The 72,089-nt window shown below is 37.2% G+C and overlaps 3 protein-coding genes and 1 long non-coding RNA gene across 7 annotated transcripts in view; 2 read left to right on the top strand and 2 right to left on the bottom strand.

Annotated features, from left to right (window-relative positions):
- Positions 1-3,564: 3,564 nt before the first annotated feature.
- On the top strand, positions 3,565-16,946 carry LOC100893947 (cytochrome P450 4V2). The gene is made up of 12 exons (XM_030979999.1): positions 3,565-3,615; positions 4,985-5,207; positions 5,614-5,732; positions 7,071-7,156; positions 8,266-8,459; positions 9,193-9,262; positions 9,631-9,757; positions 10,494-10,670; positions 11,466-11,568; positions 12,508-12,642; positions 15,540-15,719; positions 16,168-16,946. The coding sequence occupies exons 2-12, from the start codon at positions 5,042-5,044 to the stop codon at positions 16,329-16,331; spliced, it is 1,521 nt and encodes a 506-aa protein (XP_030835859.1). The 5' UTR covers positions 3,565-3,615; positions 4,985-5,041; the 3' UTR covers positions 16,332-16,946.
- A 4,472-nt stretch (positions 16,947-21,418) lies between these two features.
- Positions 21,419-59,940, bottom strand: LOC584807 (steroid 17-alpha-hydroxylase/17,20 lyase). Of its 2 annotated transcripts, none has more exons than XM_030979997.1 (10): positions 59,852-59,940; positions 45,237-45,422; positions 44,308-44,481; positions 43,311-43,404; positions 41,116-41,274; positions 37,150-37,358; positions 35,607-35,729; positions 29,429-29,668; positions 28,661-28,759; positions 21,419-22,220 (listed from the first exon to the last, which is right to left on the bottom strand). In XM_030979997.1, the coding sequence occupies exons 2-10, from the start codon at positions 45,403-45,405 to the stop codon at positions 21,964-21,966; spliced, it is 1,524 nt and encodes a 507-aa protein (XP_030835857.1). In that variant the 5' UTR covers positions 45,406-45,422; positions 59,852-59,940; the 3' UTR covers positions 21,419-21,963. The 2 variants fall into 2 exon arrangements, with proteins under 2 accessions (XP_030835857.1, XP_030835858.1); XM_030979998.1 differs by lacking the exon at positions 59,852-59,940 and adding an exon at positions 45,546-45,625.
- Positions 49,527-51,259, top strand: LOC115921791. Its single transcript, XR_004063116.1, has 3 exons — positions 49,527-49,650; positions 50,446-50,600; positions 51,098-51,259. It is a non-coding gene; the product is annotated as an uncharacterized LOC115921791 (long non-coding RNA).
- A 4,406-nt stretch (positions 59,941-64,346) lies between the features above and the next one.
- Positions 64,347-72,089, bottom strand: part of LOC589336 (steroid 17-alpha-hydroxylase/17,20 lyase) — an 18,542-nt gene continuing 10,799 nt past the window's right edge. For all 3 annotated transcript variants that reach the window (XM_030979995.1, XM_030979996.1, XM_030979994.1), the window contains exons 5-10: positions 71,817-71,975; positions 68,554-68,762; positions 68,306-68,428; positions 67,401-67,640; positions 66,579-66,677; positions 64,347-66,100 (exon numbers count right to left, since the gene is read on the bottom strand). In XM_030979995.1, the coding sequence (XP_030835855.1) occupies positions 65,844-66,100; positions 66,579-66,677; positions 67,401-67,640; positions 68,306-68,428; positions 68,554-68,762; positions 71,817-71,975 (1,087 nt within the window). In that variant the 3' untranslated portion in view covers positions 64,347-65,843. The remainder of the gene's footprint in view (positions 66,101-66,578; positions 66,678-67,400; positions 67,641-68,305; positions 68,429-68,553; positions 68,763-71,816; positions 71,976-72,089) is intronic.

Here is a 72,089-nt window from a genome sequence, read left to right as displayed (position 1 = left end):
CCTACCCTACATATGTCAAGAAAAAAATGGATATGAAAGAATTCATTTTTCATCAAATCGGTGAGAAGTGGTTTTACGGCACACATTGTTATTCAATTGATTTAGACCAGCATTGCTCCAACGTCAGTGAATGTGGATAAAGCAGTTGACATCTATACTAGACAGATGCATGATTTTCAAAAGAAATTACCTGGTGGATTCTATGACACAATTTCCAAGAAAGTTCAAACCATGGCAGCCATGAAGAAGTCAATGTTGGGGTACGAAAGTCTATGAAAAGTTGATCTACTCCAGAGTAATAGGACTGCAGACAAGTTCAAGAGAGGTCAATGTCAAGGACATTTTGTCATAAGAGCTTTCACCATTCCCAATAGCACTCTTTGATGATTCTGGAAACGAGCACTCCCATGTCAAAGGCGGACTTATAGAATTTGACAAAAGTTGAGATGTCAGCCAGGCATGAGACACTGGAACAACCTTGTACAGTCATTGTTAGTTGTGCTCTGCTGCGGATGAAAATCTGATGATGTTTGCTTGGTGTTTGACAGATCCGAGAGTATCTAGAGGTCATAACGGGTCGCGAGTCTTCCAACTGAGTCCTGCGTCACTGCTGCCCTCCAAGAAACTATCTCTTACTGTTCGTCGTCGTCGTCATATAGATCATGGCTCACCCTTGTGACCCGTTTGATGAGACTTTTTGATTGGCATCTGTCTCCTGCAATCCGGTAGAGTGTCTTTAGTATTTAGAGGGTGGCTAGTGATTTCCCTAAGGTCGTCAGTCCATCTGAGCTTGAGTCTTCCTTTGTAACGTGTTCCTTCAAAGGTACCTTGAATGATAATTTGTCAAGGTTGTCTCCTGATCTTCTGCTAACGTGACCAAACTATTGTAGCTTGTACTTGTCAATCCTGGTAGCAAGTGGCAGTTGATCTCCGATGATGGACATTAATTGTGTCCATTGGTGTTGTAATCTCTTCATGATATCCCAAGTAGCTTCCTCCAACACCACATTTCAAAGGCAGATATTGCCGAGCTTCCACCCTCCTTGACAATCATTGACCCAAGAACATTATATAAACTTGTCCACTTGATCAACTTCTTCTCCATCAACCACAATGCTCTGTTGCATGTAGTTAATTTCCACCAATCATGATCTTGGTCTTTTTCACATTGAAGTAGGGTCCAAATTATTCACTTGCATCCTTCACTCTTTTTTAAGGAGTTCTAGTAGTTCTTCTGAAGTTCTTGTTATAAGTGTTGTCAGTGGCATACTGAGCAAAAACACTTAAAGGGGCAGAAAAACAATCTGCATCACCACCACTCATACATGTTACATGCAGGCCCCGCGGAACTTTTTTAAAAGCGGGGGTTGGGGGGGGGGGGGGTGAAGTATTTACGATCAGGAAGAGAGGAGCGTAAATTGGCGTGGTGTTCAAGGGGCACAGCCCCCGGAAGCTCAAGGGTTTCAGGCATTTATTAACTGTAAGATGAACATATTTTGATACCTCATTTCACCTCAGGTCACTTTCTTTCTTTCTTTCTAGTTCTCTTTAACATACTTTATACAAAAAGTGAGGGGGGCTCGAGTCCCCTGACCCCCGCTGTTCTGCGGAACCTGACATGTAGGCTTTTAAATAAGCATATTATTTGCTTGACTGTGAATTTAGGATTTGTCATTTTCCAACATAGGCTTAACAAATAATAATTTACTAAAAATTGAGAAAAAACCCAGGAAAATTATTTAATTTAGCAACATTTGTAAATCACTGGTATCGAATATATAGAAAAAACAGTTTGAATTTTGTTTGGGGGTTCAACTGTCCCCCCCCCCCCAACCCTTCCCCATCAATACGCCAGAGAGTGTTGTATTGTCGGCGTATCTTAGGTTGGTGATCGTTCGTCCACCAACAGAAACTTGACCATAAAATGCCTTTCTCATGATGAATTCAGCATAGATGTTGACAAGTTATGGTGATAGGATGCAGCCTTGACGGACAACTTGACCAATAGTGAACCTTTCGGTGTAGCCATTCTCTGTTCTTACTGTTGCTTCTTGGTATCGAGCGACTGGATGAGTTGAATTATATGTGCTGGAAAGCCCATCTAGCTCATAATCTTCCATATGCGTTTATGTTGTACGTAGTCAAAAGCTTTGGAATGATCAATAAAGCTAGGGAGAGAGGTTGTTGAAACGTGTCTCTAGTGTTGCTAACTTCACTATCTTTTCATGACAACAAACTACAGTTGATCGACATCATAATTATATGCGCGAGTCTGCAGGATGATTGGGTGCTCAGAAATAGGCAAAAGCACAAGCAGGCCTTTACCGTCAAGATGAGGTTCCTGTTGAAGTGATTCCAGGCAGTGATGTCATGCCAAGGAAAGGTCTGTCCACAACATAGTTATGATGAAGCAGGCAACATCAAAGTGCAGCAAGCGATTTGAATTGATGCTAATGAGAAGATGTATATTAGGGTCCATAAGCTCTTATTTACCAAATACCCCCAAACCTTGCCTCACTACCTCAAACTACTGAAGCGTTTGTAGAAAATGTAAAGAGAGCTCATTTGCAAACATGCGTGTGAAAGCACGCATTACAGTCACGACCTCACTTTGCAGAATTAAGTGTTAAATGACACCCTCTTCCGCATAGAATATTTTAGGGTTCCCAACACTTTAGAGGGCTTTTAAACAAATTTCAAGATTTTAAGCAAACTTATAAACGGATATAGTCCTGTATCGTATTGCTAGTTCGTATTTTTTAGGTTAATTTAAAAGAATCTAGTACCTTAGAATACAACTCTAGTTTCTTAACGCTGTCACTGAAAATGGGCATTTATCACCATATGCCACCTCATATCTATGGGACAGAGAGCATAAAATTCAACCGAGTTTTCTTCGAGTATCAAATTATAAAATAAAATAAATGTGCAGCACAATTTTTACTCACTGTATCCAGTGCATCTGACTCATGACATATGATAATCTCATGTTAGACATGTTAGAAATTGGTATTTGGCCATCATTTTGAACTATGCAAGTTAATGTGTCTATAGAGGGCGCCATTCCGAATTATGCAAATTTGCATATTATTTGTGATCATACAGCATCGCAATTTTTATTTAGTGATGATTCTAGAAAAAAAATCAAGATATTTGACTGCCATTTAATGAAGTAAAATGCTGTTAAAACTTTTTATATCATTAATTTTGGTTAAAAAGGGGATTTTGGCGGCCATTTTGTATGACGTCACATATCTCAAATTGCTCAATGCTGACAGAGTGTCAGCAATCGAATTCTTCAAATTGATGGTCTAAGAAACTATAATCCGAAGAAAAAAAAACTATAGACCCTAAAACAAGGTATACCGAGATGGCTGCCGGACTATAAGTGTGTTAGCTTAAAATCAATATCCTCAACATTAAATTGTAAATATACATACTGGAGAATGACGTCACCCAAAGTGATATCAAAGTCTAACATACTCACGTGACTGCAGACTGTGTATAAACAATAATGCATAGAATGTAGACATGATACGGCATGAATGCAATATCATTTTGCGATAGAGGCTTTTAGAAATCGTACATATTAACTTCATGCAGCTCAGCATTAAGGTAGGAATATGCATGGGTTCAGGTTGAAATATTTTCAATTTAACGCGACAATGTTTCTGTTCTGCCGTAAAGAACACGATGACTTCCACCGTATGACTATACAGCTAGGAGTTGAAATCTTGAAACATCATAGAAATTGTGCGTGTATAATGATATATACTTTCTATTGTAACGCCATATTCTGTTAACTTGTTATATAGTGTGTTATGTGTGTTCTGAAAGAAAGATAAATAAAACTTGAACTTGAACTTGAAAGCGCCCTTCGGAAACCAGTGGCGGATCCAGGGGGGGGGGGGGCCGGGGGGCCCGGGGGGCCCGCCCCCCCCCCCCTGGCAAAAAAAAAGAAGGGAAAAAAAGGAAAAGAAAAAGGTGGAAAAAAGGGGAAAAAGTGGAAAGATTTTTTTTATTGTGTGTGTGTGTGTGTGTGTGTGTGTGTTCGCTCAAGAAAGCAACAACCAACAAAATTGTTCCCCCCCCCCTCCTAAGCCACTTAACGAAATATCTGATAATTTTCTAATTTCCGGGGTCCAATTTTTTTATTTTTTTAATCGCTCATCTGACGATGATTAAATGCCTTAAAACCCCTGAGCTTCTGGGGGCTCTGCCCCCTGGATTTCACCTAGGGCCCAAAGTCAGGCACCTGGATGCTCATCTGACGGTAAGTTAATGCCTAAAACCCCTGAGCTCCTGGGGGCTCCGCCCCCTGGACCCCACACCAATTAGTGATCTACCAGTGCCACAAATAAGGTATTGAAATATGCTCATCTGACAGTAATTGCCCAAAACCCCTGAGCTTCCGGGGGCTCCGTCCCCTGGACCCCGCCGAGAAACGTTCAGAGGGGCCTGTAAGAGTGGGGTGATGGGGATTTTTGTTGTTGTCAACCCCCCCCCCCCTCCCCCCCCCCAAAAAAAAAAAAAAAAACGTTTTTTGCCACTGCCGGTTTCACTATTACGTACCAATATTTGGCTCGCATAATTTCAAATTTGCCCCCCCCCCCTTAAGAAATCTTGGATCCGTGCCTGTAGGAAACCTTCATTCCTTATTTTCCTGACTTTCCAAATAAACCTATTGCATTGTTCAAAATGTCTCTTAAAACTGTTTCATGCAGGGTTTCATGCCGTCTCGATTCTTAATTAGTTAAATCGCAGATATTTTAACGAAATGCATGACTGGAGAAGAAAGGAATAGCTAAGGCAGAGCTAAAGATATGAAGAACATCTCGATCGTCATTGATATAGGTTAGATGCCAGATGCCATCTAGAGAGCCAGAGCAAAAGAAAGAGGCATAGGGTTTCGGGGATAAGGCGGCTAATGTTAAAACTTTTCTCTCCCTCTCTCTCTCTCTCTCTTTCATCTGAAACTGTTTAGCTGAGGATCTCGTAGTATATCAACCTCTCAGATGTTAGGATCTACCAATTGCTCACCATGGAATACGGTGTCGTCCTCCCGGTCATTCTCCTGGTCATCTCCTTCGTCGTGACCTTCCTCCTCGCAAAGGCCATCCGCATCATTGTCCTCATCAGTAGATTCCAGGGACCATTAGCATTACCCCTGGTCGGGAACGCCTATGCCTTCAAGAGCGACCAAAGAGGTAATGTGCACCATTTGGGATTATGATGGGTAAACGGTGGTCCTGGTGGTACTGGTGCTGCTTCTGGTAATGGGTGATGATGGTGGTGATGTGGTGTGGTGTGGTGTTGTGTCAGTGTGGTATGGTGTGGTGTGGCGTATAGAGGTGGTGGTGTCGGTGTGATATGGTGGTGGCGATGTTAAGTGGTGATGATGTTGATGTTGATACTGAGGTTGATAATGATGTTGGCGTGATGTGATAGTGGTGATAATGGTGATGATGGTGGTGGCGATAGATGAGGTTAGCTTTTATCCACAGTTCTGTGTATTTCAACATCATTAATTATACCCGCGTGCATATTTTCCACTTCTCTGTAAAATATTCTATTAACCTCTTCATTTCCATTGCTCCTTTTCTCCTTTGACAGAGTTCTTCGTGGATATTCAATCTATTTTTAACGAGTATCGCGCCAAGACAGGCGGGATCATTCGGATGTGGCTCGGTCCAGCTCCAGTGCTCGTTCTTTATGGCGCTAAGTATATGGAGGTAATGATAACGTTTTTGGGGGGCGGGAGGAGGAGGTAGCATGAGGTATATTTATGAAGGCTCTTGGCTCTCATACGACAGGTCCCGGGTTCGATTCTTGTTCGGTGCTAATACATCCTTGAACAATATGCTTTGTCCAACTGTTGTCCCTCTCATATCGATTGAGGTTACTAAATTTTATAACAACTAGTTTTCGTAAAGGCCAATTTGAAGGTCATCCAAGAGAGAGAGAGAGAGAGAGAGAGAGAGGGAGAGGGAGAGAGAGAGAGAGAGAGAGAGAGAGAGAGAGAGAGAGAGAGAGAGAGCGGGGGAGTAGAAATTGATGACAAGGCTCTAACATTCGACTTTGGTGACAAAACCACTTATACTGCATGGAGTGTGACATTTCCTTTCCTCTCTAGTAAAGCCCCTGTGCCTCTCTTTCATTGTAATACATAGATAACACGATCGAGAAGACTTTCAAGAAATCAACTCGAAAGTAAATTCAGCCGGCTAGTATATCAAATCACATTCGAATCGCATAGCTACTATAGTGCGTCAATGTAACGTTTGCACCGTCTACGGATTTGTCGGTTCATGATAATAATAATAATATCGAATATTTAGGAGCGCTAAAAACAATAAGTACCATAGCGCTTACAAAATAATACAAATATATGAAAAGAGGACAACAAATGTACAGTCTCACATAAAGTAGATCACATAGATCACTGGGGAGAAAGGTAAGTTTTGAGGGATCTTTTGAAGGTGGCAAGATTGGTAATTTCCCCTATGGAAAGAGGGATGCTGTCTTTAACGCAGCTACTGCAAAACGTTTTTGTAATATCGATGACGAATTTAAGAAGTGTTGAAATGGGCTACTAAAATTGTCCTACATTTATTTGTTTCTAAAGTCTTGGCGATCGTACGTGTTATATATAAAATCATTATTTCAGTCTCAAAGGCATCGTTTAACAATGTTAAATCTGAGATGCATGGCCCTACGTACGTGTTATAAGTGTCTGTGATATTAATACTGATACCCTAAACAAATATTGCGCTTCAAAATGATCATGAAGTGCCTCAAAAAATAAAAATCTTTGAGTGAACGGTGGTACCATACTCAATTGCCCCACTAGACCGTAGTGTTATAAAAACCGTTAGGAAAACGAAGAATGAAAATTCGATTTCCAATCATAAATATCTTGATAACCAGACAGGCAATGGCTTGTAAAAGTCATAGGATTCCTGACTGACCTATAGGTTTATAATTATGATTGCAGCAAGAGCTAAATCCAGGATTTTGTTTCAGAATCTGAGGCAATGTTACCAAGTCCCTTTCATGTAATCCACTTTCAGGTGATACTAAGCAGCAGCCAGCACGTCCGGAAAGGGTTCCTATATCGTCTCCTGGAACCCTGGCTTGGTCTAGGGTTATTGACTAGGTAAAGGCTTTTTGTTACCTTCAAATTCAAATTGAGCGTTATTTTCGTATTAGAAATTCAGGACCGTAATCTACTATATAGGCAGTTAAACCCGACGTGGTTTTTAAGATCATGTTTAAAGGTATTACAAAGTTTTGGTAAGGGGTCATGAATTTGGATCAAATGAACATATAAGAAGCCTTTGCGGTTTTACAATATTCAATGATCGTTGTCGCGGTTGAAATCGAGTCTAAAGTAAAGAAATTGTAAATAATAAACTCTTTATGTTGTATAGCGCCCTCTCAAGGCTGATATTACTTTTGACCTAAACAAATGTTTCTTGACTACAATTGACCGATTTGCTATTCCCTTTTGGAAATTATATATCAGAACTGCATATTCTAAGATTTTCATGATCGCAGCTACCATGGAGTGGCCTTAGGCGCTATTTGAAATATTTGAAATTTACCAGGAGCACCGGTAAATTTTTGATTATTCAATTTCTCGAAAGCAGAAGTGTTTTAAAGGCTAAATGTTCTATTTCTTATAATACATCCACAAGGGGCATCCAAATATATTAACATTTCAAAGAAATACTATCAATCCATTTTTCAAAATTTCCCGAAACTTTTCATTACCTTTAACAAAAGAAAAGTTAGACTTCGGACTGAAATGAGGGGTCGACGAACATTTCGATTTTATGTAATGATTTAAGCCAAATAATACGAGGCAACACGAATACCAGCTCAGTTGTTTTATATCATGCAGCCAGGAACCCCACACGTGTAGAACTTTTGAGATAAGAACTTGGTATATCAAATATCAATATGATATAATCACATGTATGTATGCGATAAGACAGATACTACTATAAAATACGGGCGAAAATTGAAACGACGAGACGCTTGAGCAAACAAACATAAGAAAATATGAACGTTAGACCTACTCATTTAATTATCGGCTGCAAAGTTAGAAGTTCATGAATAACAGACTGTCAAGTTCACATACAAAAGAAACTGCAAGTCGTCATTGATCATAATGGGAGAACATCTCCAGGAATAACAATAATGTTATCACCCCAAAACAAAATCTCAAGAAAATCTATATTTCTGAATGTGATTTCCTTGCAGTACTGGTCAGAAATGGTTTCATCGACGCAAGATGCTCACTCCGACCTTCCACTTCTCCATCCTTCAATGTTTCATGGATGTTTTCAACGAGCAGAGCACTATCTTGGTCAAGAAACTCGAAAAGTTTGCCGATAAGTCTGAGACTATCAATATCTTTCCTCTCGTCACCAACTGCGTGCTGGATATAATATGCGGTATATAAAAAATGGCGGCTGACCAAGCCGCCCTCCCCAACCCCACATCCAAACACATTTTGCCTACATACATACAAAAATCTATTCGGAAACAGAATACTGCCGATGTGACAGCAAACCGATTTTGAAAGAAATTTAAACATTATTAGACAAGTTACAAAGATATTTATAAAAACAAAAAATATATCAGTGAGGTGTCCATTATTTGTCATTTGGGCGTGGTAGGTGGATGTGTGTGGGGGGGGGGGGGGGGGGGGGGAGGAGGGGGTAGTACTGCCCACATTGATCGATGCCCTGGCTTTTCTCGCAAGTGATGCTCAATTGTTATTGTGATTGTTTTATAATTGATATTATAATTATTATCATTATCATAAATATTAATATTGTTATTAATATGATCATTATTATTATCATTATAATCATCATTATTATGATCATTATCATCAATATGATAATCTTTATATATTAGTATCATTATCGTTATCATCATTCATAATATTATTATTATCATCATTATCATTATCATTATTATTATTATTATTACTATTATCATTATCATCATTGGTATTATTAATATCATTATTATCATCAGTATTATTATTATCATTATCTTTATAATAATGATTTTTTATAATATCGTTTTTATCATTATTATTATTTTCCACTATTATAGTTGTTTTTTATTGTTGTTATTATCATGACATATATTTTTGTTCTCTTCCTGTACCTACAGATACTGCAATGGGCCGTTGTACTAACGCACAAGAGGACGGTGATAATGAATATGTGCAAGCAGTGGGAAGGTGAAAGATAGTTTGATTAAGTACTTCGAGTTATAAATGAATATAAGAGGCATGAACGTATCTTTGATAACGAATCATAAATATTTTAATTGCTATAAGAGCTAAATTTAGCACAATTTTAAAACAAAATAATTGAATGGTATTCTAGAATTTTTAAGGATAGACTGCCACTACAATGTAATAAAGGGTTTCGGTTAAAGAATCGGAAGTTTTATAATAATAGCATGTAACTAAAGAGAAGGCGTCACGTTAACAATTAAATACCAGATAACTACAAACCTTTCTCTGGGTCCGGCAAAAATCCAGTTTTTGTAGAATAATCACCTTTATGTTGACGACTTTGGACCTATTCTTTGCTCACGTTATAGAATGGGTGAGCTGGTGATTGCTCGAGCTAAGAATCCACTCACTTGGCCAGACTACCTGTTTGGCAAACTAAACGCCGGAAAAGAGCACGACAAAACGTTGAAGATCCTCCACGATGTTACAGACAATGTAAGTTTTTTTTTAAAATAAATAATTGTAATGAAATAAAGGTGAGGTCTATTCTGGAGAGGGAGAGTTGCCCTCCTTCCATTTATTATTGTATTAAGCGTGTAGGCTATCCAATGGACAATGGAGAGTGGGAGTTCGATTAATTCCCCATTCCGGAAATGATGCCTCTTCTTTTTATTCTTCTTCTTCTTTTCCTTTTTTTTCCCTTCTTCTTCTGTTTTTCTTTTCTTCTTTCTGTTCTTTTTCCTTTTCTGCTCCTTTTTCTTTTTGCCCTACTACATCTTTTTCTCTTTTTTCCTTCTTGTCCTTTTCCTTCTTCACCTCCTCCTCCTTCCTTTCCTTCTTCTTCTTCTTCTTCTTCTTCTTCTTCTTCTTCTTCTTCTTCTTCTTCTTCTTCTTACCTGACAATAGAACGGTGAATAAATAGACGTATTAGTAGATTAATAAAGGCTCGTTTAAATACATGGCGCGGTAAACCGCCGCAAAAAAAAAAAAAAAAAAAATATGCCGTCTCGTTTGCTTTTACACCATTATGAAAGATTAAAGTTCTGCGTGCAACAAAATATAACTTGCGTGTATTCACTGAGGTTTGTGATTAAGATACAGAAATGTGAGGCGTCTCACGCTTTACGTCATCATAACAAAATTAACAGTTTTGCCGCGACAAATCTGGCAGAGACTTGAACACTTTTACCTTCGATCAAAATGCAATCTGTTGCATTTTTTTATTACCTAGATGATACAGGAAAGACTAAAAGAGCCTCCGAGTGTCACTCATGAAGATGAGGATGAGACGGTTGCTAGGAGACGCAAAAGAATTGCATTCTTGGACCTTCTCCTGGCGATGCATCGAGAAGATGCGAGCTTTACTCTGAAAGACATCCGGGAAGAAGTAGACACTTTCATGTTTGAGGTATATCTAACAATGTACGTGTCTGCATTGGGGGGTGGGGGGGGGGGGGGGTGTCAGACCAAATCTATACCTAAAAAAGTTCGCCGATAATTTATCCAATGTGATGGTCTACTTTTTAATACCTTATTTAATATATTTTGATGAAAACAATTATATTTCCACTATAAGAGTGAAGAGTGTAAACTTTATCTCGCTTGCCAACAAATTTTAGAAACTGGAAAGTTGACGTTTTGTAGGTATAGGCGTATGCCTGAAAACTTCTCTTCCCTGGCAAATATAGCTTCCCGTATTAAAGTCTTATATGAATACTTCATAGACTGTAAGTAACCCAGTAGAATCAATTATGATAGTTCATTAAGAGATACCAGACACCAGGCCTGCCAGACACCCCAAATAGTAATTTGTTTACCATACCTTGGATATCATACCTTGTAAGTAGGCATAAAGTTATACAAAACTTATTTGCCCTTCGGTGTCCGCTAGTGGATTACTCTTGAATTTGGCGTTGTGCAGTTACGGATGAACATGGACAGTTAAATAGTTCATCGGGATTAAATTTATGGTTTGAGCAAGTGAAATTAACAACAACAATATCAACAACAACACCCTACACACGGCATTCTTCGGGTTACACGGTTAGAAATATGAAGGAAGTTGATAAACACAAAACGAAAACAAAACATCGCTTACGGAACAACTTCAGACTCGGTCCTCTTTATAATGAAAGTTCCCGCTATTCAATCTCGTTTTCACGAGTCCCCCCTTTTTTTTTTCTTTCTCTCTTTTTGTTTGCAGGGTCATGATACCACTGCTGCTGCGATAAGTTGGGCAATCCTGGAGATAGGACAGCATCCAGACATACAGGAAAGACTACACGCGGAACTAGATGAAGTTTTTGGTAGGTCTAGAACCCTACTGGTACCGGTTCTTGTTATGGTTGCATCTCTAGTCGAACAACAACCATTCAGGCTCGTTCAGATTTGACGCGGCAAAACCGCGGCGGTTTCTTTTCTTCTTCATGATGACGTTAAGTGTAATACGCTTCACATGTTGTATCCAAAGACGTTTAAATATAATTGTATCTAATTATCTCAGTGAATACGTGCATGTCGTTTGTTGCGCGCAGTTGCAATTCATTTACCAATCGCGGTAGCATTTTTTGCGGTGGTTTACCGCGATTTACCGCGCTGTATCTGAACAAGCCTTTAGGGCAAGGTCATTTGATCTTAAACCTATATCCAACGTGATTGATTCCTTAAAATAAAGAGACGCAAATCTACACGTGTGTCATCTATGTCTAGACTAAATAAGTTTAATAATGATTTAAATGAGTTTAATGAAGGTTGTCAAACGAGAACGCAGGTCCTCCTTGTATAGCGCATAATCAAATTATCGTGATTATAATATGTCTCTATGTGCTTCCAAAAGGCTTTGGATAATTATTACTACCCCGGTTTTAGCTGAAGCAACCGTAGTGCCCGGTGTATTAAAGGATTAAATCCTACCGGGTACACCCACTTTAAATACACCAGGGTCGAGTGTGTCAAATGTAGATTAAGGTCTTGTCAAAAGGCATTGTTGCTTCGTTGCAGGGATTCGAACCCCGAACCACGTGGTTCACAGTCCAGAGATTAAACAACTAGACCACAGAACCTCTACAGACCACTACAGTTGGTAGTCATAAGCAATTGCATTTTCCATTTGATGATGTTTTAAGAAGAAACGTCATCAAGGAAAAAAAAGCGTGTATCGTTGTTGCTGCATATAATTATAGACAGTCGTTATTAAAGGGAAGTTTGTAAAAATTAATAAAATATTCTTCTTGCCATGCAAACAGGTGATTCGATCCGTCCTGTGACGTCAGACGATCTGTCAAGACTCTCGTACCTTACTCGTATCGTCAAGGAGTCACTTCGTATCATCCCGGCCGTACCTATGGTAGCTAGATCTCTTGACGAAGACATTGTCCTAGGTAAGGTAAACCTTTCCTGGACGCCTCTGGTTAGCCCTAGCGGGCGCTTTGCACTTCGTACTATTATGATTAGCAGAATGCCTAGATAGAATACAAAGCTAGTGTCTGCTACTCTGCTATAGAGTTGAGAGGTTAGGTATAGGACACATTGGACAAATGGAATGACATTGCTCCGTCAGGGAGACACTCTGCCTCATCCACTTCCGTATAATATACCTATGCGTAGCTAGAGGTCTTGATGAATGCATTGTCCTCGATGAAGTAGCTCCTTTCAATGGCAATCCTATGACCCATTGAGGATAAGGATGAGTATAGGGCTACGTGGTCGTGTTCAATGGGATTGTGAAGTTAGCGTTTGGACCAAAAGAATGCCATAGCTCCAACAAGGAGACACTTCGCATTAAGTCTTCCGTCACTCTTATCCAAAAAAGTCTTGAGTCTTTGGTCATAAAGGTAGGGTAACATTTCCGAGGGCGTCTGTGAAGGCAAGTCCTATGTGCCTTTGCACTACATCGGCATGGGATAAGGAGAAACAGTACCTTGGATGCAGGGGCGGTCGAGCGACTTCCAAAGTGGGGGGGCACCAACAAAAAAGGGCACTTTCTGAAGAAAAAAGGGCACCTACAGTGGGAAATCTCAAAGCGAAAATATACAATTTTTTTGACATTGGTACATACCCCTGCATTGTGATTACATTATCAGGGATGATTTCAATATTTGTTTCTCTTCATACATCATACAAGATATCGCTTAAGCATCATACTTTACAGTTGGGTGGGATGTCTGAATATGCATTTACGAGCTAGCGAAGCGAGCGAGAAAATGTTTAAAGATCTGCGAGGTCGCAGTGCGAAAAATTACATCTTATAAAGAGGAAAAAAACCAATCGTGATGGGGTTATAAGCACATTCTCATAACGGAAGACTGAAAAGACCTTTGATAACTTACATAATTATATCATCTTTAAATGTGAGCCAGCGCAGCGAGCGAACTTTGGGGGAAATTGCTCTTAGTCGCTTTAAATAAGGGGCATGTTTAATGATTTCATGAAAAGGGGACAATTATCGAAAGGGATAAGACACTCATTAGAACAGAAAAGGAGCACGTGTCAAAGTACAAAGGATAATTATAAGAGGTGAACATGAGGCATTTTTTTCACCTGAAAAGAGGCACTCACCTGATGAAAAAGAGGCGTTTACGAAAATGGGAAATAGGCATTTGTTGACGGAAAAAGGGCACCCATCAGATTTTGATAGGGGCACTTATAAGAGGTGAAAAGAGGCACTGACCAGATATGAAAAGGGGCACTTATGAAAATGTAAAAGGGGCACTTATAATAAAGGAAAATGTGCATTTGTTGAATGAAAAGGGGGCACCGTTCAAATTTAAAAAAAGGGCCGTTATGAGAAGGGGAGGGAGCTTTTTCTTTTTAATGGGTGCACTTATCATAAGGAAAAGGGGCACTTATTAGAAAGGGAAAGCGGTAGTTATGAGAAGGGGAAGGAGCTCTCTCTTTTTAATGGGGGCACTTATCATAAGGAAAAGGGGCACTTATTAGAAAGGGAAAGCGGTAGTTATGAGAAGGGGAAGGAGCTCTCTCTTTTTAATGGTGGCACTTATCATAAGGAAAAGGGGCACTTATTAGAAAATAAAAGGGGCACATGTTAAAATTAAAGGTGTGCTCATCCGAGTTTAAAAAAGGGGTAGTTATTAAAAGGAGAAGGGGCACTTCTTACAAAGGAAAAAAGGGGCAGTTGTCAAAGTAAAGGAGCACCTCTCAGTTTTGAATAGGGCAATTATCAGAGGTGAAGGGGGCACTTATCAAAAGTGAAAAGGGGCACTTCTCGTACCTGAAAAGAGGCACTTACTAGAGATTAAAAAGGGCACTTATTAAAGATAATTTCAAGATTTATGAGAATGGAAAATGGACACTTATTGCAAAGGAAAATGGGAACGTGTCGAAGGAAAAGGGGCACGTGTCAAAAATAAAAGGGCACTCGTCAGAGGTGAAAAGGGGGGAAGGGGCACTTTTATTTAGTAATAGGGGCACTTGTCAAAGTAAAAGGGGCACTTTTCCTATGTAAAAAGGGGCACTTTTGGGGTATCTGAAAAAGTGGGGGGCACTGTGCCCCCCCTGCCCCCCCGGGAGAACCGCCTCTGCTTGGATGCAGGGGTTGAGAGGTAACATGGTTAGGTTAAGGGTAATTCAGTGGACCGATTGAACGCAATAGCTTCGTGAAGGAGACACTTCGCTTTGCGCCTTCGACCTATGATCGCCAGATACCTTTAGCAGACAATGTCCTAGCTAAAGTGGCCTTCCAAGATCTCTGTAATCATTGAACTTTTTATTAGAAGCATTAAGGCTGCAAGCTAGGAGTAAGATGAATTGGAGCTGATGGAATACCATACTTTCAAGAAGATATTCTGCAAGATCTCTTTTGTTCGTTGGATCAAAGACCTCCTCTTTTTAAAATCCCATACAAATTCGGGTTGAATATTATGCTAGCAATCAACGTCAAAGCAAAACTCTCTTTGCCGAGTTTCACCAGCACCCATAATACCTCACTATATAACCAAGGACAGTGTCTCCTTTAATAGAATTTAATGTCGAGTGCTCCACTTAATATAGCACTTGCCTTTAAAGTAACATTTTCAGAACTCTTATCCACAAGAAGATCTAGTAGGGCCAAAAGTGCATGCACTGCCCTTGAGACACAATAAATGCCGGGGATCCTTGTGCCTTCCTTCTTACAATCCTTGGTATGTCGTTTCTTGAAACCGTAATGTACGATGTGATACATCAACTTTTCTGATAGAATCGATCTGCATTCTTTTATTTTAACAAGCTAACTTGAAGAGTTTGTCCTTTCATGATTCATTCTTTCACAATTTTATAGATGGCAAGGTGGTCCCCAAAGAAGCAATGATCATGCTGCACATCTATGCTCTTCATCAAGACCCGCAACAGTTCCCTGACCCAGATCAGTTTGACCCTGATCGGTTTCTTCCAGAGAATGCTGAAAAGAGGCATCCGTATGCCTTCGTACCGTTTTCTGCAGGTCCAAGAAACTGCATCGGTAAGACCTATAAGAAGAGACTCAGATATACCTACTATCAAAAACGTAGGACAGTGTAAATAGACAAAGTAATATAAACCTACGAAACAACTTTCAAATAAAATGTATATAACAAAACATTGCACTTTGGAAATTCCTACATCACGGTTATAGAAATAATAATTAAAGCAGTTGAAATAAATATCCTTGTGACTTTCGATTTACTATTACCAATATTAGCATAGTAAACTCCACTCCGATATGTATTGGTTCATTAACTCATCTTAAAGTGAATGTTATAATATTAAACCGTGGACTTGTATTCTTTACGAATTGATCCATAAAATGACCCCCAAAATGGATTTATATTCCTGTATGTTTAGAATTTCAGAGGTCATAAATATAATGTAAGCCTTGTCTAACTGGAAACTGGTCTCTTGAAATGCTTCTCTATGATTTTTTGACGCAGGTCAGAAGTTCGCAATGATGGAAACCAAACTCACTCTGGCAAACATTTTCCGAAGATTCTCGATTGAGTCAGTCCAGACCATAGAGGGAGCCAAACCTGCGGGGCAGCTCATCTTGAGACCCGTCGAAGGCAACATACTCGTCAAACTAAGCTGGAGAAAATAGACATGCGAGTCGGACTAGGCCTGTGAATTCTTGTCATCCGCGAGAAAATTTAGATTTGTCATGTTGTATTTTACAGTTATGAATTTTGATGCACACATCTTTTGTCTCAATTTTTGTCGCTCAGGCAAATCAACAAACAATCAAGTAATTAATATTAGCTGATACTAAATTTAACACTGACCTTAAAACGTTCAATACACACTTTCACGGTTACAACAAAATGGCGCCCAATGTGAGCGCGCAGCAATACATGGGCATCTGAAAACATTAATGACGCAATGTTTACTTGCAAATTAAAATGACGGCCTTCACCGTGAAGGCGTGTATTCGTAAGACATTTTAGAGGGCGATATAAAAGTAAATTTGGCGGTATAAAATAATCCCACATCATCGTGTAGATAATGTTTGGATGACTCTTTTCTGAATTTCCCTACCTGCAACGGGAAGCATTTCCCAACAAAATTAGCACATAGAATAAGCAGGATGAGTGACACCTGGTAAACGTCAAATCATTTCGCCGTATAAAATGGAATAGTATACTACCACTAAAAGTACATTGTAGATATTAAACTAACTTTATTTTCATTATTGCAAAGTTGAAACTTTGATTCGGCATAGTTATCAAAATTCAATGTTTGGAAACTTTCAAAGTGATGATTATTATCAATTACAAAATGCTTAAATACTGCCCCGGCATAGCACCTGAAGAGCTCTCCGAACGCTGCAAAGATGTGTGAGATCACAGTATGGACACGATTTGCACAAGCAGACGATGTCCCATGACATCTCACACATTTTCAGTGCCTGTTTTTCATTTTCTCTTGAGTTCTTTCTCTTACTTCACTCCCGTCAGGCTAAATGTATAATCTATTGCCTCACTCTAAAAGCCGCGCATGGTTTTATTTTTATGACAAATGCAGCGATACAAAAATAAAGAAATCTGTCGCTTGTAAACAAAATAAGACACCATTGTACATTTCCAGCTGCATACACCGGGGTATGTTCGGCGTTTCAAGAGGAAACAAACGCCGGGTTTTTTCAATTTGAAAGTCTGGTTTCTTTGATTGTTAATTAACCTCTATCCTGTGTATTTACAAACAAAAGATTTTAGTTATCAGAATCGGTTTCATATCCCCTTATGCCATCACATTTATATACACTAAACTCATTATAATTTGAAAAAATAATAGCTATGCAATTATGTTCATTCTTTATGGGATGTCGTCTGCTTGGGCAATATTGGTCCATATAGTGACGTCATTAAAACGTCGTTATTTTTCCGGCGAATCTCTCGTATATCCCAGATGCTACGGAGGTGGTTTTATTTGTAATTTTATAAATCACCCGATATGTAGTTGACCTAAAACTTGTACGATGGCCATCTGTTAGCTTACCAGTTTCTAGTGATGCATTAGTTGACTTATTTGTGATTTTCTTTGAATGTCAACTTTAAAAAGAAAAAATATGATTAGTTTTACACTTCATCGTTATTATTGTTGACCTGATGAACTATTTATCATACTTCATTAACAGATGTGTCAAGCTATTGATTTATATTTAATTGTACATGCAGCAATTATGTAAAAGATTTATTGTATCCTTTCATGTAATATGTTTTGTAGACTGAAAAGTATCAATAAAACATCATCGAAATATATACAAAAATAATGATATTATTATTTTAAAAGAAGTAGTAGAAGTGGTAGTGGTAGTTGGTTAGTAGTATCATTATCATGGAGAAAAACAATTAAAGATCAATTAATTCAATTTTTGGTCAATATTTACATGTTTCTTTAAATTAATTCAGCCAACATTCCTGGAACATGAGTTGATGTAGCTCTCCTTTTTTGTATTAAGACTTCGATGAGTTGAGGCTTATGACGGTTTCGAGAAACTTTGTTAAACACCTGGGCCCGTTTCTCGAAACCGGCATACGTCTCACTTCATGAAGAAATCAGCGCTAGTAAGCTATTGGTCGGCTACGCGTTTGACGAAACCCTCTTTGCAAGGATCAAAGCCTGACTAAGGATTATCCCACTGATCTGTACGTAAAATACAGATCAGTAGGCAGTCAAACCGCAACGTGCGCGATATATTATGCCTTTTTTAAAGCAATGACGGTAAGGATTTAAGAAAGTTTCAAGCAAAGAGAGAATAAGACATACCAAGCTCCTCGGACAGACAGACATACAGACAGACAAATCTCCTTGGACAGACAGACATACAGAAGAAGGAAAAAGAGGTAAGGGTAATAGACTGAATCGTCAATGGAAGATTCCTTACTTTATTAATAGTGATCTTAGAGTTTTGATTCTTTAATAATTGTCCGATATTTCTGTAACTTCTCAAAAACAATTTTTTTTCTTCTGATTTGTATACATCTGGGGGACGTATTATGAAACAATTAGTCGGTGGTTTTCACCGACTAATATCATGTTCACCGACAATTCTTTTGTCACCGACTATATTCCAGGCCTGTGATTGGTCAAATTTAGTCAGCACTGACTAAATTGTTGGTGAACATGATATTAGTCGATGAAAACCACCGACTAATTGTTTTCATGAAACGCCCCCCCTGTTTTTTTTTAGATACCAACTGTCTGCGAGTGGCTAATTCTCCTGTTTTAATGACAATAGACAAAACATCACTTCTGGAATATGCAATGGGTTGCAATGAAATTTAATGTTTTATTTTTACTACATTTTTCTTTAGAAATTGATGTTACAAAATATATCACTGTTGTTTACTGTAAAATAGTTGTTGATCTTTACACAATACAAAACATGATTTAATATTGTACATTGCAGCAATTGCAAAGAATTATGCAAGTATATGTACATCATCCTGAATACTGTAGATAATAGAAAGACAATTTTGACGATCAATTAATTATAGCAGACAATCAATGAATTCTAAAAGGCATTCAAAGAATTCTAGAATGCATTCAATGAAGTCTAGAAGACATTCAATGATTTCTAGAAGACAATCAATGAATTCTAGAAGGCATTCAAAGAATTCTAGAATGCATTCAATGAATTCTAGAAGGCATTCAATGAATTCTAGAAGGCATTCAAAAAGTTCTAGAAGGCAATGAATGAATTCTAGAAGGCTATCAGTGAATTATAGAAGGCATTCAACGAATTGGAAGACATTCAATGAATTCTAGAAGACAATCAATGAATTCTAGAAGGCTATCACTGAATTATAGAAGGCATTCAATGAATTCTAGAAGGCAATCAATGAATTATAGAATGAAATCAATGAATTCTAGAAGGCAATCAATGAATTCTAGAAGGCAATCAATGAATTCTAGAAGGCTATCACTGAATTCTAGAAGGCATTCAATGAATTCTAGAAGGCATTCAATGAATTCTAGAAGGATATCGATGAACACGTAGGAGAATAATTACTGATAATTTTATATCAATATATACAACAACCAACCCATTCTAATCTGGTGACATATTTCTATTCCACAATTGCTGATTTTTAGCTTGGAATTGTAAGTAAGGTGAACACCTTTGAATTTTCGAGCAGTATCTTTCTATAGCAATAGAAAAAAACCCTAAAAGGGGGATATTAATGTGAATGAAGCAACGTCAGCCCAATCAGACCACAGTTCTAATTTAGTTTACAAGTCACAGACTCACAAATGCATATAATGTCAATATTGAAAATTAGTACTGTCATCATTGGCCTTCCCCATTTATGTGTACATGGTTCCACTTTAAATGACTTGAAGACAAGCAAAGGAGAATGCATCTCTTCCCTACCTTATCTGATAGGACTACACTTGTATAACATGCATAGGAAATCTACAATTATATTCATGTAAAAACACTAAACATTTAGATATACAGGTGAATCAGATTTAAGGGGTGAAAAGAAATAAACATTTATTTCTTAATAAATTTCAACACTTTAGACACACGTAGGAGGGAGGTACACAGCCTTGCCACAATCGACTTTACAATCCCTCCATTTTAGAAGAAATCACATGAGTGGCATTTCTTTTTATTATTTATTCATCATGTACACACTAAGAAAAAATGGTGCAAGTATGCACCTTTAGGGGTGCAAACCGATGCAACACTGGCAGCACCTTTAGGGGTTAAATCCTGCACCCTTTTCAAAGGTGCAATCCTGCACCTTTTAAATGGGTGCCAGATTGAACCTTTTAGGGGAAATGTTAGTACCCTTTATGCATGGTTCAATCCTGCTCCATTAGGGGTGCAAACCGATGCAACAATAGCAGCACCTTTATGGGTTCAATCCTGCACCCTTTAAGAGGGTGACAGATTGCACCTTTTAGGAGATATGTTAGTACCCTTAATGGTTCAATCCTGCTCGATTAGGGGTGCAAACTGATGCAATAGCAGTACCTTTAGGGGTTCAATCCTGCACCCTTTACAATGTGCAATCCTGCACCCATCATCGAAGAATACTCTTGAAAGTCGCTCGTACACAAATACATATTAAACATGCATGATGTTTCTTGGTTAGTAATCATATAATCAATTATTGGTTAATAATATATATCATATATCTATTGCTAAAACGTGAATGTAATTGTAACATGATCAGACAAAATAATCTATTATTTCGTCGCTGTTTTCACGAAGTGACGGTAGCGAAAAAAAATTGCATTCACTTTGCGTTACGATTTTCCTCGCTACCGTCACTTCGTGAAAACAAGGACGATTTAATGATTGCCGAAGGAAAATAGAAATCTTAAAATTAATGTGCAGTGTCATAATTTGCTTAAAAAATCATGATAAATGTATTTTTATGTAAACACGTGTAAACTATTCATGAATATGCATGCAATATGTAAACTCTTATTTTGCACCCTTTTTTCTTAGAGTGTACAGTCTTGTATCACTGCTTCTTTGCGTTCAATATTTACAAGTAAAATCATCCCAGAGCTACCAATACACTGAAAACTTGTTTCTGCTGATTACCAGTAATGTTAAAATAGAGACAGTTGGGATTTTTCAATCAAGGATTACTACATAAAGAAACATTGATAACTGTACTGGTCGTAAACGATCAATTTTGTCCTCCTACAAAAAGTAAGTCTATTTGCAAAATATAAGTCATTGATTTGGTGTCAAGACCATCTAAATGCAACGGACAAAAACTGCTTTTAACCACATCCATTATGTTGACCAATGATGTGTTTCAATTTTTTTTAATGATTAAGAAATCACTTTCCTGAATCAATCTAACTTAATATTTGATAGAAGAGGAATCACAAAACCATCTGAGGCACCTTAAACAGGCCATGTAGATAAAGGCCCAGACTGGTATATTAAATTAGGTAATCCAAAATACTTAAATGTATTGGTGACAAATGTGTCATCACGTAGACAATCCAAAATCATGTGCAACAAACGTGTTACAAATAAGTGTGTGCTCATATAATTTGCTCATCCATTATGGCTTGTCAATCAAAGCCTCCAAATAATTGGCTTTAGCCTGCGAGGGAGTTGTTTTAAACTTGGGGTAACATAATTAGCCCAAAGCTTCAACTGAATACCAAAGTTGACTAGTATTTTACCCAAGCCGATAGCTGAGTAAACATTAATCTTTCTGATGTAGTATTGAATTGAATACTGAACCAGGACCCTATTAGTCTCGTTTGTTGATCATGATCTCATAGGAGAGAAGGAGTCTACCAGATGCCGTCTGAGGAATCATCTTCAAGATGTCTTCAGACTCCTTTCCTTGGACCTTGCTGAAGGTGTAGTTCTGCAGGAACCAGGTAAATATAAGGAAGAGATCAGCCTTGGCCACGGCTTCACCTAGACAGCCACGACGACCCGCTCCAAAGGGCAGGAAGCTTGGAGGATGATCACGGATAGTGCCACTTCCATCCATGAAGTGCTCTGCGAGAAAAAAAATAATTTAGTTTAATAATAATAATAATGTTAATAGTGTAAATTTATAGAGCGCACATACCGTCCAGGGACACTGGGTTGGCGCTAGCTATTTATTAGTTTAGTGCACTAATAAATAAAGAAAGTACAAGAGGTGATTACTATACAATCAAGATTGTATTCTATTAGAGTTTTATACACTATCAGCAATGAATACTCGCGCTAAGCCTAAAGCACAAAGCGAGGCCCATCCATCCCAACCTCTCATCAGTGCTGAACAACTTGTTGATCTGCTTCAAAACGATGAACTTCTTACGATATTCCAAGTCGTTGTCAACAAGGCGATCGACAAGATACTGGCAGGAGTGAAGGAGCAACTTCTTGAAAGGATTGAGCAGAATGCAGGAACTATCTTGGATCTGCACTCTGCTGTCGAGCAGAAAAGAAAGAGGTTGATCATCTCAATGTTGAGCTGACAAAGCAGCAAGACACCATTGGTCGCCTGGACGGGGAACTTGAGGAGCTGAAGCAGTACTCTAGGAGAAACAACATCAGAGTTTTTGGTTCTCTTGAAAGTGCAGGTGAGATCACCGATGATGTCGTGATTGACATCGTGGTAAATCAACTAGGAGTCGAGCTTCGGTCTTCTGACATCGACCGCTCTCATCGTGTGGGCAAGCCAGGTGGACCGAAAGCACGTCCAATCATCGTAAAGCTTACTTCCCACAAAAAAGAGAAATCTTGAAGGAGAAAAAGAAACTCAAGAAATCAAAAATCTCAGTTCATGAGGACCTTACCCGCTATAGACACAGTTTGCTACTTGCTACCCAGAAGAGCGATAGAGTCACAACCTGCTGGACTATGGATGGGAAGGTATTTGCGAACGTTCCATCCACTCATGGTGAGTCTGTAATACGACTTATCCCAAATATTGAATTTCCCAACTCTCTCCCTAAACTTCTCTAATGAATGAGTATCATTAACCTGCTCGAGCTATTTACAAATGTAGGAACAGCAGTGGTAGTTCTCTTTCCTCACTTGCCGGAAATATGTTTATTTTTCACTGATAATGATAGTGTCAATGATTCCTGACAGTGACATTTCACTTGCTGTATTTTTTTTTTTTTTACTGATTTATCTTTCTTATTGTGTACATATTTGTATGAATTTAATGTATCTTAGTCTTTGTCAATGAGACTTTGCTTTTGATTAACTTAAGTAAAATATTTTAATCTTTTTTTATAAAGCCCTTTTTATAATTCCTTGTTTGTGTGTAATTTTTTTGTATTTTTTTGTTCTTCTTCTTCTTAGCTGTCGAAGTTACTGTGGGGTGTTGTTTTTATTGTTGTTGTGGTGGTACATGTATCAATCTTGTGTGCCATAACCTATTCTTGAGATTGGTACATATTTTTTAACCATTATTTATATAGCTGTAATTTACATGTATAGTAGGTGGTACTTTTTCTAATGCCTTTATCTGATTTCCGCAAAGAGGATAGTACACCATACCTTCTAGAAGATCAATTCAAAGAGTTTATAAATGAAGTTGACTCTAAGACTTCATTATCATTTATACATTTTAACTGTCGTAGCCTAAGGTCTTATTTAACATTTACAATACGTTTATTTTATCCACTATTTCTTACTGCAATACTGTTTGGGGAAATATCTATTGTACACACTTACACAAACTAATTATATTACAGAAGAAAGCAATACGTAATTCAAGTTATATGACACCCTCATTCCCACTATTTTACAATTTATGTACACTTAAGTTATTAGATATAAACAAACTACAAATATGTTCCCTTATGCAAAGATTTAATACCCACACTCTGTCTTTATATTTAATGAATATGTTTTCTTTAAATTCTCAGATTAATAGTTATCTAAGAAACATTTAATCTGTTCATATTAATTACTTTTAATTGGTTAAATATCTTTTCTTAAATTATCCTGTAGAACCATACCATACTGTTTGATGCTCTTATATGTTTCTTTTATATAATGTTTGTCATGTTTATGTTCTCATGTTCTATGTTTTTATGTATTGTTTGACCAACGTCTAATTTTTATAATAATAATGTAACAAACAAATACACAAACTAGGAGAACACACCCTAACAAGCCAAAAACCTGGCTTTTATTGTGTTCATCATTTTCCAACTATCCAACTATCCAACTATTAATGTAGCCTGTACCTTGTTTCTCTTTGATTACTATACTTGTTTTGTTTTGTTTTCTTCTTAATCGTTTGATTGAAATATCATAGTTTATAATGTTTTTATTGCCTATTGACTGTTTTTTACACATTGTTTTTAATTGATGTTGGAATTTGGAAATAAATGATTTGATTTGATTTGATTTGAAGGAAGAATTATGAAAATATATATGATTACATAGCTTCTCTGTCAGTCACATTTGACGTGATAGCTCTAAATGAAACTTGGATGAATCAGGATGAAATTTTTTCATTATTTGTTCCTCCAAATTATTCTTATGTAAACTGTGGCAGAGTTAAAGGTCATGGAGGAGGTGTTGGAATTCTGATACACAATAATTTAAAATATTTTCATCGTTCTGATCTTACTGTAGTAAACAAACAATATGAAATGATCTTTATTGAAATTCCAAGAGAGAGTGACAAAAATATTTTAATCAGAGCTATTATGAATAGACCGCCTAATCATTCGGTTGGAATATTCATCAATGATATCTATACAGTGTTATCCAAACTCCAAAAAGAACATAAAGACTGTTAACTTATGGGCGATTACAATATTGATTTAATGAAAATGGATGTGTGCCTTTATGTAAATGACTTTGCCGAACTAATGGCATCTCATTGTTTTTTCCCAATTATTTGTAATCCGACTAGAATTACTAAGGAAAGTGCAACTTTTATCGATAACATTTTTTCAAATACAGTACATGAAGTTTTAAAAATTGGTATTCTGACCTATATTTACCACTCTCTCTTGGAATAAACCAGTGAATTCCGAAAGAGTATTTTATAAACGCAAGATAACCGACTCTGGTTTTCAATTATTTAATACCTTGAATTTTCAAAATATGTATAATACATCTGATGTTGATATGAAGTATAATCTCTTCATGAATGCTTTTAAAAACATATATGTTTCCTGTTTTCCACTTAGAAAGATTACAATTAAGGAAAGGGAAAGTGTTAAACAAATTAGAAAAACGGTGTAAAAAAGAAGAATAGATTGTATTAAATATATCTTTCCAAACCATCACTGGAGAAAGAACCTAATTTTAAAACATTTCGAAATAAGCTGAATAAAGATATAAGATATGTGAAAAAAGAATATTATTTACATAATTTCAGTCCGTGGGAGGCAATATGCAAAAGACTTGGAAGTATATTAATGAAATAATAAGGAGGAAACCCCAGGGTGTCCATCCTGAATTTATTTTAAATGAAGGTGACAAAATTTATGACAATATAAGAATTACAAAGTTGTTCAATGTCTATTTTGTTTCTATTGGAGCCTCACTAGGAAATCAATGCTCTTCCACAAATGACTTCAATTGTTTTTTACAAGGTAATTATTCCAATTCTTTTTTCTTAAAACCTATTACTGAGGGAGAAATTGTCGAGATTGTTCGTAGTTTTAAAGCAAATAAAAGTGCCGGACATGATGATATTGAACCAGAGATTGTTAAGAAAACTATACATGTTTATGCCAAACACCTTTGTCATATTTTTAATGAGTCTTTTATTTCAGGACAACTTCCAGATCAATTAAAATTAGCAAAAGTAATACCCCTTCATAAAAATCTCTGTAAAGAAAAAATAGAAAAGTATCAACCTATTTCTATCTTGCCAATCTTTTCAAAAATATTAGAAAAATTGGTCTACAAACGTCTCATTAACTACTTGAATAAGAATGATATTTTATATGCTAAAAAATTTGGATTTCGTGAAAAACACTCAACATCCATGGCTCTAACTGAATTTTTAAATCTTGTAACGCAGGCATTGGAAAATAAGCTAATTCCAGTTGGTATATTTCTTGATTTATCTAAAGCGTTCGACTGTACTAACTATTGTGTTGCCTTGTATATTTCAGAAAGCGTTGATTTCTTGGAGAGACCGGACTTAACTATAAATAACTCATTCCTTCAACCTGCATTTATTGAAATTGTTGACGTTAATTCTAAAAATATTATTGTTGGAAATATTTATAGGCCACCTAATACTGACATTGATTCTTTTCTAGGTGAGTTAGATTCTCTTCTTTCTTCAATACAGACAGAAACAAAATTATTATACTCAATTGGAGACTACAATATTAATTTATTAAATACTGAAAGTCACGCAAAAAGTAAAGAATTTCTTGATACTATGTTTCTCTACAACTTATTTACAGTCATCACTAAGCCTACAGGTATCTCTGATAAATCTGCTACTGTGATAGATAACATCTTCACGAATGTAATTCAAATTGAACATGATGGAGGGCTATCGTACTCAGATATTTCAGATCATTAAAACTCTTGATAAATTTTTAAAAAACTCTTGAAAAATGAAATGTTCTTGCAGTACAAAAACCACGCTCAATTAAATAATGAATAATTTGCTTCACTTGTTCTTTTTTTAATTTTTTATATTTTGTATATAAATGTTTTGTAATACTGCAAAGCGCCAGCGGGGGCGCATATAGGGACGCAGTGTCGCTTGACGTCGTGTCCCATGTGCGTTCATGGCTGGTGCTTTGCTGTAAATGTTTTATCCTTATATAGATCTTATAATCTTTTCCCCTGTATATATTTGTTTTCCCGTTAATGTTTTTTTAAATAATTTTTCTCGATATATCTGTCATGGTTGGTGCCCCAATCACAAGTTTGTTTTCAAACTTCTTCAGGGGCTCCTAACCCCATGTTTTTATATTTTTATGAATTATTATTGTATATGTATTTTTATGGTTGAATAAATAAATTGAATTAATTAAAATTCTATTTTGTTACAAAAGCTATCATTTTATGGCATACGGGGAACTCCTCTCAAATGGTTCAAAAATTACCTTTTGAATAGGATAACAGTTTGTTAAATTTAAAAAATGTTTGTTCTCAATCACAGATCTTTTCAACAGGAGTACCCCAAGGCAGTGTTCTTAGTCCTATTGTTTTAGTTGTTTATAAATGATCTACACTTTGTGTCAGACCAGCTTAATTTTGTTTTATTTGCTGATGGCACCAATATATTATTATCAGGGAAAACTGTGCAACATGTAAATGAGGTTTTTACACCAAGAACTTAGTAAAAATTTGCAAATATTTCACTGCTAATAAACTTGTTGTTAATAATTATGAAAAGAACTAATTATATCGTATTCAGGAGAAGAAAGGTTGGAGGTGACTTTAATGAATTTAATGTAAAATTTGATAATGTGTTGCTCACCAGAGTTAATTCAACTAAATTTTTAGGAGTTTACATAGAAGAGTACCTTTCTTGGAAAAGTCATGTCAGTTACATATCTTCAAAAATTGCCAGTGTACTGGGATTTATTTAAAGTGTTAATAAACTGCTTCCCCAAAAAATATTAATGAATTTGTACAATACCCTAATCTTGCCACATTTTTCATATGCTGTCTTAGCTTGGGGTGGATGTTTAATTACCTTAACAAACCGTTTGCAGGTTTTACAAAAAAGGCTGTTCGTGCAATAACAAACTCTCCATATCTTGCACATACTGTATCCTTGTATAAACGCTTGAATATTTTGAATGTGACATCTCTATATTATATGCAACTCGCTCAATTTATGTTTCTTTTCAAGAAAAATCAGCTGCCATGTATTTTTAATGAGATGATCATTGTTAATGCTGAAATTCACTGTTATGAAACAAGAAGTTCAAATTAGTTTCATTTGCCCTCTGTTAAAACAACTTTTCTTCAAAGGAACATTTATTTTAGTGGACCATCACTATGGAATTGAATTCCCAATGATATTGTCAGCTGCTCATCACTTTATTCTTTCAAGTCAAAATTGGAACAATATTTGATCTCGTATCGTACTCTTAAGATTTAGTTTGTACGGCGTTTCTTACTATTTTTCTCACTATTTCTTTCCTTTTTTTCTTTCTTTCTTCTTTCCTGCAAATCATTCATTTCCTCTCTATATTGTATTTCTTGGTGCCACCAACCCACTTCTACTCACCTCACACATAGATTTGCATGTAATATTTATATATGTTTTTGTATGTGTTTATTGTTTATTTAAAAAAAAAACTATTGTATTTTGATATTGTAAACCTCTGTGGTTTTTGATCACCCCCTCTGCAGGTTCATCTTTGTTGTAATGCTTTAATATTTTATTGTAATTTATATTTGTCTTTCATGAATCTGTGGAAATAAATGAAATTGAAAAATTGAAATTGAAGATATCCCTCTCAGAGGTACGTTGTAGAAATCATTTTTACCTGGCATGAACTTGTCCGGTTGGTCCCATTCTTGAGGGTCATAGTGCATGGAGTGTGTGTTGATCATCACCACTGTCCCTTTAGGGATATGATAGCCACCTGCAAAGTCAACGGGAGCCAGGAACATTTAATGTAAGCAACAGTTTTAATACACAAGCAATCTCTAACACTGTAACACAAAACCATGACCTTTATAGACAGATAGAAAGTATGAAAGGCAACACTGAGTGCAGTTGAAACAAGTATCAATTGACAAAAGATGATGCATTCATATGCATATAACTTATACATCCCACGTGTAATATTGAAATTTGAAAAAAATCTATTTCCATAACTTTGAGGATGAGTTCGGTTCTATACATCAACAAACCATCAGCAGTTTGATCTCGATACATTATGTATCACGGTATATTTTGGGGAAGACATTTTCCCGATTTTTCTGCAACCTGCTGCGCCTCGCCGCGTGAAAATCCTCAAACATTATCTTATCCCTCATTTGACATCACGGACAGCTCAAGAAAGAATAAGAATCCACAAGATAATGCATTTAAGTTTTAACCATAACTACGATCACTTGCATCTACTTTACACATAAAGCGCATTATAGCTTTTCACACATTACTGCCTCACGATCTTTCTCTCTAGGAAGTGCTGGAATATGCCTGACATAGCAGTACCTAGCATATTTCAAAAAGTGTGTCCCATACGCCCCTCCATCCACCCATTAAAATGGCTTTTAATTAATGAGGAATCTTTTCTCATTATTACCGAATTCTGTATCCCTGGTAGTAGCATGAGGAAGAGCGGTCGGAGCAATACTGCTGTACCGCAACACTTCATAGAGGCTTGCCTCCGTGTAGGGGAGCTTCCCGCGGTCATTGATGGTAGGAAGACGATCACGGCCGATGACATCGTCGATCTCGGCGCGGATCTTTTCCTGGATTTCTGGGTAGGTTGCAAGGAGAGCCATGGCCCAGTACAGGGTCTCAACGGTTGTCTGAATACCAGCTATAAAAATACAAAAATATGCAGTTTTTGGCATTAGTTCTGACATGTAGGAATTTCTAGTTTCTGCGATTTTAAGATTTATCGACATCAATTAAAAAAATGATTAAAAATACGAATTTTGTGTTCAGTTTTGTCCTCTTAGAATTTAATTCTTTTTGGAGGGGTTGATTGAGATCCATTATAATTTTTTTTAATCAATAAAGACATATCTAAAAGGTACGTCAAATTTAGAGGTATAGTGTACTGAATTGATATAAATTAAATAGCTGTTACACAGAGGATTTTACATCCGGGATCTGGATGTCATTTAACAAAGGCAGCTAGCCTCATGAAGAGATGAATTGGGCAAAAATATAATTATTTTCAAAATATGGTACATTATCTGCATCAAGATGAACAAAAGAAAAGTTATACTATGATAAAAAGTGGTATAGGCACAACTTACGCCTGAAGTGGGGGGGGGGGGGGGGAGCGGGGGTTGGTGGCTGAGGCTGAATTCTCTTGCCAGAATATAAACTTTCTAATTTCAAAAGTTTGTGAGCAAATGAAGTGAGCTATCAAAAATTGTTGTCATGTTCTTTACAGTGAGAATGTCATTTATCAGATGACAGCTGCCCAAATATTCAATCTTTGTAATAACTTCATTTGTATACAAACAGAAAAACAAACAAAACTAGACTTTAATTCGTCACTTTGACGAATTAGGTGATACGTGCTTTTTTGTTATCATGAAAGTGTGCCGATGATGATTTAATGATAATGATCATAAATACGATAAAGACCATCATTAAGAGTGGTATAGCGCCCCCTTCAGGTATTCGATAGAGATTTGTAGAATCAGGATTTCAGAAAAAGTCGCCTAACACGCAAACTAAGAAAATTCTGACATGTCACCTTTAATTGAAATTTTCACTATGATGATGTCATCGAAATGATAAATGATGTACGTCAATATTGTAGATAATTTATTAGCTACACCGTATCAGAATTTGGGAGAACATAGAGTACAAATAAGCTAGATAGTGCTCAAAGATCAATGTCATGAAGATTCATGATTTGAACGAAATTCACCTTCCTCAGGCATAACACGCAAATTAAGAAAATTCTGAAATGTGGCCTTTAATTGAATTTTGTACTATGATGACGTCAATGAAATAAAAAGTAGTGCGTATTTACCTTGAAGGCAATTGCCTCAACTACAAGATACCGAAATTTGGAAGAAAATCAGTCAATATTATGAGAAATACACTAAATTTTCCATAAATATAATGACGTCATAATATGCAATTTTGTATTTTGATTTCAAGGCCATTATGATGACGTCAAGATGTATTTAATGGCCTAATAAGATATGAAATCATATCTCCGACTCATACTGTATCTAAATATGAAACAAAATTGGCAGTCCTTATTCATCCCGATGTACTTTTTATAGGCATGTTTTTGCCCATATATGCTATGTAATACATGAGCTCGCACGCACGGATATTTATCTTCAACGGACGCTCATTCCGTTATTAATAGTGATAAAAAGATGAACATGGTATCAAATTGTTCAGAAAAATATGAGGAATATCCTGTCAAAAAAAATTGAGGGGTAATTATTTTTTGTTCGGCCGTGACGAACGAAAACGCGCAAAAATGCGCGTTTTGCGCGATTTTTTATAAAATGCTTATAATGGCCTAAAACGTATGCAAAAAAAATTTAAGACGATTTTGAGCAATTTAAAATTTTACGCGCGCGTTAACGCGCGCACAAACGCGTACGCGCATTTTTGCGTGCATTTATTGACCTGAAATTGACCGGACGGATACTGATCTTAATCCTGATAATTATAAATGAGAATTTCCTTTCCGTTATGAAGATATGATCATAAGTTGATTTTCACAAAATGGCGCCTAGATGACGTCACGATGACCTTGAGTCATTGAAAAGTCATGCAGTTCTAAGTTAGACTAAGATCTATCATCATGGCAAGTTTCATGATAATGGCTTTATTCAGTCTTGAGATATCCTGCGAACAAATTCGAGGAAGAATAATAATAAATAAACTAGACTTTAATTCGTCACTTAGACGAATTAGGTGATACGTATGATAATGGTTTACATAACGAATAAGGCATTACACGATATATTATTTTGTAAAATGCTTCTCCCATTATGATCTATTCATATGTCAAGATTAAATTGTGTCTCCTTGATCATCTTGGATCTAGGGAAGATAGATTGAAACAATATATGACCTTTGACCCTGTGCAGTAACCAGTTACACATTTGACTCTAATTTACATCATGAAGAACACCTTTTGACGATTTTATCTTATTCAAAGAAATGAAAATGTAATTGATAAATGATAATGAAGATGATCATGATCATGAGCGTGATCCTGATATCTTATTGAAAAAATGAGGGGTGATTTAGATAGCATATAGTCTCAGCTACAACATCCTCAAATATTAACAAAATCCAAGCAGGAATAACGGCGATATTGCTCGCAAAAGACAGAAATGTAGAATCCAGATTTGAGGAAAAGTCATCTCCCATAGGGATTAGACACAACAAGTAATCGTTTAAGTGAAAATAGGGTAATAATAAAGCAAATAGTTTATTCGCAGATGTACGTGTTTTAATAATCAAAGGAGATGGTACAGTGAAAGGTCAAAAAGAAAAAAAAAAAGTAAAGGAAAAAAAGTGGTTGGAGACGCCCAGACTCGAACCAGGGACTTCGAGGATAGAATTCAAGTGCGTTAACGATATACCAAAACAATTCACATAGCGATTACACGTAAACGGAAAATTGGATTCTCAAATCCCACTTTGCAAGTGCAATATGAGCATGATCCCGGCATCTAATCGAAAAATAAAAGACACATTTGAGATAGCTTATTGTCTCCGCTACAACATACTCGAAGCTCAGCGTAAACAAAGATAAAACAACAGAGATATTGCTCGCGAAAGAGGGAAATGTAGAATCCAGTTTTGAGAAATAGTCATGTCCCATAGACAATACACGCAAAATGTGAAAAACTGACATGCCTCCTTTAATCGCAAAAATACGCCATGATACCTTTGCCAAACTTGAAAGGTGTGGTCACTGCATTTGTAGAAAATTATCTCAGCTAGAAAATATCGAAATTAAAGAGAAAAACAATCTATATTTACAGAAATACAATCAATTTCCCAAAAATATGCAAACGTCATAATATGCAAATTTAAATTTTGAGTTTGGAGGCCATTATGATGACATTATGACTTAATTGAGGGTCAAATGAGACATGAAATCATATCTCCATTTCATAATCTATCCAAATATGAAAAAATATTAGGAGTTTCTATCTATTCTAAAGAGTTAAAATGAAATTTATATAGGCATGTTTTTGCCCATGTATTGTGGATAAAGATAACGCAAATCCGCGCGTGCTGTCAACTTTGACGGACGCTCATTGCGTTAATAAACGGTGAACAAATTATCAAAATGCTTGGAAAAATGTACCGAATATGATGACAGAAAAAAATCGGCGATTCTATGTTGCAAAATGCCAGTACGCGCGAAAACGCGCGCGCATGCGCGTGTGCGTAATTTTTTTATCAAATGCTCCATATGGCCTGAAACGTATGCAAAAAAAAATTGGGATGATTTAGAGCATTTTAAACTTTTGCGCGCGCGTAAACGCGCGGACGAGCGCGCACGCGCGCATTTACGCACGTTTATTGACCTCAACTTGACCGGACGGATATTGATCTTAATCATGATAAATATGAATGAAAAATTATTATTCGTTATAAAGATATGATCATTAGTTGATTTTCACAAAATGGCGCCTGGATGACGTCACGATGACTTTGAGTCTTTGAAAAGTCACGCAGTTCTAAGTTAGACTAAGATCTATCATCATTGAAAGATTCATAACAATGGCTTTGTTCAGTCTTGAGATATCCTGCGAACAAATTCGAGGAAGAATAATAATAAATAAATAAATAAATAAATAATAATAAAAATCTTGACGAAATCAAAAGGTGATACGTCTACGTACGTATCACCTAATAAATAATAAAAATCTTGACGAAATCAAAAGGTGATACGTCTACGTACGTATCACCTAACTAGAAATTTATTTTGTCAAGGGGACGAATTAGGTGGTCTGTCTTCACTTATGATAGATTTGAGAATGGGAGAAGACATGTAAACAATGATGATCATGATGACCATGACGATGGTCATGATAGTAAAGGTGATGAAGATGATGATAACGATAATGTTATATGATGATAAAAACGATAATGTTAATGATGATGATAAGCATGAGCATGATCCTGACATCTGATAAAAAAAAAATGAGGAAATGATGATCATCATGTTGATAATGGTCATGATGATGATGGTGATGACAATGGTGATGATGATGACGATGATAATGATGATTATGATGTTGATGAGGATGATTATCATCATTATGATAATGTTGATGACCATGATCATGAGCGTGATTCTGACATCTTATCGGAAAAATGAGGAATGATTTAGATAACATATAGTCTCAGCGACAACATTCTAAAATTTGGGAGAAAACTGTTAAATAACAACCGAGATACTGGTCAAAACACATTCTCATGCAGATTCATGTTTTGAAAAAGTGACCTCCCATAGACATAACACGCAAATATGACAAATTATGCATTGTCGCCTTTAATCGAATATTTCACTATGATGACGTCATCCAAATGAAAAATAAATAAAATATTTCTTGTAGAAAATTATCTCAGCTACATCATTTCAAAATCTGGGAAAAAATCAATCACCGATAAGCGAGATAATCTCAATTAAACAAAGACAAAAATGACGTCATCAACAAAATACATTTTTTTTAGTTTAGATGTCAATATGATGACTTTGTTTCACTTTGTACGAGTCAGGGTGGTATGAAATCATATCTCCAACTCATGCTTTCTCCAACCATGATATAAAAATTGGGGGTCGACGGACTATCTGAATAGCTATTTCGATTTTTAAAATGGCATGTTTTTGATCAAATTTGCATTATATTGCCCATAGCAGCACGCGCGGATTTTGAACTTTGACGCGAGCTCAAGGCCTTATGAAAGGTCAAGAGTGACTGAAATTAATGTAAATTGTCAATTACGTTAAGAGGAATCTAAATCATGTAAACATTTTGAATTTGACCTTTTCCGCGCGCTGTGAGCGCGCACAACGCACGCGGGGACACGTACGGCTGGAAAATTTTGAAATGCTTGAAATGACCTGATTCGTACTCTCGTTTAATAGTTTAGTGATTTTGAGCAATTTTAAATTTTGATGCGCGCGTTTGCGCGCGTCATGACCTTTATTTGACCTTCGATGACATGACCTGTTGACCCTTGACCTGAAGGTTATGTGATATGAATATGAATGACCTTTGATGACGCGTCATGAAGATATGATGGATAATGTGATTTCACAAAATGGCGCCTGGATGACGTCATGAAAAATTGATGACCTTGAAAATGTTCCTGTCACTTCTCACGACAATGACGTATGACTGTGCCAAAATTGAAAGAAATTAACACAACTGATCGTGAGTTATCCTCGGAAAAAAAAAGGGGGAGAAATAAAATAAAAGAAAGAAAATTCTGACAAAATCAATAGGTGATCTGTCTACGACAGACCACCTAATAAAATGTTTGAAATATAATATCACTACATCTATGCGAATCTCAAATTGGCAATGTGGCTAGTGTATTGTGATGTATTCACACCCAACGCTAGTGATTGTTGAACTAATTTCTCATTTCTAATCTATTTTCAAATACATTACACGCACGTCCATGAGGGGGGGGGGGGGGGTTCGATTAGCCCCCTCCTATGCCCTTTAGAATTAATACAGGAGCACCGACTGGTACCTTTAGTTCACAGGCTAATACATTAATCATACATGTACCTCCAAAGATATCAGCGATCGTCTGGAAGATGTGAGTATCGGTCAGTTTGTCCACATTCTCTCCTTCTTTCCTTGCGTCTTCTTGAGCTTTGAGAAGTAGACTGTAGAAATTATTGATGTTCTCTATGAAGAGGAATAGAAAATGCAACACATTTAGCTGTAATGACTCAGTTATGTTTATAAAGGTGGACTAAGTTTAAACTGGGCCCTGTTTCATAAAAACTTCTTGTCAGTAACAAATGCTAAATTTGTATGACAGATTTGCTCGCAGCCAATCAAATACCAAAATGTCATGCAGGGGCGTCAATCCTTTTTAAAAACATGGGGGGGGGGACACAATGGAGTAAAATAGAAAGTGGCGCTGAGGCGCAACGTTCCGCGCTTGCGCGGACAGGGGGGACGTATGAGGGGGGAATACTTGAAGACTTGCTCTCGTATTATACAAAATATGATAAAGTTGTGTGACACGAGCAACGGGACACAGTGCAATACTTGAGCTTCATGATAAAGGAGGTCAAAAACATGGGGGGACATAGGTCAAAAGGTAAAACGGCCTTAGTCACACGCTTGACTTAGGCCATTATACCAACAGGGTATGAGCAGCATGAAAATGTTTAATTCTGCACAAATGTCATTTAACAAATGTGGATAGCCTCATGAAGAGATGAATTGGGCAAAAATATAAATTTTTTCAAAATGTGACTTAGGCCATTATTTTAAGAAGGTGACGATATGGTACATTATCTGCATCAAGATGAACAAAAGAAAAGTTATACTATGATTAAAAGTGATGTAGGCACAACTAACGCCTGAAGTGGGAGGGAGGGGGGGGGGGGTTGAGTCTCTTTGCAAAATATACAATTTTAAAAGTTTGTGAGCAATTGAAGTGAGCTATCAAAAATTGAAAAATTGGTGTCGTGTTCTTTACAGTGAAAATGTCATTTATCAGATGACAGCTGCCCAAATATTGGAAATTTTTGAGTTCTCAAGGGAGCAGCAGATCCAAGCCACCCCTTGGCACCTCCCCCTGCCAACCCCAGTGGCGTTCGAGGATTTTCCACTGGGGGGGGGGGATTTGAAAATCGCGCCGACCGATATTTCGCTCAGTGGGGGGAGGGGGGGGGGAGGTGGGGAGGGAGGGGAGGGAGGGGGAAACCGGGGGAGGGGGAGCTGGTCTTTTTTTCCTTCTTTTTTGACCCCGGAAATGTGAAAATTGCGCCGACCAATATTTCGCTTATTGGGGGGGGGGGGGGGGGGGGGGGGTAAGGAGCACAGTTTTTGTTTTTGCCTCAACGGCACTCCTTTTTTTTCCTCAACCCCCCCCCCCCTCCCCCTTGAGCAGAACAACAAGAAAACTTTTTTTTGGCCGGGGGAGGGGGGCATTTTCAATTTTGTTTAAAGGTAAAATATTAACGTTACCATGTTTTTGTTTACCTGTTATTTTGCATGAGGGGGCCGGGCCCGTCGGACCACCCCCCATGGGTCCGCGCCTGGCCAACCCCTACCCACCACTGCATTATACTGTGATATATAAGTCTCTCACCCGGATCATAATGTTCTCTTGTTTCCTCCATCTGCAAATACAGGAAGCCAAACATCGTTTCCATGGTTTTCTTGATCATTCGTGGACCACCGGTGGGAACATACTTGGCCCAAGAGAAGAAGTCTGCTGCTAGACCTAATCCAAACTGTTCATTGAGGTCCTCGTTTACGTCCATCCACTGCACAACATTCGGGTCTTCCAACTCATAACTGCAATCCAATAATGATATAACCAGGCGTTATTTCTTGGAAGATACTTGCACAGGTTCACATTGCAACTGAATTTTAAAGTAGATTACTTTAGGTTTGGGATTTGGGTAAGGGTAATCTTGAAAATGAGCTGTGCCACTCGACTTCGTCTCAGGACATAGTGCAGTCTGAAGATTACCGAGGAGCTATAGTTACTACCACCCCCCCCCCAAAAAAAAAAAATAAGCAGCCAATATCTGTTTTTTATAAAATGGCTCTAGTATTTTAAGCATCGTGATTGGTCAATACGCGTCACATGACATTGAAAAAAAATTGATGCAAGCACGATTTTGCAGAAATGAGTGCAGAAAAAGCGCAGTAAAAAGTTATATTGCACGGTGCGTACGCGTGACCATGGAGATCCAGTGCGCGCGCGTACGTGTAGTACGCGCTCCCTCGAGTGCATTGCAATTATTGTAGGCTACGCGTAGCTAATACTGTACGCTCCACCATGATCCCCAGCGCAACGTACGCGTAGCTTAGCTCTAGCTAGCTAGATCAGAGCGGCCAGCGCCAGCGGGGTATTATTAAAAAGCAAATTTTTATTTTACTTTTGCCTTGGATTTAGGCCTGTTTTGACTTTTGGATTTTATAATGAAGCCTGGAATTTCAGCTGTCTGATGTAGACTCGTCTCTAGACCCACTGTATGGATTTTATTTTTAATCAAGGCAATGAATCCCATTGACTTTTTGGTAAGCCTGCAAGGTCTTAGTCTAGAAGTAGAACCAACATAACTCTAGATCTAGATCTAGATCTAGATCGAACTCTCGTAGACTCTAACTTATTAGATCTAAAGTTTCGTTTGTTGCTATTTGTGTCGCTATTTTATAAAACAAATAACGCACTTGACCCTGTTGTGCAAAACGTAAATGCAGTAAATGCTCGGTTTCTTCAGATGGTTCGCACTGTCAACTCGCCGCAAGCGGCTCGTTGCACAGAGCGGCACCAATCTAAAGAAACCTCGCGCGTACTGCATTCACCGCTATTGCACTCTGGGCCGTGCGTTATTTGTATAATATACTGCAACAGGGGCGGATCCAGCTGGCGGCAAGAGGGGGGGCCCAATCCGTGAGAAAATATTTTGCGGCGACTCAGCCAACCGGTGAATAAGCGGGGGGGGGGGGGGGAGAACTTGTTTTTGTTTGTTGTTCAATTTTTGAGGAAATATTTAGCGGCGATTCAGCAAGCCCGTGAATAAGCGGGAGTCGGGAGGGGGACACCTTTTTGCCAGGGGGAGGGGGGTGGGGCCAGGCCCGCCGGGCCCCACCCCAAGAGACTTTGAAGAAAAAACAAATATATGACGGTCAAAGTAGTTAATTATTCAAAAGAGTCTAATGAAAATTTATCCTCTAAGAGCATTGCGCGTCTCGCTCAGCGTATCCATTGCGTCTGTAGCGTCTCATTTATTCGCACTTTTATTGTTCATTCATGTTTCCGGTATTATTTCCAATACGCTACTCATTTATATTTACATTTATTTTTTCGGACCACGTGCATCTGGGTTCCGCGCATCGTTCACCCCTCATAATAGGGACTTTTAGATTTGCGTGGACTGATACGTATGACGTCCATTCAAGGCAGTGCATTAAAAGGACGTCGATCGTAGCAATCCCCATTGTCTTCGTGTGAATCTAAAAGTTTCTATTTTCAACACTACGAGGTTTTCTTCACTCCTGCATCCATCTTCAGTTGATTCACACGCCACGTCTCCTTGATCTCCTCTCCACACTCGAGATTCTTCCGTGCCTCATATACACCTCTTGCATGGCACGTCAGCCATAGTCACTGCAGTCTCCAGCGGGATGGCAGTCTTCCAGTGGAACGTATTAATCAGGACCGAACCAGCGCTTGATTCTCCACTGGAAGCTGCCAGGTAGTCACTTCGCTCCGATAGATCATCCTACACGAGCTCGATTCACTCTAGCTCGCCTGAATAGTTCGTCAACGAGTTCGAGTCACCGCAGCTCTGATGAACATTTACATCAAAGTTCGGCTCATCCGACTCATCGAGCGACTCACTGTACTGTATCGGCACCAACTTTGTTTTCATCATTCCCCTTTGGCCTCCGACATCTAGCGATTTACTGCTTCGTCATCGAGCGCCAAATCTTCTCTTCTCTTCTCGTCTGAGAGCTTCATCATCATCATCACGAGCGTCCGCGTCGACCTTGCATTCTTCCCCCTCTTCAGCCACGACTTCGAAGACGCGTTTCCGCCTTCAAGCCTCCGCATCTTCATTGCGTGAGCCCCTTCCTTCGTTTATCACCAGTCATCATGTTCATTGGACTTACGACTTCATTTCCTCTCTGTCGTTAGCTTTATGTATTCTCTGCATTTAGTCCATTCTCATTCAGTACACGATCATTTATCTCCGTACAATATCCTCGATTCTCATTCATGTCAATCTTATTCTGATCGAGTCATTTATATGCCTGACTTCACTTGCAAGTGTATAGTCTGCTTTATTTATACCTCAATAAAATAACGAAAAGGGAATACAGTTTATCATGTATTTTATTGTCAGTGCAACCTTGCTTAATTCCTCGTAGCTAAAAGAAATGTAGAGTTATGTTGTGTGATCAGTGAACACGCTTTCCAATTTCCATTCACAACACACCACACACTAATTTTTCTACACGTCCTCGCATTATTTCCCGCTATAATTCTGCCTAGCATTACAAATCGTACACACAACTGTATGGTATCCTCGCTCGCACAAAGAAACTTTTTACACGTTAACCAATGGGGATCTCAGCAAACGTGCATCTTTCTCATGAACTATTGACCGTTACCCGGATGCACCGGGCATCTTCCTCATGAATTATTGACCGTTACTGGCATTGATAGGTTTTTTACGGGCGTGGCTATAGGCATAATCACGATTCCAATTTTGACTAATCAGATGGCTAGATTTTTAAAGAGAGGTATATAATGTACGGTATTGACTGCAGAGCAATCGTCGCTAGAACACCGTGTATTACACAACCTGTAGAGAACTCATGTCTCTGTGAAACGGGAATGAACAAAAAGCATCCCAATATTATCATGGCAGTCATCTAGTTTCATATTTTCTTTTAAAAGACTAGTGTTTTTAATGATACTACATGTATTGTATTTTAATGGGCATTACAACATCAACAAAGCAAAACTAGATTGATCTTCGACTGTGTGCAGTCCAAAATGATGTTCCCGCCATACAGCGATTTTACAAACCAAAAAAGTATCTAAATATTCAAATGTTCGCAGAATGATATCGTGATTACAAGCTATTTTTGCATTCGTAATGAGCCCCATGACCTTTGATCTTTGACCTCGTGACCCCAAAAACTAATCAGTCCATCGGCTCTGCAAGATACATACATACATGATGATGACCCATGTTGGGCGGGAATCCATCAATCGGTTCTTGAGATAACGCGATCACGAGGACGGGACGGACGGACAACCCGAAAACACAATGGCTCCTGCTACTTCGTTGCGGAGGCATAAAAAAGAATAGAGAGTTGTCCTGCATCACAGTCGCATAAATATTATTAAATTTAAATTTAAATAACTCAATTTTCTTACCGTCTATTTAAAGTTTCTTCCAATTCAAATCCATCTGTACTGCTGATTTGTATGCTTCATAACAAGCTGATATTAAGATTTGCCTTTTGACTAAAAAACTACTAAATAAAAACCTACCCACGAGTATCAAAACCGTTTGAAAGAACTCACCTTCGTCCAAAGCACATCTGTGCGAGAACGTTGTACATGATCAGATTGACGAGAAACTTGGGGTCTATAGGTTGTCCCGCCGTCATGGCCAACTTCTTCTCAACCTTGGGGTAGACGCTGGAGATGAGGCCCTGAAGAGGCTTGCCCGTTGCAAAATGCCTGTGGGAGTAAGGAAGAAAGGAAGGAGGTGTCGTAGTCGAGTGATTTAATTGAGCCCTTGACTGGAAATGAAAAGGTCGTGTTAGGAATAATCCCAAAAGGAGTGGAGATAGTGCACACTGCATGTGTGCGAACGAATCTGATGACCGGGGTAATAATATCTGTTAAAGGTACTATGTCCCTTCTGCAGCTAACGTCGACTTCTGTAGAACTTTGCAGCAATTATGAATGTGTCACGTATTTCATATCTGTGACATTTAACGTTAGCAGTGTCCTAGTATTCAAATTATGCGTGGAACCCGTTAAGTTTCTAGACTTCCCTGTCAGACACTGACTAACATCTTTTTTTAATACGTATCAAATTGGTTTTCATAGTATATTTAAATTGGTTTTCATAGAAGCAGAACACTTAGAGAAACAATTCAGTGAAAGTTTGAGAATAATCGGAAAACAAATAAGAAAGCACGTTGACAAAGTAAAAAAAAAAGTGCTAAATAAATCCAGGTTTATTATGATTATCATTAAGAAAGTCCAAAGTAAACTTAATTCAGTCTAACGAAATCAAAACAAAATAAAATCAAACTTATTTCTCTAGTCACTTTTATAGACAGACGCCCTCTGAGTAACCAGTTGACTTGCTGATACCTCCACCACCCCCTCCCCCTAAAATTACAAATACATGAATGAAATATCTATATGTAAAAGCGATCTAGGACTTTGATCCATCAAACTTTTAAAAATGGACTTTAACCCCTTTTGAACCACTTGATCTTTGGACGACTATCATAAACAAATTTAAAAAATTGGACTTTAAACTTAGAATGCTCCGTTTCACTGATAAAATGGGCCCGTAATATATTCCATAGGTACAAACTTTATCATAAGGGTAACTGTTTCTGTTTCTGAAAGGAAAAAAAAAAATCAATATTCAACACTCAAATTTTTGGACAGGATTTGACTGCAGCCTGCACTGTTTCATAAAACCCACCACCCCATCTTTGTCCATAAACACAACTGTCAACCAATAGGGTATATTCTAATCTCAATCGCATTAACTCCATCACAAGGATCATTTGAAGTGAATTTAAGATTAACTTTTGAACTGACAAAGTCTCGTACACAAATATATAATTATTAACATACATATTGTTAGTACTGGTTAGTAATCATATAATCAATATATCTATTGCTAAAACGTGAATGTAATTGTAACAATGATCAGAAAACTTAATAATCTATTGGTCAATAATTGCCGAAGGAAAATAGAAATCACAAAATTGATATGCATTGTCACAATTTACTTACAAATCATGATAAATGTATTTTTCTGTGACACGTGTAAAGTAATAATGAATATGCATGAGATACATAGATCTGTTGGTTTCTATTGGTTTCAATTGGACCAATTGACCCCCATTTAACTCAGGGAGAATATTACTAATACTGATGGAGTTACCTTGGGTAAATGAGACATATTATTATTATCACTATTATTAAAGGCAGGTAGTCTTTCTACACAGGTGGTCGTTTGAGCAGGTCTGACTGTATTATACCTGTTCACCCTCCAATACACAGTTGAAGCTGATTACATGACAATGATCATGATGACACTCCGTATGTACACTGTATACAAAGACCGCTAATGGGAGACAAGCAAGGTGGTTTTTAAGGGCAGGTGGTCTTTATGTTCAGGTTCTGTAATTACGTATTTCAATGAGAAGCTACATGTGGCCTTAAAAAGCCGTGGTAATAATATGATTAATACTAATAGTAATAATAGTAATACAGCATTTGTTATGCGTCATCGATCTAATAAACTTTTCTGAGGCGCAGAGGGATTGAATTAGAATGAGATACATAGAGAAATGCTTACAGGGTCCTCAGGGAGAACGGTATTAATACTGATGAACCTACTTTTGGTAAACAAGACATACTATTATCACTATCATTATTATTATTATTAATATAAACAGGTATTCTTTCTCCACACAGGTCGTCGCTAAAGCAGGCCTGTCTGTGTTTTAGCTAAGTTTTACCTGAGAGCTGAGTGAGCCAACTTGCGATGAAGTTTCCAGGTCTCACTGTAAGGGCTAAAAGCAATATCCTTGAATCCTTCCGTAAAGATTTCCACTGAAAATTGAAATACATGAAAACACAATATCAGCAAGAATATACACCTACTTAAATATGTTAGCGTACATCCTTTTTCAATACATTCATTTTAACCCCTACTGTAAAGATCGACAGTGGCCGGCATTTATGATGCCCTTTAGGTCAACCAAATTTGATTAGCATTAATATATTGCTGGCCCAAAGAAAAAAATAAAATACAAGGATTATTTTCTTAATAAAGTTTTTTCAATTTTAAGCATGCAATACTATGGTGACTGCATGCCCCAACACCTCAAATGTCAATTCCTCCTCTCTAACTTTCTCTCTCCCACATATTGCTTTGTCTTTCTCCGAATCTGCATATCTTTGCTGCATATAACCTCTCTGCTCTTTCATCTGCTATCTGATGTTGCAAAGATAATTTCAGTATCTAAACATATATAACTATTAAAAAAAACATGATTATGCAACAAACGCAGAGCAACATTGTTATAATTGAGTAAAGTTGAAGAAGCGAAGGAGAGAAGGCAGGAAAAGCTAGAAAGGTAGCCGACTTGGATGGGGCTTGGATTACTACCTCAGTCATAGCATTAGAATAATGTTGATATTATACATACAGCACTCCGTCCTGGTGGTCCCTTATCATTACATCAGTCAAATCATAAAATATTATGTTTATTATTATAATTATCCCAGTCATAGCATAAAGTATTACTTGATATCATATAGCAATTCTGTAACTGTCTGGGGCTCCGACATTATTACCTCAGTCATAGTTAAAAATAGTATGTTGATATCCAACAACTATTATCCCTGTCACGGCATAAAATATTATGTTGACAACTTAAACAACCCTTATTCTATATAGTCATAGCATAAATTATTATGTTGATATTTGATTACTAAACCCTATCCACTTACTAGAGTAGAAATCTGGACGACCAGCAAAGTCCACGCTCTGTTTGAGGACGGCTTCCTTGATCAATGCTTGACGGTTGAGAACTACCATCCATCTCTGCCCCGCCTTGAAGCCAAAGACATCACCGTACTTCTTGGCCCATTCCCCAAATACAACCTCAGGAGAATCATTCATACCTGAAAACCAAAGGAGCATAACAAACATGAAAGAGTTAACTAACATTAAAATGTATCAAGATGAGATATCAAGAGGAGAAGCTGTATAAAACCTCAAACAATGACAGTAACAGCCAAAATAAGAAAGCACAAAACTTAGTCTAGATGTAGATCTGAAGTTCAATGGCAATATGAAAATCTAGTACCAAACTGTTTTTGAATACTTTCTTGTGAAATGGAAATGGGGTGACAAAAAAAAAAAAAACGCATCAACCCACTCTTACATGAAAGCACCGCTGCACGTTTTTCAAAGTAGGGTCAAGGGGCAGAGCCCCCGAAGCTCAGGTGGTATGGGCATCAGTGACGGATCCAGGAATTTCTTACGGGGGGGGGGCACAAAATGGCATGGGTGGAAATATATATAATACGATGAAGCGACAGAGGGAGGCTTTAGCGGCGAGGGAGCGGAGCGACCAAGCGGGGGTGGGTATGGCAGGGGGTTATGACCCCCTCCCAGAATAGGAAGCATTTGCAATTTTAGAACCACATTAGACGCATTTTCAGGCACTTCCTGGAGTAATATGACGTAAAATTTCTTTCTCCTACCCCCTCCAAGAATAGGGATCTTTTGCAATTTGAGAACCACATTTGGCGCATTAATGTTGAAGTTTGTGCAGCTGAATGGCTCTCGATCCACTCTGTGTATTTTCCTGCGATTTTGTTGGAATATCACTAGAAGTGGGTGCCTGGTAAATTAGGATCTACATTTGACTTACTGTAGATGCTGCCAACGATAGGCAGGCCTCTTGGACCAGGAGGAAATCGCTTTGGCCTCACGATGGTCCAGAGGGCCAGCGTAGCAGTTACCACTCCAAGGGTTGCTGTAATGGTCAGGGCATTAATCTGACCAAAGCCAGACTCTCCAGCTCCAAGCAGATCAATCATGATGGATTTTAATCAAGCTATATTAAAACAAATAGAAAAAAAAGAAGTTTCCATGGATTTGCATGATATGGTTCCTGCCGGTACATCATTAAAAATTGATTTAAATGGTAGAATACTTTAATGTCTATACGATAGCTCACTTGTACTGGACTTTTCTCAAAGCCAAAGTTATATCCTTGTAGGCTCGAACATTGGATAAGTGTGAAAAGCCAAAAGCAACCTGCCTGCAAATATAGAGCAAACGAAAAACAACTGAATTTTTCAAAAGGATTATAAGGTGGAACAAGCAAAGTGACCTTCCCCGACTCCTCCCGTAAGCACACTAAAGACATGTACTATCTTTTTCATGTGACAATGCAATGCCAGACGTATACAGTGACCGGGAATCAAAGGCCAACGCCTAAATTCCGTACTAGATGATGATTGATTGATTGATTTTATTCACCAAGTCTCCAACATACAACAATATAAAAGAATAACAGATCGAATTAAGTCAGCTTGAACAGGATAACACACGAAAGCTCTTGTCAGAGCTTATTTCCAGTGGGGTCCCCTACAAAATTATTAAGTTAAAGTCGTATTATCTACAGAAAGTTAAGAAAAAACTTATTAAAGATAATAATGATGATAGTAATAATAATGAAATTTAAATAATAATGATATAAATAATAAGTACAAGAAGCATAGGAAGATAAAAAAAGAAGAAGAAGAAGATGAGGAAAAAAAGGAAGAAAAAAAAAGACGGAGAAAAAGAAAGAGGAGGAGAAGGAGGAGGAAGAAGAGGAATATAATGATGAATATGTTGAATTTCTAAAAGGTACGAAAACATAAGTATATACAAAATTAAAAAGTATGAACCTGGCACAGAAGAGAAAAGTATTCTGTATTAAGGCTATATCAATGTCATTCGAATCTCTCTTCTGATTCCTTGAATTATCCCCTCGCCGACGAAGTCGGAAAGGATAACGATAACGATAACGATAAGGAAAAGGCGTTATATCAAATATCTTTTGGATGGATGGATGGATATAAACGCTGCCGTCCGTCCGTCACAAATCTGGTTTCCGTTCAATAACTTTAGTAATGTTAGATGAATGTTAATAAAATTTGATATGAAGGTACATGGTATCAAAACACAGCCTAAGTTCGATTTCAGAATAAGTAGGTAAAAGGCAGGGGGGTGCCCGACAGGACCACCCCTGGCAAAAATGGCCCCACAAAAGTTTGACAAAAATATGGTAACCACAAAAATGTACCTTTTTCTTTCTTTTTTCTGCTCAAAGGGGGGGGGGGGGGGAGGGGTGTTGAGTAACTCACTACCCCCCTTTTGTTTTAAATATATATGTTTAGTGCTCACTCACACCTTTTCTTTCGTAAATTTACCAAAGAGTAAGGCAGGAGAGACACTGCAGTAGTCATGTACACACAAAAAACAATACAAAAAGCACCTGTAAAAAAGAATGCACATTATTATACCATTGACCTAATTCGAATGGACGTTCGTCGTTTTGTTAAAGAATTCATTGTGATTGTCTCCGTCAATGTCGTTTTAATAACATTCCGTACATGTTTCTTCACTTTGATCTCTTGAGGTCTGCCACCAATAATGCTACGTTTACACTATGTTCCCGGTCGCCACGGCAACCCCGTTTCGGTCCAACGTGGACGAAACGGGATTGACGTGACACAACGAGGGGGCCCGTATGGGCGAACGTGACAGGCCGTGATTGCCGTGGATACCGTGTCATATTTTTTAACTGTCAATATATTTGCCACGGCAGTCACGGTGCGGATGAGAAACCTAGAAGGCCGTAGTAAAACGGGGTGAACGGAACACAACGTGACAGTCCTTAATAGGCCGTAACAAAACTTGGAGATGGTCCGTCCCAGGTCGAAATTCCTTTAGAAACCAGTAGAAACCAGTAGAGACATTCTAATGGTTTTACTGGTTTTCAAGAAACCATTAGATTCTAATGGTGATCAGGAGGAACTGTGAAGTAAAACCAGTATAAACCTTTACAAACCAGTAGACTGTCATGGTTTAAAGACCAGTAGAAACCAGTAAGATCTAATGGTTTGAACATGGATGCACAAATCTTAAGTCAAACCATTAGACACCTTTACAAACCAGTAGAGCCTAATGGTTTTGAAGACCACTAGAATCCGATAGAATCCAGTAGGATCTAATGGTTTTAACATGGGTGTAAAATCCTAAGTCAAACCATTAGAAACCTTAACAAACCAGTAGAGCCTAATGGTTTGAAGACCAGAAGAAACCAATAGAAACCAGTAAGATCTAATGGTTTGAACATGGATGCACAAATCTATAAGTCAAACCATCAGACACCTTTACAAAACCAGTAGAGCCTAATGGTTTTGAAGACCACTAGAATCCGATAGAAACCAGAAGAATCTAATGGTTTTAACATGGGAGTAAAAATCCTAAGTCAAACCATTAGAAACCTTAACAAACCAGTAGAGCCTAATGGTTTTGAAGACCACTAGAATCCGATAGAATCCAGTAGGATCTAATGGTTTTAACATGGGTGTAAAAATCCTAAGTCAAACCATTAGAAACCTTAACAAACCAGTAGAGCCTAATGGTTTGAAGACCAGAAGAAACCAATAGAAACCAGTAAGATCTAATGGTTTGAACATGGATGCACAAATCTATAAGTCAAACCATCAGACACCTTTACAAAACCAGTAGAGCCTAATGGTTTTGAAGACCACTAGAATCCGATAGAAACCAGAAGAATCTAATGGTTTTAACATGGGAGTAAAAATCCTAAGTCAAACCATTAGAAACCTTAACAAACCAGTAGAGCTTAATGGTTTTGAAGACCACTAGAATCCGATAGAAACCAGAAGAATCTAATGGTTTTAACATGGGAGTAAAAATCCTAAGTCAAACCATCAGACACCTTTACAAAACCAGTAGAGCCTAATGGTTTTGAAGACCACTAGAATCCGATAGAAACCAGAAGAATCTAATGGTTTTAACATGGGAGTAAAAATCCTAAGTCAAACCATTAGAAACCTTAACAAACCAGTAGAGCCTAATGGTTTTGAAGACCACTAGAATCCGATAGAAACCAGAAGAATCTAATGGTTTTAACATGGGAGTAAAAATCCTAAGTCAAACCATCAGACACCTTTACAAAACCAGTAGAGCCTAATGGTTTTGAAGACCACTAGAATCCGATAGAAACCAGAAGAATCTAATGGTTTTAACATGGGAGTAAAAATCCTAAGTCAAACCATTAGAAACCTTAACAAACCAGTAGAGCCTAATGGTTTTGAAGACCACTAGAATCCGATAGAAACCAGAAGAATCTAATGGTTTAACATGGGTGTAAAAATCCTAAGTCAAACCATTAGACACCTTTACAAAACCAGTAGAGCCTAATGGTTTTGAAGACCACTAGAATCCGATAGAAACCAGAAGAATATAATGGTTTTAACATGGGTGTAAAAACCCTAAGTCAAACCATTTAGAAACCTTAACAAGCCAGTAGACTGTAATGGTTTGAAGACCAGTAGAAACCAATAAAAACCAGTAAGATCTAATGGTTTGAACATGGATGCACAAATCTTAAGTCAAACCATTAGACACCTTTACAAAACCAGTAGAGCCTAATGGTTTTGAAGACCACTAGAATCTGATAGAAACCAGTAGATTCTAATGGTTCGAACATGGGTGTAAAAATCTTAAGTTAATTACCATTAGAAACCTTTACAAACCAGCAGATCGAGCCCATGTCAATGGATTTGAAAACCAGTTTAAACAAATAGAAATCAGTAAGATCTAGCGCCGCCTCTAAATCAGTCTGACTATATTTATTTAAAAACCCCAAAACAGGGATGAAAAACTCTAAAATGTCATTAGTCATTATATTAATAGTTTTATTTTACAGATTGTGCAACATCTTGACATATGCCCTGTAAGGTCTGCAATATTGATCAAGACTATACAAGCCCCAAAACCCCAAAATGCGACTGCCGCCTTTTTTAAACGGCTACATGCACAGCTGGCATCTCTCTGGGCTACACTAGCACTGTGTGTGTGTGCACATGTAATCAATGCATGCAGTGTGTGCGTGTACCCAGCCAGGCTAGGCCATGCCTTATGCACACACACAAGACAGCAAGACAGCCATTCCTATCCTCAACAGCTACAGGAGCCAGAGCAGAGAGACGAAATCTTGTTATTACTTTGTTTTTCCCTGCTATTCTTCAATATGGGTAAGTCTTAGATTTACCTAATTTATTTGCAATATGTGCAGTAACTGTTTTCTGTTTTGAAACGTAGTAATTAATGTATGATCGTGTCTACTAGGAGTGCTTTCAACGCCTGCCGCAAAGATGAGAAATGTATTGTATTGTCCCATCCATGTATTTTTATGTTAGATCTTGATGCAAGTTTGTGCATTCACCTACACATGGCTTTAAAGGCATCGTTTAACAATGTTAAATCTATGATGCATGACCCTACGTATTATCAGTGTCAGTGATATGGTTTAATATTGAAGCCCTAACAAAATTGCGCTTCAGAATGATCATGAACTTGATAAAGTGCCTCAAAAAGTAAAAATCTTTGACTTTTGAGTGACCGGTTTTACCATACTCATTTTCCCCAATAGACTGTAGTGTTATAAAACCATTGGGGAAAACGTTTTTTGAAATTTTGAATTCCAATCATAAATATCTTGATAATCAGACAAGCCGCCGTCCCCCCCCCCCCCCCCGCGCTTATCCCGAAAGAGTGCGTTAAGGCGGTACTCTGTTTCTGCAACGCACCCTAATTTCAAGACAAGCGGGGAAGGGGGCTTTAATCACTTTATGGTGTGTTCGCAGTTTCGCACAATATAAACAGAAGCCCTCAGCTGGAAATAAACAGCTAGACCCGTAAATGGTAAACAAAATTCCTCCCCCGCAGGCTGTACAAAGAAGTTTGTAGTAGGCCTACATGTATGTGTGTTGCACATGCATCAACCGTTCAATTTGTTTTAACTTTATTTTTGTTCTTATTAATTGTAGGCATCTTTTGACATCTTTTGCCAAACAGTGGATTCAAAGCATATTGTGGACACAGTAGGCCTATATTGACGTGAGACCATGCAGAAAATGCTACTTTCTCTCAACCTCCTGGATCAGCATTCAGCAGCCTCGTGACACAGTTGAAGCCATTATCGGTAATTGTGTAGATGTACTTGTATTATTTCTGTACATATATTTTTAATTTTTCCCTGATCATGACACTGATTCGAAATGCTTATTTTTCCTAAGTTTCAAATATATAAAATTCAATTAATTTTAGATCACTAAAACCTGCAGGTGTATTGCAATAACCGACCATATTTTTGTGAGTTTCAAACAGTGTTCTTTTCCCTCCTTAGCAATAGAGCTTTGATTCTACTCTCATCAGCAAACTAGAATTTTATTGATAATTATTTGCAAAAAAATCCTGATTCACGTTTGCATTGACAACAAATGTTTAAAATGCAAAGGTATGTTTTATATTATGTTTGTGAGCAATGAGAGATTATTTTATTTCTGATAAATCTTTGAAACTGCACTTTTCTGACAGAATTCATTATTTAATTCATTGTTTACATTCTAGTTTTAAAATGGATAAAAGTTTTTTTCTTAACTTGTTTTCCTTTCTTTTTGCTCTATATTCATGCATTAGAATTCTTTGCGTGTACCGGTATGTACCCTGGATCAAGCAGCACTTGCATTATACAGGAGATTCCACCCAAAATCTAAACCATGAGTCCAAGCTGAAGAGGAATATTTCCAAAATGAGGTCTACACACACAGAGGTTACTTTTCCCTTCATTATAGAGATATCGAGAGAGAGAGAGAGAGAGAGAGATGGGTGGGGGGGGGGGGGGAGTGAGTTATAGCCACGAACCTGAATAGCTTAGATGTAGAACTGAGATGCCCATTCATGTCACTTGCCATTTTAATGAATTCCAGGGTTTACAAACATACATATTAACACTTTGGGTAAAAGATCTCTGTATTTGCATAAATTTGTTATTACTATTTATGAAGTAGACCTGTTTCATAATGCTTATGTAGTAGATCAGTCTCATACTCGACCCCACCCCCTTCATATCACAATGTCAATTCCTAAAACCTGTGGCAAATTATATAAGTTGGTAATAGAGAAAAATTGAATGAGGTAGATGCAATACAAATCGATTCCAATCTTAAGCACTTAAGACTTTATTCAGGTATGGCACGTGAACCGCCCAAAAAATTCCAAAAATGCTGCAGTTTTGTTTTATGTTTAAAGTGAACGGTAACAAAGGACCTACATGTTTTTGTATATTTTGGACTGCGCATATTCAGTGATCTCTGTATTATAATATATAGAAATGTAAAGCATATAGAACTTTATGTCAACTCCAGCATCATATCTGAACGAGCCTTAAAAGACAATCCAACCCTAGCCCTTGTAATAAGTTCATTGAAATGGAAGCTGAAAAATAAGAGAAATAGAAAGGCGAAAGTTTGAAATAAATCGGGCCAATATAAAGGGAGTTGTGATAATATATAAATATGAGATCACTAAATCCATGCATATCTCAATGAAATGCTAGAGCGCCGTATGGCAGCCGTGCTAAAGCCAGGGTAATAATCGGGAGCGCCAGGAGGGTCAAATCTGACTGACATGAGCGCTACACAAGAACCCACTATTATTATTATTATTACACCTGTAGTCATGGGACAACTCTCCCATTTGTTAATGAACTATAATAAATTCTCTTTTTTTTTTAAAGTGCCTTCTCCCTTTGAGAACTAATCAAAATATATTATGAATAGCACATTATTACAGGTCCTCTACATAGAAAAGCCACTCGTGAATCATACATTTTGAAGAAAAAAAATATTTAAATCATTTTGTGTGTACGTTGAAATAAATGGGAAAGTAGTCCAGCAGCTCGTCATAGTGACATTACCGATTCAGCCAATTTAAAATGCCCTTAGGTTTAGTGATTACAGCTTTCAACAATCCATAACCACCTTATTTTCTGTCAGATTTAATTTGCAATTTTTTAAAAGTATAGTTGTCTGTTAAGGTTGGATTTCCCTTTAAAAAGTGTAAAGGGTAAGCCCTATGTAACATAATGTGATTAGGCCATTTTCATTATAAATCAAATCAAAGTGCCGTGGAACAAATTATCTCTTTCACCTATTAAGAATAATTGTATTTCAATAGTCAGGATGCGATATGCAAACATTATGTGTTGGTAGGTAGGGCAAGACATAATGTTTGTCCTACCTATAGTACTAGCAACACGTAATGTATTCAATTTGTATTCTGACTATTTAAATACATTTATTCGTAACAGGTGAATTTAATAATTGGTAATGAGGCACTTAACAAGGACCTACCGTATTCATTAAATTTGATTACAATACGAAAATGACCTACGTACAGTACATGTATTCATATGGATAGGAAATCTTTGAACTGTTATATGTCGTTTTCTGAGGGTTCATAATTTTATAAATTCTAAAGGGTTCATAATTCTACAAATGAAGTAGGATTCCTAATTCTGAAAATGAACTAGGATTTGTAATTCCAAAAATGAAATATGGTTCATAATTGAGAAAATTAAATAGGGCTCAATATACTTCCAAAAGTTTATTATTCTGAAAATGCAAATAGAACCCTTTATCCTTTTTGGAATCACGAACCGTCAATATAATGAATCCTATTTCATATTCAAAATAATACCATTTCATTCACCGAATTATGAACCCTATTTCAATATCGTTATTAACGCCCCTTTTTCAATTCCACAATTATGCACCATTTATATTTTTCGTAATTATGAAATCTATTTCATTTTTAAATTCAAACCCTTCTTAAATATGGACCATATTTCATTTGTTTATCGATTTGTCATAATTTGTCATAATACACTGTACTATCAAGTTACATTAATTGATGAACAGCATATCACAGCACTTGTCAAAATAGTAAGACCGTAAATGAATTTGTTTTGCTTGTGAATGTAGTAGGCTTATATTATGTAGTACACAATATTACATTTCCAATTGCTGCAACTTCATATCAATCTTTTACATGTACTATGGCAATCTACAGGTCAAAATCATGCTTTGCATAATCATTTGTGAATTATTCTCTATTTTAATATACATGGATGAAGTACTTAAATTTGTGCAAATGAACTTATTCTCCATGGTGGAAAATTACAAACGAAATTTCTCAGCAAAAACTATTTCTCATTGTTTCTACTCATGATGGCTACCGTAAGATAACTATTACAAATTGCCAAACCTACTCTTTTAAACATCTACTCCAAATTTTCAAGATTGATTTCTCTTTGTTAAAACTGGCCATAATTTCTAGACAATAATTAGCCAATTTAACATTGTTTTTTTTAAATATTTCTTCTTTTGTTGTTGAAATGTGTAAAAAAAAATCCTTTTTCATTTAAGCTGTTAACCTTGCTTTTAAACGTTCATGTCATTGTAATCACTATATGATGTATGATATTCTAACAGATAATTAAAGGATACACTGTGAAGTGTTAAATATGATAAAGATGAACCAACATGATTGTGATGTCTTTTGTTAACAGACGTTTGCGAGAGAAATGGCTGAACCTCGAGAAAATAGTTAATTGTGTTGGAAGCAAACTTCATGCCAGCTCCTGTCAACATGCTTGTCTACTTTGCAGACCAGCATGCCCTTTTAATAAAGTACAAAAAAACAAACAAGGGCTGGCAGATTTTGTGAGGAGTACTGTGTTGGAAGTGCATTGATGTAGTAGAATTTAAACTGATCAAAAAAATGTCAACCATGTAATGTAACCAATGCTGTGGTTCAATTGAGGATTCCTACTTGTGTTCTACTGGTCTCCTACTGGTTCCATTGGGGATTCATACTTGTTTTCTACTGGTCTCCTAATGGTTCCAGTTGGGATTCCTACTGGTCTCCTAATGGTTCCATAAGGGTTTTCCACTGGTCTTCTACTGGTATCCTAATGGTTTCTGTATGGATTCCTACTGGTCTTCTAATGGTTCCAGTTGGGATTCCTACTGGTCTCCTAACGGTTCCATTAGGGTTTTCTACTGGTCTTCTACTGGTGTCCTAATGGTTTCTGTATGGATTCCTACTGGTCTCCTAATGGTTCCAGTTGGGATTCCTACTGGTCTCCTAATGGTTCCATTGGGGTTTTCTACTGGTTTTCTACTGGTATCCTAATGGTTTCTGTATGGATTCCTACTGGTCTCCTAATGGTTCCAGTTGGGATTCCTACTGGTCTCCTAATGGTTCCATTGGGGTTTTCTACTGGTTTTCTACTGGTATCCTAATGATTTCTGTATGGATTCCTACTGGTCTCCTAATGGTTCCAGTTGGGATTCCTACTGGTCTCCTAATGGTTCCATTGGGGTTTTCTACTGGTTTTCTACTGGTATCCTAATGGTTTCTGTATGGATTCCTACTGGTCTCCTAATGGTTCCATGACTTCTTTTTTACTTGTCTAATGGTTCCAGCACTTCTTTTCTACTGGTCTTCTAATGGTTTTTATATCGATTTCTACTGGTCCCCTACTGGTTCCAGTGGGGATTTGTACTTGTTTCCTACTGGTCTCCTAATGGTTCCAGTTGGGATTCCTACTGGTCTCCTAATGGTGCCATTAGGTTTTGCTAATGGTCTTCTACTGGTCTTCTGCTGGTTCCAGTACGATTTTTTTTTACTGGTTTCTAATGGAAAAAGCGCCACTTTCCATATTGAAACCAGTAGAGAATTGACCACTAGAAACCGTTAGAAATCTGTACTGGTTTTCTCTACTGGTTTCTATGGGATTTTCGACCTGGGGTAGTGGGACTGGAAGCCCGCACATTCCCCGGCATCTTACGGTCTTTTCAAGTTTTGTTACGTTCTGCCACGTTTAGTGCACGTTTTGTCACGGTTGCTTCACGGTTGCTGCGCATTTTGTCCCATCTAGCCACGTTTTGCCAAGGTTTGCCCCGGTTCTCACGGCAGGCCAGGGTATATGGTAGCCGTTTTGTCGTGTTTAATCACGGCGCATCCCGGCGTCTGACGGTTTACAGGCGCGGCGCGTTGCGTTCTGACACGGCGCACACGGTCGGGAGGTAGTAAGACGGGCGCGACGTACAGCAGCTTCATTCGAGTCTGAGCAATCGACGACACATTACTGCATCTACAATACGAAGAAAGAAGGCCAAACTATGCCACCGAAGAAGCCAAGACGTTCGAAGGCCCTCCGTCCTGAACCACCACCGCCACCACCACCAGTGGTAGAGGAGGAGGAACAGCCTGAAGATCCTCGCCGTTCACTCCTGCCAAATAAAGAAGAGCATGCTGCTGCTGCTGACCCGGTCCCTGAACTGGAACCTGAACCTGAGGCTGGGGAGGCTGAGGAAGACGCACCAGCTAGGAGGAGGGCAGCCCCCAGGGTCGTCACCACCTTTACGGAGGATGAGAAGGAGCTCATCATTGACTTCCTCCAGCAGCATCCTACGCTGTACGTTATTGTTTGGGAGGCCTTCTTTTTATACCGTGGGCACAACCGTACTCCAAAGCTGCCCGGCATCCACGATTCATCCGTAGAAAGCCTTGGCAGAACGTGAGGGACCCCATCAGAACGTGACGGGCCGCGAGGGAACGTACTGACATCCGTGGTAGACCGGGGCCTAACCGTAGTGCGCCTTGGAGCCTCCGGGACTCAGCAGCCCGTTTCCCCGCACGGCCCGTCACGGATACCGTGAACGACCGTGAGAAAACTTGATAAGACCTAACAAAACTTGAACACAGAGAAAAATATTGCCAAAATCTCACGGCGCACTAGGTTTCGGGCAAACGGGGCCGCCGTGGCCGCCGGGAACATAGTGTAAACGTAGCATAAGCCGGGACAGAATCAAGATAGTGATTTTAAACATGTTAATATGAATGCGCAGAAGATAATAAATCGCTTAAATCATTGGAAATCAATGTGCAGCTGTGGTTAATAATCGGAAATTGTTGTTCCATGTACTATGTTTTATTTTTGAAAAACATGTTGGTATTACCAGATAGGTTATATTTGGATTGTTTGTGATTTAAAATCCCGTTTTCCCCAATTTCCTCATAATATTCCATAATTACAACGCACATAGCTCATAAAGATCATGGCCTTCTAATTGTTTGTTAAGGTCATTGGTGCGAATCAGTAATAATAAATTTCATATCACCAAAATCGTCTGCTTTTCCACTTTGCTGCTCCTCATTGGTAATGTTTTTTCAAATTTAAGACACACTCTTACAGAGCACACCCTTCAAACAAAACCCAAGAGAGGGAAACTGCTCCTTTATCAATGACGCAGTCGTTATTGTTAAAACAGCTGAATGTTCTCATTAAGATGCACATAATGAGAAGACGGCGGATGTCGTTGGATCAAAGAAAGAATCACGTCGAATGTCCATCCGTAGTAGGTCCATGATTAGGGACTTTTAGCACGAATTTGCACGAAGACAATGTGAATTGCTACGGTCGACGTCATTTTAATGCACTGCCTTGAATGGACGTCACACGTATCAGTCCACGCAAATCTAAAAGTCTCTTATACCCACGATGACGACGTACGCACAAGTTTAACCAGCAAGGACGAAGAAGAAGAAGAAATTTGTTTTTATCTGTCGTTTCCTCTTAGAAGAATGGCGGAACTTGATTAGTGATACTGTATTATAAAATGTCACAATGGACACGTCACTAGGCGATAACAAGTCTTTGTCTGTCTGATAACAACAGTGCTGTGTTTATACTGTGTCTGTGTCTAAAACTTTGAGAGTACTTTATAAATAATGATGACATATCGTTTGTTTACATATGACTTTATTAGTTGATTACGTCAAAGCATTTCCCAAGTATGGGACGCCACGTTATAAATTAATATTCGACGAATCCTGGGGGGGGGGGGGGGGGGCGGAGCGCTGGATTCCCTCAAATTCCACTGGACAGATTTTGTATATAATTTTAGTTTAAATACCATGCGATTATGTATGTCTCCGTTTGTTATTTTGACTCTTTGATTACTTTCATAGCTTGATATAATTGGATGTATTTTTAATACCTATTGAAAGAATAAGTTTTCATTATTGTTTAATGTTTATGATAATTGAATGTGAATGTGGAGTATGAAAAATAGTAATCTGAAAATAAGTAATAATGATAATAATAATACATAATAATGATAAATAATTGATTATGGTGATGATGAAGGAGAAGAAGGAAAAGAAGAAGAAAGCGAAGTTTCTGATCACTACGCAATTAGATACCTCTTTCTCTCTCTCTCTCTCTTTCTCTATTTCTCCTCTCTCTCTCTCTACCATGGGCGTAAATCTGTAATTGATACCTATTGTTCAGGGGGGGGGGGGTGATCTATTCATTCATCCCCCTGAACAATAGGTATTACGTAAGGATTGACGCCCATGCGCTCTACTGTTCTTTCCTCTCTTCCTCCATCTCCCTCTGCCAATCTCTGTTTCAGTTTCAGTTTCAGTTTCAGTTTAATTTTTCATTTCCAACAGAAATTACAGTAATTATGACAAGAAATCAGAAATACAATTCAACATTCAATGATATAATACATTTGACATGGTTTAAAGTTGTGAAATAGAAAGTATACATAATTATCCGGTATAATTATTATTATTATTTTTTTTTTATAAAGATAAACCTGTCTAACCTCCCCATATATTTCTTTCTTTCTCTCCATCCGCGTCCCTTCTCTCTACATCCTTGTAATACAGGATATATATATATATATATATATATATAAAAGTGCGAGAATTCTAAACTCTGACAGAACAACGGGTGTTCCATAATATGTAGGCGTGAAGAAAATGGTCTATGATAGAGGGATATTAAGTTTGTATGCCATGTATGCCATGTATATTTGTTCATACAATGTATTTGTTTTTGTATGTGTTTGCACTTCAGAACCTGAAGAAGGCCTCACAAACCGAAAGCTCGTAATACAATAGTAAAGTACAGCTACGTTCCTAGACCATTTTCTTCACGCCTACACCCCCCCCCCTCGATCCCTGTATCTTTACTCTTTCCTCCGTCCCACTCTATATTCCTCTCTCGTTCTTTCCATTCTTATTTTGCCGTTTTTTTTACTATGTAATATCTCAAATATATTTTTTCTGTATATTTCCATATATTATTCTTCTTTATCTTTCAAACAAACATCAAAAAGGAGCAAAACAGAGTATACGTCTTGCGTTTAAATCCGTACAACTTTGATATCTCTGCACATATTTCAGACGAGAATTTGCTCTTTTTTTACAAATGATTCTACTAATTAGATGAAAATAAAATTGCGCTAGCAAACTCAATGCCTAACTACTTCACATATTACTTTCTCTTAATTACTTGATTATTGAGTGTCACTTTGAATTTAAATGACTTTTTAGAACTGCTTTTAGTACAAAACAAAATACTTTCTGTTTCTCCTCAAATGCATGTAAAGAAAGCTTATTATCGGTCATTCAATCGAAACACATAGACAGCTGTTCACTGAACTTATCCTCAAGATATTTTGGATTCGGATTGGAATAGAGTAGTACGCTGTCAACTGCGTACAATAATAGTTTAAAGTCTTTTATACAAATACACATATCATTGATATAACTTGTAAATCAAATTGGGTCTAAAATGCTTACCTGAGGAAGATCGCGTGTTATATACATTAGTTTGGAACGAATATCATGAATGACCACTACTTGTGTCGATCATAGACAAGTAAGATCTGAACTAATCCTTGTTAAAACCCATTATTTGTAACTTTTTCAATGAGACGCCATGATTAACTGTATCAAAAGCTATTTGCAGATCAAGGAGCACCAAACCAACAAAGCGCCCGTGGGAAGTTTGTGTCCTCAAACAATCAGTCAAATGAATTAGACATGTTTCAGTCGAATAGTCGTGTCAAAAACCAGATTGAAATTCATAAATTATATCATTTTCTTTGAAGTATTTTTCAAATTGAACAAAGACCGATTTTTCTATAATTTTTAAAGCTACGCTTAAAACACGAATAGATCTATAATTGCTAACATCAGTTTTATCTTTCATTTAAAAAAGTGAAGTCACTGTTGCTTATTTTCAGATCCTCTGGAAAAATACTCGTCAAGATAGAAAGGTTCATTAATTAACTTAAATGCTTATATAAAACCTTCGCACCATCTTTCAGAAATTTAGCTGGAATCATGTTAACCCAGTACTTTTTTTATACATTTCAGATGACAGATCACAGCAAAGCAAATTGCAGTAGTCATGTACACAAAAGCAGCACCTGTAAAAAAAATTATGAACATTATTATACATACCCTGACGAAGTATGTACAAGTTTAACCAGTAATGAGGAAAAGAAGAACATTTGTTTTTACCTTTGGTTTCCTCTTAGAAGAATGGCAGAAACTTGATTAAAGATGTGTAATGATTGGCGTAAGAGTGCAGGGGCAGCTGCTCAACAACCTAAGATTTGCTGACGTAATTGTCCTTATAGCTGACAATGATAGAGACCTCCAATCAGAACAGCTCAATCTTTGGACTAAAAATAAACATTACCAAAACAGGAGTACAAGCAATAAGCAAACACCCTCAACTACTCAAACATTGGAGGAGAACAGCTCAAACATGCAGAAAAGTTCATTTACCTTGGAGGAACAATATGGTAGACAAGAAGTCTGCTCGGAAGAAGTACAGCATCGAATTTGGGAAGGCAATTAATATACAAATGATGCACAGGTTTGAGTGCGTCGGTTGGGATTGTGTGCACAAGGTACCTTTGAATGGTCTGAACCCACGAGGCCCAGCCGAGTGAGTTTTAGACCAAATTCAAAGGTACCGCGTGCACACAATTCCACCGACCCACAAATTAAACCTGTGCATCATCTGTTTTATAAGATGGGACCCCAAAAATTGTCAAAAATACAAAAAATTGTTATTTTACAGATTTACCGGATGCATGGTTTTTAACTTATCATGAAATTAAAAAAAAAAAAAAAAAATTGTCAGTGTAAACTTTAAAAAAAAAAAAATTAAACAAATTATAGATTTTTTTTTATTTTTTAAAACAGATTATAATTATAAAAAAAAACACACAAAAAAATCATTAAAAAAAAAAAAAAAAAAAAAAATTACAATTATTAAAAAAAAGGATATCGGTGGTATCGATCGCCGATATCGCGTGCATCCAGTAAAAATAATTACATGGTAATTGACTAATCAGATTGCAGGGATTCTTCTACCCATCTTATAAAAGATATAATATACGCTGCTCAACTAGAATTACTGTACAAAGTCCTGGTTTTGTCGATTCTATTACATGGTGCAGAAACATGAACATTCAAAAAGGTCGATGCAAATAGACTTCACACCGGCTTTTGAGATGGCATATGTTACAGGAGAATCATGGGTGTGACCAGACTTGACAGGATGAAAAACACACCCATACCAACACAACTGAACATGGAAGAAACCATCATCGACAGGGTTGCCACAAAAAGATTGAGATACTTTGGACATATTAAGAGAATGAATCAAAAAAGATACCCCACATCCTTCTGAACGGAAATGTACAAACACCCAAGGGGAAGACCAGCTAATTAAGGGATGGACGGACTGTATATCAAGGCAAACTGCAACATGTCAGACACCTTGATTCCCTGACTAAAGCCACTAGGCTGACAGAAGATAGGAAGGCGTGGCAAGCCGTTGTGAAACAGAAGCCATCATAGTTACATCCCAGCGATGGTGCGGGCGGCTTAACCCTATACAGTGCGTCCCAGACAAAAACGAAACCGAGAATTATCGATGTATTATCATAACTTAATCAAAATCATGATTAATAAATGACACATATTTGTAAAGCTTTATTAGATCCTCCTCTTTCATTTGGTGCAACTCATATTGTCCCTATTTTCACGAAGTTACGGATGAGCGCGCAATTAAAAGAAAGTTAGTTTTTAATAGAACGCTTTTAAACATTCAAACCATAATCTCAACCTCTTTAATGTACCGAGGGCAAATAAATGTTATATCCTGGGATAGAAACATATCTCAATGTTTAGTTTTATGTTTAAATATTTCCATAATTTCTTATATTTTTTGGGGAATGAGTTGTAAACATAACCGTCACTTCGTGAAAACACGAAATTCAAAGACGCGCTGTGATTTTGTTTTCACGAAGTGACGGCTCGTAGCCCGCGCGTAAAACATACGGGATTTTTCTGTCGTGGATGGAATTTCCGAAATGGACACTAAATACGACAAAACGTTATGTTTAATTGATGTGCAGATAAAATAACTCGAACTGCGAGATACAATACATTTTCTGTTGTTGCTTTTTGTATTCCTTTGTTTGAACTTTTAACACAACCGTCATTTCGTGAACTCACAAATTACACAGAACGCTTTTATTTTTGTTTTCACGAAGTGAAGGCCCGTAGCCGCGCGTGTATAAAACATATGGGATTTTTATTGTGTTAAGCAATTTCATGATAACCAACAATGGCAGTAGTGTATTATAATACTTGTCAAAGTAGGCCTAGTAGTAGAGGTATCATTCTGATCCTTATTATCCTGATTATCTTTTGCAATACGTCTAGAGGATAAACTCATGACAATGACAATTTGTCATGAATCATTGTCTTTATAAGCTCACCATTATAAGCATCTGGCTCGAATTTGCTTAAGTATTTGGTACTGGATGGTTTAAATGGTAAAATTAACTTGTGTCCTATCCATTCTAGTCTCATTCATTTGCATTATGTTTTATTCATTCAAGATCTAAGGTTTCTGACTGTTTTCAAGACAATATCTCTTTTGTCGATCATAGTTCTATGTAGCTTGATATCTCATGGTAATTTTAAGGGGAAAGCAATCCAAGCAACGATTTCTGACAGTCGTTCGCCTTTGCTGCTCTTCAATAATACTATGACAAGCAGTATTATTAATTTTTTCAAGGACTCATGATAAAAAACTCCCCTACTTTACGTCAAGTATTTCATTGTATTATGTAGTTTGGTAGGTTTATTTCAATAACTGTTTAATTATCAGATATCAATGATAGTTTAAAGATATGGAAAAGATTCTTGTATTTTATATTTAGCAAAGCAATCTCACATACAAAATCACTATCAAGTGTCGTCTGATCCGCCGATTGCCGTCTGCTATATACGCGACCTAGCCTACGTTTGGGCTGGCGAAAATGAGACAACCGGAGCAATATGCTCAAACAGTAGGCCTAAGCTTTTTTAAGTGTTATATATATATTTTTTTCCGAGGCAAGTTCTCATTTCATCATAGAAAATGAAATATTATACTACCACTTTAAACAATTTTGATTAGTTTTAGATTTCATTGTAATTATTTATGATGAACTCTTTATCATACTTCATTAACAGATGTGTCAAAGTTATTGATTCATATTAAATTATATATGCATCAATTATGTAAAAGATTTATGGTTTCCTTCCATGTAATATGTTTTGTGAACTGAAAAGTATCAATAAAACATCGAAGTATAAATGTACTATTTATATTATCATTTTTTATATGTATATAAAAGTAGTAATGGTATTGGTTGTCTGTAGTAATATCATTTTCTTGGAGGAAAACAATTAAAGACCTCTTTAAACTTCTTGTAAATAATCCTTTCTGAATATTCCCATCTTTAATTTATCATAATGTGTTATAGAGGGTTTGGGAGGGGGTTGTAGATAGTGCGTTTGTAATATTATATTTTTGTAATATTATGTGTTTTATTTCTATGTTTGATTATTTCTGGACCTCTAGGAAGAACAGAGCCAATTTAATAATGGCTCTGAATAGAGCTTTCCAGCCGTTTTTTAATTCTTGATTTGTATTATTTGTAAATTGTATTCTTGTATGTATTGAATTTTTATACGGAAAATAAAACCAAACCAAACCAAACCAAGATTATGGTAGATAATTTTGACATCTGACAAAAGTTATAAATTATATAATATTGAGAGCAAACTATACGAAACGCTGGAAACGGAAAATTAACAGGGAAAAAAGTGTTATGCTGTTCATGTTACTTTCGAAAAATCAAAGTAAGGAGATCGCAATGGCCTTGTCCATAATTTTTAGGAAAGTGAGAACGCCAAAACGAGGTATTAGGCCAAATGAAATTAAAGAAACATGTTTGGCGTCTTGCCTTTTTGAAAATTAGGAAGGAGGAGGCCCTTTTTTTCTTTCTTTTTTTAAATGGCCCTTGGTACATTTCCTTTGATAGTCGGGCTATTTTTTTTTTTTGGAGGAAAAGATCATTTTAGCAGTATGTTTTTCATGTTTCATGTTTCAAACTAAACAAAATAATAAATAAATTTTAAACAAAAATGCAGGCGGCCCTCAAAAATGAAGCGGGCGGGGACGCAAAACATAATTTTTGTTTGAAATGGCCTTACGACAACGTTCTGACGAAGGGTTTATCCCACTGATCTGTACGTAAAATACAGATCAGTTGGGGGATCAGTTGGCAGTCAGACCGCAGCGTGCGCGATACATCATGCTTTTTTTTTTAATTAAAGCAATGACGGTCAGGGTTTTAGGAATTTTGAAGCAAAGAGAGAATAAGACAGACCAATCTCCTTGGACAGACAGAAAGGGGGAAGGGATTAAGGGTAATATGACTGAATCGTCAATGGGAGATTTCTCAATTTATTGATAGTGATCTTAGATTTTTCATTCCTCATATTTCTGTAGCTTCTCAAAATTATATTTGTTTTTCTCTCTGATTTGTTCACATCTGTTTCTAGATACCAACTGTCTACGAATGGCTAATTCTCCTTTTTATAATGTCGTTTGATAGCGTCATGGCCATAGACACAAAACATCACTTCTGAGAATATGCAATGGGTTTCAATGTTAATTATTGTTTTTTATTTTTACTACATTCCATGAACACCGTCTGATTATTTCTTTAGAAATTGATATTACAAAATATATCATTATTATTTACTGTAAAATATTGTTGATCTTTACACAATACAAAACATGATTTAATATTGTACATCGCAGCAATTATAAAGAATTATGCAATTATATGTACATCATTCTGAATTCTGTAGAAACTCGAAATCTTTTTTGACAATTAGAAAAAAATAACGCTAAAAGGGGGAAGTTAATGCGAATGAAGCAACATCAGCACAATTCAGACCACAGTTCTAATCTAATGCACAAGTTACAGACTCACAAATGTATATATAGTACATATTGAAATAAGTACTGTCAAGAAGATAGACCAAGAAGATAGACCTGGAAGCTTGACTACTGTCTCAGCATTCTTCCAGTATTCGCGGTAAAGGTAAAGTAAATAATTGGCCTTCCCTACCCATTTATTTGTACATGGTTCCACTTTAAATGACTTGAAGACAAGCAACGGAAAATACATCTCCTCTCTACCTTGTATGATAGGGCTACACCTGTATAGCATGCATAGGAAATCTTCAATTATATTCACGTAACAACACCAAATATTTAGATAAACAGGTGATTCAGAATGTTGGTAAAAGTCAAGGGGTAAACAAACAACAAATTATTTCTTCATAACTTTCAACACTTTAAACACAAGAAGTAGGAAGGTACACAACCCTGCCACAATCGACTTTATAATCCATCAACTTTTTAAAGGAATCACATGTGTGGCATTTCTTATATTCTTACATTTCTTGTAGAGTCTTGTATCACTGCACCTTTGCATTCAATATTTACTAGTAAAACAATCCCAGAGCTACCAATCCACTGAAAAAGACTTCTTTTTTTTTTTTCTTTTTTTTTTTTTTTTTTTTTTTACTGATTACCAGTAATGTTGAAATATAGACCGTCAGTTTTGGATTTTTCAATCAATGATTACTATATAAAGGAACATTAATAACTGTTACTGGTCGTAAATGATCAATTAGTCATTGATTTGGTGTCAAGACCATCTAAATGCAATGGACAGAAAGTCCTTTTAACCAAATCCATTACATTGACCAAAGATGTGTTTTAACTTTTAAAAATAATTAAGAATTCACTTTCCTGAATCAATTTAACTGAATATTTGATAAAAGAGGACTCACAATACCATCTGGGGCAGCTTAAACAGGCAATTATATCCAAAATACTTATGTATTGTATATATGTATTGGTGACATAATTTGCTCATCCATTATGGCCTGCCAATCAAAGCCTCCAAATAATTGGCTTTAGCCTGCGAGTGAGTTGTTTTAAACTAGGGGTAACATAATTAGCCCAAAGCTTCAACTGAATACCAAAGTTGACTAGTATTTTACCTAAGCCGATAGCTGAGTAAAATATTAATCTTTCTGATGTAGTATTGAATTGAATACTGGCCCATGCAGGACCCTACTAGTCTCGTTTGTTGATCATGATCTCATAGGAGAGAAGGAGTCTACCAGATGCTGTCTGAGGAATCATCTTCAAGATTTCTTCAGACTCCTTTCCTGGGACCTTGCTAAAGGTGTAGTTCTGCATGAACCAGGTAAAGATAAGGAAGAGATCAGCCTTGGCCACAGCTTCACCTAGACATCCACGACGACCCGCTCCAAAGGGCAAGAAGCTTGGAGGATGATCACGGACAGTGCCACTGCCATCCATGAAGTGCTCTGCAGGAAAAAGAAATGATTTGTTTTATTGCACTACATAAAGATGCTCGAGAGGTGAATACTCTACAAACAAAATATTGTCCTGTCCCGTGTTGTCATATACTATAGCAATAGTCTTTGAAAATCTACAGTGAATTGATTATTAATCAGATGTTCTCAGACATTAAAAAAGAATGAGGCTCAACACTAACAGGCGCCCAGGAAAAATGGGCGCATACATTGTTCAATTTTTACACAGGGCTCACACACCCCCTCACCCTAAAAGTTAGTGTGGAGCCCTGCCTAGGAGCACTTCGTCCAGTTCTTAGTCATGTTGAGCGAGGCTGTGCATGGAGTAGTTTTGGATCATCTCTGTGGGTCTTTAGAGGATGAAATAACCACCAGAAAAAAACTGTATATTTCCTACCCCTCACCTCCCAAACCAAGCTCTTGAGTATTAAATATCCTGGGGGAGACATCGTAGAATTCATTTTTTTACCTGGAAGGAACTTGTCTGGTTGGTCCCATTCTTGAGGGTCATAGTGCATAGAGTATGTGTTGATTATCACTGTGGTTCCTTTTGGGATATGATAGCCACCTGCAAAGTCAACAGGAGCCAGAAACAATCAATGTAAAAAACAATTTCATGATTTGTAGTTTTCATACACTAGCGGTCTGTAATACAGGTTCCATTTACAATGTAATAATGTTAAAAAAATACAAAACATGACCTTTTATAGACATGTGGAAAGGATGGCAGGCAACACTGAGTGCAGTTGAAAGAAGTACACTTATCAATTGGCAAAAGATGATGCAGTCATATCCATATAACTTATACATCACACATCTAATATTGGTATTTGAAACAAATGTATCTCAATACCTTTGTGGATGAGTTTGGTTCTATACATCAACAAAACATCAACTGTTTGATCTAGATACATGTATGTACCATAGTATATAGTGGAGGAAAAATTTTCTCAATTTGTCTGCAACCTGCTGAGCCTTTCCCCGTGAAAAACCCTTAAAAAATTATCTTATCCGCCATGTGACATCACAGACAGCTCAAGGAAGATCAAGAATACACGTACGATGATCATTTAACTATACTTACGAGCAATTGCAAGTACTTTATACATGTACATGTAGCGCATCATAGCTTTTTACACAATACTGCCTAACGATCTTCCTCTCCAGGAAATGCTAGAACATGTCTGACATAGCAGTAGCTTTGATTTCAAAAGGTGTGCCCCATAAAACCCTCCATCCACCAATTAAGACGGCTTTTAATTGATAAAAACAATTTTCTCATTAATATTACCAAACTCTGTATCCCTGGTAGTAGCATGAGGAAGAGCGTTCGGAACAATACTGCTGTACCGCAACACTTCATAGAGGCTTGCTTCCGTGTAGGGAAGCTTCCCGCGGTCATTGATGGTAGGAAGACGATCACGGCCGATGACATCATCGATCTCGACGCGGATCTTTGCCTGGATTTCTGGGTAGGTTGCTAGGAGAGCCATGGCCCAGTATAGGGTCTCAACGGTTGTCAAAATACCAGCTATAAAATACAACAAATAAAGTTTTGAAATAAGCTTTGACCTTTGGAAACTCATCTTTCAGTCTTCAAATTTTGAGATTTAATTGTCATCAATAAAAAAAAAATCATTGCAAATAAAACATCTTGTCCTCTCAGAATTTTCTTTTTTTGAAGGGTAAATTGACTGAGATTTAATAATGATCAATAATCATTTTTTAATCCATAAAGACATGTCTAATATAGGAACGTCAAATTAAATGGTACATGTGTACTGAATTGAAAAGCTTTTACACAAAGAATTTTACATCCGGGATCCTGAACATGAGAGAGTAAAGGGTAATCCAACCTTTGTAATAAGTTCGTTTATGTGCAAGCAGAAAAACAAACAAAATAAAATGTTTAAAATATGGTATCACTACATCTATGCGAATCTCAAATTGATAATCTGGTTAGTGCATGATTGTGATGTATTCGCACCCAACGCTAGTGTTTGTTGCATACAGTGAAATAGCACTCATTTCATATTTCTAATCTATCCTCAAGTGTATTACGTGCATGCCCAGGGGGTGGGGGGGGGGGGGGTTGGGGGAGGGGGAGGAGTCTGTCCCCCTCCTGCCTTTTTAGAATTAATACAGGGGCACCATGTTTCTGCAGGTAACAAGCTAATACATTAATCATACATGTACCTGTAAAGATATCAGCGATCGTCTGGAAGATGTGAGTATCGGTCAGTTTGTCCACGTTCTCTCCTTCTTTCCTTGCATCTTCTTGAGCTTTGAGAAGTAGACTGTAGACATTATTGATGTTCTCTATGAAGAGGAATAGAAAATGCAACACATTTAGCTGTAATGACTCAGTCATGTTCATGAAGGTGGACTAAGACTGTTTCATAAGACTTCTCAGCCAATCAAATACCGAAATTTCAGTAGCTCACCCGGATCATAATGTTCTCTCGTTTCATCCACCTGCAAACGCAAGAAGCCCCAAAGCCTTTCTTGGAGTTCCTTCAACATCCATGGACCGTTGGTGGGAAGGTACTTGGCCCAAGAGAAGAAGTCTGCTGCTAGACCTAATCCCAAATGTTCATTGATTTCGTCGTTTGTGTTCATCCATTGCGCCACATTAGGGTCTTCCAACTCATAACTGCAATCCAATAATGACATCAAGAAAAATCAGTTAAAAACAAAAAAGTAATTGTACCTTCTTGTAGGGTTTTGCCAGACACTTGCAGTGGACGCATTTTCACCAGGCGTTATTTCTTGAAAGATACATGCACAGGATTAAGGTTCGCCTTGCAACTGAATCTTAAAGTAGATTAAAGCCGCTGGGCAATGACATGACAATAACAATTTATTCTTATGTCACCCACATTGCGGGGTATAGGAGAAGTTTACAATCAGTTTGAATTTGTCAATTTAACACTGTCAATACAAATCGAATTAATGTTAAAGGTAAAGACCAGTTTTGGAACGCCCCCCCCCCCCCCCTCTCAAAAAATGAAACGAAAGCTCTTATTATCAATCATGTGAAAGAATATGTTTTGACTAATACATGATGATAACATTTTTGCCGGGAAACCGCCTACTAATAGATATATGTGGTAAATTAGTTTATCTATTGGGACCAAAGAGATAATACGCACATGATTCCTACGTGTGCGTAGTCCCATATACATCTTTTTGTGTACAGTGCTTGTAACTTTACGAAGACTGGGCCAAATTTCTTATCATTTTGATCGTTTCTTTCACAATGCAATCGCATGACCAGAACTGGTCTTAGATAAAGACCAGTTTTGGTCATGCGATTGCATTGTGAAAGAAACTTTGTGGAAACGTTCAGAAAAGGTTGATCATCTAGCATATAAGTATTGGTGTGCACTGCAAGGTTCTGGAATCATCAAACTGATAAGAAATTTGGCCCAGTCTTGGTAAAGATACAAGCACTATACACAGAAAGATGGATATGGGATCATATTGCTCCGGTTGTCCCATTTTCGCTCGCTGGACGTACATAGCAGACGACAATCGGCGGATTAGACGACACTTGGTATAGTGAATTTGTATGTGAGATTGCTTTTCTAAATATAAAATACAAGAACATTTTCTATATCTTTAAACTATCATCAATATCTGATAATTAAACAGTTATTAAAATAAACCTACCAAACTACATAATGCAATGAAATACTTGACTTAAAGAAGGGGAGTTTGATGTGGTGCACAATTGCGCCCCTCTGTAAATAATCGAATAGTCCATGGCGATCATGAATATTCATGTTTTTGCTTACCTCGGCAAAATGTTTGCTTATCTTCAATAGAAAAATTACGGTGGGGGGTTGGCTGAAATGGACATAATGAACCGATCAGAACTGATCTATGATAATTCATGCTTGTTATCCTTCGTGTGCCTGACCTATAACCTTACAATCGCTTGGCAAACTGAGTCCAAAGTTCGACTTGTTTCACATGTGTTATATAGGCAATGGCGAGCTTGCAACCTATTTTGATCAAATTATGGGGGATGAACTTTCAAAAGTCTATGGGACATGAGGGTTCCAATGAAAGAGTTTGTGATAACGTACGTCGGGGTGGATGTGCTTTTCTTTTAAACAAAACAAAATGAAGTTGTATAATTCCATAGGCTAACATGTTGGGCTGCTGACTCTGACGATAGGGGGCGTTGTCAAATGAGACTAAACGGAGCTATATGTACGCGACACGTGCGCGATGATCCGGTCCGGATAGATATAATAATTTACCAAATATATCAATTAATAGGCGGTTCTCCGGCAAAATTTGTATCATCACGAATTAGTCAAAACATATTTTTTCACATGATTGGTAATAATAAGAGCTTCCATTTCATTTTTGAGAGGGGGCGTTTCCAATCAATAAAAAAAATAACACTATCGACAATAGTGAGAAAAATTTTGAAGATAATAATAATAATAATAGCAATATCAAATAACAATAGTAATAATTTATTTTAAAAAACGTTAATAATAATTACAACCAAAATGACAAAATGAATGGAAGCAATTGAAAAAGAAAGTTACTGGCACGAGAAAATTGATATTTGAATTAATGAATTACTAAAAATTGTCTTGATATCAATTTAATAATTTTATATAAGACAAAAAAGAGAAACATAAAGTTAATATTGAACTCATAACATTGTGCACATACTTAAATTAATGAAAACAAGCATTAATTTTCGACAGAATTTTACTAAGTTTAAACGTGTTTGTTCATTATTGGAGTTAAAAAGCTAATCCATTGCGTCCTTTCATTGTACGCGTAAGGAGAGTGATGCCCGGTCAATATTTTTCGCTATACTGCTAGCAGTCAGTAGCGTATTTCATGCCTGCAGTTTTGACCAATCAGAAGCCTAGAATCTTCATATGTAGGGTAGGGTATTGAATGTAGGGCAACTGTGGCTAAAACACGTATTAAATAACTCATGTACCTGTGAAACGGGAATGAATAGAGAACATTCTAATATTATATATCATGGCTGTGATCTAGTTCGATTTTCTTTAAAAAGGTTAGTGTTTTTAATGATACAAATGTATTGTATTCTAATAGGCATTACAACAAAAACACAACAAAATAAAGCTAGATGGATCTTCGACTGCGCGCAGTCGAAAATTATGTCTCCGTCATAGAGCGATGTTACAAACCCAAACAGAAGCAAATTTTAAAATTCCAGTTTGATTCTAATTCATTAACAGGTTCTCAGAATATTTTTATTACAAACTATTTTTGCATACATTATGAGCCCCATGACATTATCCATTTGACCTCTTGACCCCAAAATCTAATCAGTTCATTGGCTCTACAAGATACGTACAATGTACATGACCCAAGTTTAAAGTTGGCGGGGATCGACCTGTCAATCGGTTCTTGAGATATAACGCGATCATGAGAAAGGGACGGACGGACAACCCGAAAACATGGCTACGGCTACTTCGTTGCGGAGGCATAACAAAGAATAGAGAGTTGTCCTGCATCACAGTCGCATTAATATTATTAAATTTAATTAAAATAAATCTATTTTCTTATTGCCTATATAAAGTTTCTTTCCAACTCAACTCATAACAAGCTGATGTTAAGATTGGATTGCTTGCCTTTTGACTAAAAACTTCTAAATAAAACCCTTGCTTTACCACAAGTTCCAAAACCGTTGTGCAGAACTCACCTTCGTCCAAAGCACATCTGTGCGAGTACGTTGTACATGAGTAGAGTGATGAGGACCTTAGGGTCTATTGGTTGTCCCTCCGTCATGGCCAACTTCTTCTCAACCTTGGGGTAGACGCTGGAGATGAGATCCTGAAGAGGCTTGCCTGTTGCAAAATGCCTGGGAGCGAGGAAGAATGAAAAGAACTAGGTGTCTCATCGTGTTGTTTGAGCACTTGACTGGAAATTCCCCCATTCATGCGATGACATCTCAACAACAAAAAATAAATAATAA

The sequence above is a fragment of the Strongylocentrotus purpuratus genome, unplaced genomic scaffold (genome assembly GCF_000002235.5).
Source record: "Strongylocentrotus purpuratus isolate Spur 01 unplaced genomic scaffold, Spur_5.0 spur5_scaffold_10, whole genome shotgun sequence".
Lineage (NCBI taxonomy): Eukaryota > Metazoa > Echinodermata > Echinoidea > Camarodonta > Strongylocentrotidae > Strongylocentrotus > Strongylocentrotus purpuratus.
This window is presented reverse-complemented; position numbering and strand designations above follow the sequence as displayed.

What these genes read in the sequence shown, in the direction of transcription:
- LOC584807 (XM_030979997.1), bottom strand. Translation starts at nt 45,405, where the DNA reads ATGATTGATCTGCTTGGAGCTGGAGAGTCTGGCTTTGGTCAGATTAAT. An exon ending in TTGGCTCACTCAGCTCTCAG is followed by an intron (nt 41,275 to 43,310) that starts GTAAAACTTAGC and finishes TTACTCCCACAG; the next exon opens with GCATTTTGCAACGGGCAAGC. An exon ending in GATCGCTGATATCTTTGGAG is followed by an intron (nt 29,669 to 35,606) that starts GTACATGTATGA and finishes GTATTTTTATAG; the next exon opens with CTGGTATTCAGACAACCGTT.
- LOC100893947 (XM_030979999.1), top strand. Translation starts at nt 5,042, where the DNA reads ATGGAATACGGTGTCGTCCTCCCGGTCATTCTCCTGGTCATCTCCTTC. An exon ending in TCCACGATGTTACAGACAAT is followed by an intron (nt 9,758 to 10,493) that starts GTAAGTTTTTTT and finishes TTTATTACCTAG; the next exon opens with ATGATACAGGAAAGACTAAA. An exon ending in TGACGAAGACATTGTCCTAG is followed by an intron (nt 12,643 to 15,539) that starts GTAAGGTAAACC and finishes ACAATTTTATAG; the next exon opens with ATGGCAAGGTGGTCCCCAAA.